The sequence below is a fragment of the Onychomys torridus genome, chromosome 1 (assembly GCF_903995425.1).
Source record: "Onychomys torridus chromosome 1, mOncTor1.1, whole genome shotgun sequence".
NCBI lineage: Eukaryota > Metazoa > Chordata > Mammalia > Rodentia > Cricetidae > Onychomys > Onychomys torridus.
This window is the reverse complement of record NC_050443.1, coordinates 180,430,507-180,497,227: the sequence shown is the minus strand read 5'-3', so window position 1 is coordinate 180,497,227 and position 66,721 is coordinate 180,430,507. Positions and strand designations below refer to the sequence as shown.

General features: G+C 41.0%; 2 protein-coding genes and 1 pseudogene across 3 annotated transcripts; 1 reads left to right on the top strand and 2 right to left on the bottom strand.

The window, feature by feature from the left end:
* Positions 1-21,960: 21,960 nt before the first annotated feature.
* LOC118595983 lies at positions 21,961-22,978 on the bottom strand (annotated as a pseudogene).
* Positions 22,979-24,085: 1,107 nt separating this feature from the next.
* On the bottom strand, positions 24,086-50,420 carry Dennd10 (DENN domain containing 10). Of its 2 annotated transcripts, XM_036174559.1 has the most exons (9): positions 50,334-50,420; positions 47,442-47,638; positions 45,113-45,192; positions 42,063-42,211; positions 40,983-41,094; positions 38,425-38,525; positions 31,123-31,230; positions 29,517-29,611; positions 24,086-25,213 (listed from the first exon to the last, which is right to left on the bottom strand). In XM_036174559.1, the coding sequence occupies exons 1-9, from the start codon at positions 50,386-50,388 to the stop codon at positions 25,037-25,039; spliced, it is 1,074 nt and encodes a 357-aa protein (XP_036030452.1). In that variant the 5' UTR covers positions 50,389-50,420; the 3' UTR covers positions 24,086-25,036. The 2 variants fall into 2 exon arrangements, with proteins under 2 accessions (XP_036030452.1, XP_036030458.1); XM_036174565.1 differs by lacking the exons at positions 45,113-45,192; positions 50,334-50,420 and having other exon boundaries at positions 47,442-47,505.
* Positions 31,327-31,811, top strand: LOC118573973 (guanine nucleotide-binding protein G(I)/G(S)/G(O) subunit gamma-10-like). Its single transcript, XM_036174577.1, has one exon. It carries the CDS (start codon positions 31,546-31,548, stop codon positions 31,750-31,752), a length of 207 nt encoding a protein of 68 aa, XP_036030470.1. The 5' UTR covers positions 31,327-31,545; the 3' UTR covers positions 31,753-31,811.
* Positions 50,421-66,721: the final 16,301 nt, after the last annotated feature.

Below are 66,721 nucleotides of genomic sequence, written 5' to 3'. Positions count from 1 at the left end.
CAGCATGCACTTTAGAATACTAATAGTCACCCCCTTCTGACAGTGATACGAAAATGCTCATTTGGTAAAGTGGAACAGGTGCAAGAATAGAGGTAGTGAAGATTTCCTTGGATCTGACTAACCTTTTAGTTACTTTTGTATTGCCATGACGAAAACATTTCAAGCAGCCCTGAAATGAGGATTTCTGCCAGTTTGATAAAAGCCAGCATTCCTCAGGATGTTGTGAAACCAGTTCCCATCTGCTAAAAGGAGACATCTCTGTTCCTCTGGCAGAGAAACATATAGCTACCTGTGGCTGCATATCAAAGCCCATGCCAGCATTCAGGCTCCCTCAGTCCCTACCCGAAAGTACTTGCTATGTATTTCAAAGACCATGTTAGCATCCTGGCCCTTCTTACCTCAGATTCCCCACTCTCTTTATACCCCCTGCTTGTGGTGATTTTTTTTTTTAAGATTTATTTATTTATTATGTATACAGAAGAGGGTGCCAGATCTCATTACAGATGGTTGTGAGCCACCATGTGGTTGCTAGGTATTGAACTCAGGACCTCTGGAAGAGCAGTCAGTGCTCTTAACCTCTGAGCCATCTCTCCAGCCCTTGTGGTGATACCTTGTTTGTACTTTAACAAATAAAGCTTGTCTGGAGATCAGAGTGTGGAGCTAACCACTAGTTAACCATAGCAGCCAGCCAGTGGTGGCACACACCTTTAATCCCAGCACTTGGGATCTCATACCTTTGATCCCAGTATTTGGGAAACACACAAGCCTTTAATCCTAGCACTTGGGAGAAGGAAACAGGAAGTGATATGGCTGGGCAGAGAGAGGAATATAAAGCAGGAGGAGAAAGGAGCTCAGCCCATTTCAGGCTGAGGAATTGGTGAGGTAAGAGGTGGATATGGCTTGCTCCTTTGTCTCTCTAATCCTTCAGTATTTACCTCTATATATGACTCTGGATTTTCATTATTAAGACCAATTAGAATTTGCGCTACATCTGCTTTACTCCCACCACCGCCTGGCCACACTATATACTCTTTCTATTACCTATCTCCTGCTATTCTCGCTCCTCTTGCAGATAACCCTGGTCATGTCTAGTCTTTCTCTCTTCTCTGAACTCTTCCAGATGCCTCTGGATATTTTCTCTCTTTTACCTACAATAAAAACTTGCCCTAATAATCGAGCAGCCATGTTGGCGGTTTCTTTACTGCGCCCTTCACATATAACTATGACCAAGGCAACTTACAAAAGAAAGTATTTGATTTGTGGTTTATGGTTTTAAAGCATTAATCAATGACCATCATGGAGGGGATCATGGCATTAGAGTAGTAACTGAAAACTTACATATGACCCACAGACATAAGGCAGAGAGAGAGAGGGAGAGAGAGAGAGAGAGAGAGAGAGCGCTAATTGGGAATAATGTGGGCTTTTGATATCCCAAAGCCCACCCCCAGGGAACACACTTCTAACAAGGGGATACTTCCTAATCTTTCTCAAATAAACAGTTCCACAAACTGGAGACCAAGCATTCAAATATATGAGCCTATGCGGCATTCTCATTCAAACTACCAAAGGGAGTAAGGGTCTTCTAGGCAGGAGACATGAATAATAACTGCAGAGGGCCAGAGGCAAGAGAGAGCTGAAGGAGGCCCAATACTAGAGCGTAAAGGTGAATGGCAGTAGGGGCCCAAAGCCCCTCAGACAAGCTAAGGACTAGATTCAAAATGTGGTGGGGAATATCTGTAAGACTTTGAAGAGTGGCAGAATGGACATTGCAGTTCATGCCTGCGTGCAGGAGGATCATGAATTCAAGCCCAGCCTGGGCTACTGTGGTGGTTTGAATAGGAATGACCCCCATAGACTCATGTGTTTGTATACTTGGTCTATAGGGAGTGGCACTAGTAGGAATTGTGGCCTTGTTGGAGTAGGTGTGGCTTTGTTGGAAGAAGTGTGTCACTAGGGGGTGGTAGCCTTTGAGGTCTCAGAAGCTCAAACCAGTTCACAAAGCAGAGAGTTCCTGTAGAGTTCTGTAGCTGGCTTGATCTGTCTTTTGTGACTGCTACCTTTTGTGTCCAGTACCTTCTGTTTGAAGTATCTAAATCTTATCTGAGAGTTTCCTAAATGTGCAAAGCCTATTCAAAACTTAGTTATTGGAGGACTCAGTAAACTGAGATGTCCTGTGGCTGGGAAGTGCTATGGCATTTGTCTCTTTGGGTAGCTTCAGATAAGAGGTTTTGTTATTCAAAAATTGAATTGCTAAAGGTGTGAATTGTATACAATTAAAAAAAAAAAGCCCTTTACAAAGCTACAGTCAGTCAGTTCACCAAAGGCTGACTACCTTGCAGCTGCAAAGGCTAAAATTCATCCTAGAATTTTAGAGTGACCCTGTTTCTTCCACAGACCATGTGAATCCAGCACCTGACACAACAAGTTCACTTCCTGCTGCCTATAGACACAAGCAATTTGTAATCCCCAGCAAGGCAAAATTTTCTTTACTTCTTCAAACATTCTTTCTAAAGTATATGCATTTGAGTCAGCTAGTAAAATACCATCCATATAATGATAAATTATAGATTTAGGAAATTTTTTACATATCACTCCCAATGGCTGTTATACAAAATATTGGCACAGGGTTGGGCTATTCAACATTCCCTGTGAGAGGACCCTCCATTGATATCTCTCAACTGGCTGAGTATTATAAGTAGGCACTGTGAAGGCAAATCTTTCTCTGTCTTTTACTTGTAAGGGTATTGAAAAGAAACAGTATTTTAAATCAATAACTATGAGAGGCCATCCTTTAGGTAACAGAGTAGGCAAAGGAATTCCAGATTATAGAGAGCCCATTGGCTGAAATAATTTGTTAATTGCTCTAAGGTCTGTTACCATTCTCCATTTACCAGATTTCTTTTTAATAACAAATACAGGAGAATTCCAAGGGCTGGTTGATTCTTCAATATGCTGAGCATTTAACTGTCCTTCTACCAGTTCTTCTAAAGCCTGGAGTTTCTCTGTTGTTAAAGCCATTGATGAACCTATACAGGCTTGTCTGTTAACAACTATTTTAAAGGTAGAGCTCTTGGTGTCTTTGGAAGATCATCAGTTGTTGTGCCCTGTTGTATAATATGGATGGCTGGGGACCACTCATTAGAATAATACCTTCTAGTATTTCTCTCAGAAACATGTGCTAGTTTATGATTTGTTTCTGAGGATGGAGGGATGTTAATCTGAGTATTCCATTGTTGCAACAGGTCTCAACCCCACAGATTAATAGCTATGTTAGCCACATATGGTTTTAATTTTCCTCTTTGTCCTTTTGGACCTATACATTCAAGCCATCTTGCACTCTGTTTCACTTGAGATAATGTTCCAATTCCTAACAATTGAACATTTACCTCCTGAAGAGGCCAAGATGGATGCCAAAATTCTGGTGCAATTATGGTCACGTCAGCACCTGTGTCTACCAGACCAGACAACAAAACACCATTTATTTTTGTTGCTAATTTTGGTCTTTGTTCATTAATAGAAGTTTGCCAAAAAAATTTCTTTATGTTTTCTCCTGAATTTCCTGTTTTCTCTGTCTCAGCTGTTTTATCACCCCAAGTAGCCTGGTTTATTCCACTAGGCATTTGGTTATTTAATTGCTCTGTGTAGGGGTTTCCTCTACGACTGCAGGAAAGGTCTGAACTGGATTTGCTATGGGGGCCTGCCTGAAGCCCCTCTGGGAGTTTCCCAAAGACTGGGCAAAGTATTGCCTTGCCTGTCCCTTGTTGATCTACATTGTTGGTCCAGTGTTTCCCCTTACCATACCTTCTGTATACTCCAGAAGGAAGGGGCATTCTGTTGCCATTGTACCTTGAAGAAACATTGTTTCTAGGAACACCCTGTTTACAGTCCCTTTTCAAATGTCCTTGCTTTCCACATGCAAAACATCTGACATTCCTCAAACCTCTTGAAATTGCTTCTCCTATCCACATATCATCATGGTCATGAGCCTCAATATTAAATGTGTCTCTAATCCAATCTTCCAAGGGTGTAGAGCTTGCCTTTAATGGCCTGATTATTCTCTTGCATGCTGCATTTGAGTTCTCAAAAGCCAAAATTTGATTATTATCTTTCAAGCTTCTAAATTCAGGACCATTCTCTTACTGCTGAAGTCAGTCCTTGTAAGAAATCTGTGAAGGATTCTTTTGGGCCCTATATAAGCTTTATAAATGACTCATTTTTCTTTCCTGGTTCCTCAACTCTGTCCCATGAATTCAAGGCTGCCATTTGACATAGAATTAGGGTTTGGATATCATATAAACATTGTGTTTGTATTGCAACATATTGGCCTTCTCCAACAAGCTGATCCCGGGAAATTTGTATACCTTTAGCCCTCCGTTGATTTTCTATGTTATTAGCTTCCTCTTTGAACCACATTTGCCACTGAAGCTGTGCCCTGGGTTCCAGAACAGCATTTACCAGCTCTCACCAGTCCTGTGGTATAATCTTATTATAAATTGACCAGGAGTTTAACATTTGCTTTACAAATGGGGAATGCACCAGGCAGTGGTGGCACACACCTGTAATCCCAACAATCGGGAGGCAGAGGCAGGTGGATCTCTGTGAGTTCGAGGCCAGCCTGGTCTACAGAGCTAGTCCAGGACAGGCTCCAAAGCTACAGAGAAACTCTGTCTCGAAAAACAAAAAAAACAAAAACAAAAAAATGGGGAATGCATGCCATAAGATACCTTAATGCCTCCTTAAGCCTTCATAAATCTAACATTTCAATGGGAGTCCAAATATTTTGTGCATTCACTTGACCAGTTAACTGCTGTACAGTTACTGGATAAGTTAAGGGTGATTGTGTGAAAACAGGCTTTCTTTCTGTAACCTTATAATCCAATCCTGAAACAATTTCACCGTTATTTTCTTCTGTCTGAACCTGAATTTCTCTATAATTCATTTTAACAGGTTTAACGGATTTTTCTAAAACTTTTATCCTGGCACTTAAATTGACTATCTTTTTAAATAGTAAAATAAAGGTAAGGAAAGTAATAATGTGCATAATCCCATCAACATTAGTCTCATATAGTTGTTCCATTTTCAGACTGCCTAAAATTTTATCAAATAAAGACCAATTTTGTTCCAATGTACACATAACACCCATTTTTTTAACAGAGCAGTAACTAAGAGCTGAGACTTAAAACCATCTTCTTACCCTTCCTGCTGCTGCCGTCCTTCCCCTCAGAAAAAGGCCTACTTCTTGAGTGTCTGTCTTTTTATTGACTTTCTGTTCTGCTTTCTTATTGGTTGTAAACCCCAACCACATGACCTCCTCGTCACTGCCTGTCTATACAGACCTCCAGATCTCTATGGTTGGTATTGAGATTAAAGGTGTATGTCTTCATGCTGGCTGTATCCTTGAACAAACAGATATCTGCCTGTCATGTGATCAGGATTAAAGGTGTGCACCACCACCGCCCAGCTTCTGCTATGGCTTGCTATTAGCTCTGACCCCCAGGCAACTTTATCTATTAACATACAAATACAATCACATTTCAGTACAAATAAAATATCACCATAGACCAGGCTGGCTTTGAACTCACAGAGATCCACCTGTCTCTGCCTCCCGAGTGCTGGGATTAAAGGCATGCGCCACCACTGTCTGGCTTACAAAAATATCTTAATCAGAGATACAAATGTATAGTGCAATGTGGCAATAATATCCTTAATTTGTATCAATATACAAAATATCCTAAACAGAAGTAGAACATACAAGCATAATTCCGGCGAGCTCCTCAACCAGCGAGGAAGAACGACCACCACTTGAGGATTCTTCTCAGATCACACTTTATTGGAGCGCCTCTTGATTAAGGGAGAGCGGGAGGTGAGGAGCCCCGAGAACAAAAGAGCAGCTGTTTATATGGGAAACTAAGGGAACGGGTTACTCTGTGATTGGATTCCACCAGAATTCAAGCACGGGGAGCCACGGGATAGGCTTGGGGACACAAGGTCATGATATCAACACTCTCGCAGGTGCAGTGTAAATCAGCCACAGAGCTCTGTAATTGCCTTATATGGAGTTATTTATGAACTGGCGATTCAAGGCCAGCGCCATCTCGGAATGGCGGTTGGCGGCTCCTAACACATAATTTTACATTTGTATCAATTTGCAAAAATATTTTAAACAGAGGTAGGAACAAATGTACAATATGACGAATATAATGTTGAATTTGTATCAATGTACAAATTATCTTAAACAGGAATAGAAAACTAATTTTACATTTGTATTAATAACAAGAATCCATACTAATGCAAATTATGTAAAACTGATAGTTGCTAATTTAGTTTACAAGGAGATACAATAATCTACCTTATTATCCTATCCCTTCTATCCCCCTTTTTCCTATTGCAAAAGAGATTTCTGAGTCTAAACTTTATTGTTCCACCCCCAACCCTATAACAACTTATAACCAAACCCTAACAGATGACAATTATCCATAACCCTGAGAAAACAAAAACCTGTTGGGAGAGGGGATGTCATTTTTCTTAGAATTGCTTCCTGCTCTCTAGGGAGTGACAGTATCTCTGTGGGGTCCTGTAAAAAACTAAAACAATGGTGAAATCTCATGAGGAACTAGCTGTAACATTTGTAGACAGTCTCAGAGTAATGGGTTAAGCTTATCTGAAGTCCTGGCTAGAGTGGTGTAAGATGGTGGACCATCTCAGCTAACTACCTTGGAATTATCCTGAGCAGTTTGCAGTCCAAGGCCAATCTTTGAGTGGTGTTTTCCAGCTCAATGTCATTATTATGGACCAGATAAAATTGTTGTTGTGGAGTGCCATCATCCTTCTGGAGACTTCAGAGATTGCTGTTAGAAAATTTATTGTTCACTGTGGAAAACTTAATCGTTATTAATATCAAGACAGAAAGTTTAAAATTTAAGATAGTAATATATTAAAGAAAGGTTCTAAAGAGTCAAAAATGAGTATGAGGGAAAAGAGATTTGTGACAATTGTCCCTAGATTTTGGTTTTCTTCTGTCTCATAGCAGGTGGCTTTTCTGATAGGAGACAGAGGCTCTGAATATTTCTTTTGACAATGTGCTTGGATTTAGAGAAGGAGAGAGCCACACTCCAACTCCAAAGCCAGCTTTAATTTTTACCTGGGTCAGGACTTCAACTTTCTCGAGAAGTAAAGAGATATTGATGTTTAGGTAGTGAGATTTTACCCTGTAGAAAATATTGGTGCCCTTGGGTCAGTTTTTTTCTTTGCTTGGTAATTTTTTTTTCTGATAGCTTTCCCTTCCTCTTTAAATGTCTAGATGTCCAAGGTCTTTTGACTTTTTGGAGATGGGTATTTCTATTTTCTTGTAAAAATAAAAACAGACCTTTGCCTTGACCCTTATTTGATGGGTTTTCCTTTCGCCTTGTAGAATTGTCACAACAGTGGATGAACTATCACTTCTCCTTATTAAGAGGCCTCTCCTGTTTGAATTGAATCTTTATTAATTTTTATGGTACCCATAGCTTTTCTTCTTCTGTGAAAACAAAAGTGAAACCCCTTCCCCAGCATAACACATATCCTGGTTTTCATTCTGAGCTCAACACATCTTTAAAATACACAGACTGATTTAACTCAGTAGTTTTTTCTATTGTCCAGTGTCTCTCCGAAGCTATTGTTCCATTCTCATTAGCATAAAGAAAATTCAAAGTTAATAAGGCATTATGCAATCTATCTCTGGTGGGGGGGTTTAGTTCCCCCTTTCAATTATTAAGCATTTCTTTTAAAGTATGATTAGATCTTCCTACAACCGCTTGTCCTGTAGGATTGTGTGGTTTACCTGTAATATGCTTTATATTATAATATGCAAAAAACTCTTTCATTTTACTAGAGATATATACTGGAGCATTGTCAGTCTTAATTTGTACAAGTATACCCATGATGGCCATGACTTTTTTTTTTTTTTTTGAGCTGAGGATTGAACCCAGGGCCTTGTGCTTGCTAGGCAAGCACTCTACCACTGAGCTAAATCCCCAACCCCACCATGATTTCTAATAGGTATGTAATTGCAGAATCAGCCTTTTCAGAACCCAGAGCAGTTGCCCATTGGAATCTTGAAAATATATCCGTAGTCAGAGTTTTCCTGCCTGGCCCACAGTCAGGACAAATCTCTCTCACCCGCCAGGCCCATAGATGCTCAGACCCAACCAAGTAAACACACAGAAACTTACATTGTTTACAAAATGTATGGCCGTGGCAGGCTTCTTGTTATCTACTTCTTCTATTTTAAATTAACCCATTTCTATTATTCTATTCTTTGCCACGTGGCTCATGGCTTACCAGTACCTTATCTCTTTCTTGTCATGGCAGCGGCTTACAGTGTCTCCTCCCCCAGCCTTCCACCTCCCAGAATTCTCTTTTCTCTTGTCCCGCCTATACTTCCTGCCTGGCCACTGGCCAAACAGCGTTTTATTTATACAGAGCAATATCCACAGTACTTCCCCTTTTCTTTTTTTTTAGAAAAGGTTTTAACTTTTACATAGTACAATTACATATAACAAAACAATTATCAAGCAAGAATTACAGTTACAATATTAAAGAAGATAGTCTATCTATCTTATATTTGTGAGTCTAAGGTTTTATATCTAACTTATCTTTTATCACAATTGAGGAAATTATAACTATCTAGTCTTCAACCACATCAAAGACCTCAGAAGGATATAATATTACCTGAGAACCGGGAGAAGGATGCAAGCAACTTTCGGGAGTCTTGTAGGGTAGACAGAGACAGCTGGCAGCCTGGACAGTCACCTAATGTTCCTTTGTAAAGTTGGGGCATTTGTCTTTAGCCCACAGGGCTAGAGTCTCTCGGTCACTTCTCTCAGTGTCCTGTAGAATGTCTGGCAGTTTCCTCTGCTAAGCAGGAACCTGAAGGACCATTTTGTCAAGCAAAGTTTAGTGGTCACCTTTCTATGGGTCCTGCATGTCCAGTTGATCAAGCAGTCCAGGCCAAGAACACAGTTTCTTGCCCAAATGGCTATTTTTTGCCAAGGTGAAGATAAATTCCATATGAAGTATCTTTAATACCCATCCTCCTCTCTGAAGTAAAACAGTGCTGCCAGGAGCAGACATGTCTCACTGTCCAGAAAGTCTAAATTTTAAAAATATTTTAAATGCCATATTCTGTAGATCTTTGAAATATTTGAAGATTACCTATCTATCTGAAATATCTCTTTGTATACCTAGAAGACTTAACTAACATGGCTACGAGTATGATTATCATAGATGACTAATTATTAATCTACTTTTAATTATCCATTACAATTTTAAATGAGCTGTACAATCATAATGCCTTAAACAAGTAGAAATGTACACATAGTATAACAAAATTAACTTTAAGTTTGTATCAATAGACTAAAATCTATACCAATGTAAAACATTTTAAACAAGTTGTTGCTCTTTAGCAACTTAGTATATGTATATATATGTATGTATGTATGTATATAATATCTTAGATAGAATATATTAAGTATTAGACTCAGGTTCTTTAGGATAGGACACCTTTTGGAATGATCCTTGTAACATGCAACCTACCCACGCTCTAGACTTCCCTGGATTTTAGTATGTGTTTTTTGCTTGATATTGTTTGCATTTATTGTAATTCCAACTTATCTAGGTCATAATCCCTCATTACTCCTGGACAATATTTGATAACCATTTCTTTGTATATAGTCTTGTATTAGGTTAGAACCTTCTTATTTAGACAAAAGGGGGAGATGTAGTGGGTAGCCATCCCAGCCTTGGCCTGGAAGTTCCAACCTCCACTGAGGCTTCGATAATGGTCACACCCATAAGGCGGGACTGAGGGAGGAAGCTGAAGACCCAGGATCAAGAGGAGAGACTTCTCTTGGTTCCAGGACCCTGGACACTGGAGGTAGACTGAACAAAGTTCTCCAGAGAACACAGCCGGACTGTGCCATACCTTTCCCAGACCCTGCAACCTATCCCTTCATTTGTAAGCTACCCCACAAAATAAACCTCCCTTTTAACTACATGGAGTGGCCTTAATAATTTCACCAATATGTATCTATTATATGGTGAACATAAATTAAATATCCAAATTCTGAAAAATTAAACACATCCATTTGCCAAATTTCATTTCTTTATATACCTTTAGGGTTACTTCCTGCAGGTAATGGAGTTTGGTTATAGAAGGAATAAATAGGACATTTTTTTTTTAATCTCCTTGGCTTATTGCCAAGTGATGGAAAAACCCTTGTTCAGTCCTTGCTATTGACATATTGGTTGTTTTTTTTTTATGAAATTCTGAGGCCTCCAGCACATTTCCTATCAATAGTTGATCAATTTCATCATTATTATGTGCTAGAAGACCTGGCAGACCCGTATGAGCTCTGATGTGTGTTTCGTATATATGGGATGATTCCTATTCCTTACTATTTCTTCTAATTGTGTAAATAACAAAGTTAATTCTGTTTTATCAGAAATAAATTCTGCAGTTTCAATATGTAAAACAACTTTTTCTGATTATTGAGCCAGTAACTATATTGAGAAGTTCTGTAAAGTCCATAGTACCATGAAAATTGCATACAATTCTGACTTTTGTATGGAATCATAATGGCTTTAAACCACTTTACTTAAATTTCCTGATTTAAAGCCAGGTGGTGGTGGCACACACCTTTAATCCCAGCACTCAGGAGGCAGAGGCAGGTGGATCTCTGTAAATTCAAGGCCAGCCTAGTCTACAGAGCAAATTCCAGGACAGGCTCCAAAGCTACATAGAGAAACCCTGTCTCAAAAAACAAACAAACAAACTTCCTGATTTATATCCTGCCTGTAGCATGAATCGTTAGATGGTCTTATTAATAAAATCAAACCTGAGGCCAGTTATTGGGGTGAATGCTGGAAGATCAGAGAAACACAACAAGCCACAGCTTCTTTACCTCACCAGTTCCTAAGCTGATCTTGTTTCCTCAGACTGGAAGCTTCTGTGCTACTCACAGCCTAAAAGCTTAACCAGCCAAATGCTTCTAGTTTCTGGTCTTCGCACCTTATATACCTTTCTACTTTCTACCATCACTCCCTGGGATTAAAGGCTCCCTTTCTGGGATTAAAGGCATGAGTCACCATGCTTGGCTGTATCCTTGAACAGACGGATTTCTGCCTCTGGAATGCTAGGATTAAAGACATGTGCCACTGCCTATCCTCTATGTTTAATATTGTGGCTGTTCTGTCTCTGACCTCAGATAAGTTTATTAGGTTACACAATATTCTGGGGAATACAATACCACCACACCTGCGTTTCCTGATTTATTTGCATCAATATAGAATGTGGAGACCCCAGGTGTGCTTGAGGATTTGGCAGCACTTCCAAGCAGCCTTGGAGTCTGGGGGCAAGGTGGATGAGGTGGGGTCAGGGGTGGGCTCAGACATGCCACTTGTACTAGCTGCAGGCCATTGGGCTCAGGTCACGTTGGGTGCTACTTGTTATGTGAACCCACCAGAGTCTGTTAAAGAAGCTCAAGAATTTAAGGTATATGGGGATAATACACTCACTGATACAGAACAAAGTAGATACGGCTGCTTATCCAAACAACTCTATCCTGTCTAGGAGCGATGGGAACCAACATCCTGCTCCATCCACCCAAGCTAGCGCAGGACCTCTATTCCTCTGCTGTTAAGTGATCACATACACAGGCAAGGCCATGCCCTAGGGCTTTCTACCCCAAAGTCATTGGCTGAAAGGTGTAGTTAGAGTTTTCCTGCCTGGCCCAGTCAGGACAAATCTCTCTTACCCACCAGTCCCACAGTCGCTCAGACCCAACCAAGAAAGCACACAGAAACTTACATTGTTTAGAAACTGTATGGCTGTGGCAGGCTTCTTGTTATCTACTTCTTCTATCTTAAATTAACCCATTTCTGTTAGTCTATACTTTGCCACATGGCTTGTGGCTTATCAGTGTCTTTACACGTTGCTTTTCATGGCGGCAGCTGGTGGTGTCTCTCTCCAGCCTTCTACTTCCCAGAATTCTCTTCTCTCTTGTCCCACCTATACTTCCTGCCTGGCCACTGGCCAATCACAACTTTATTTACACAGAGCGCTATCCATAGCAGAAAGGAATGAATTCTGGGACAACAAATGTTTCTTCACAGCAATAAAAACCCTAACTAAGACAAATGGTGGTGTGACATACCTGTAATCCCAGCATTTGGGAGGCAGAGGCAGGAGGATCTCTGTGAGTTCAAGGCCAGCCTGGTCTACAAAGTGAGTTCCAAAGCAGCTACACAAAGAAACCCTGTCTCGAAAAGCCAACCAACCAACCAAACAAACAAAAAACCCACCCTGACTAAGACAGCTATAGTATGAGATAAGACCTTGCCTCAACTACCTTCCATTTCCCTCAAAAAGAAAAAAGACTTAACAGTAACTTACCCTAAGGATCATTCTGGTTTTTTCACTCGACTGTAAAACTCCAAAGTGGGGAAGCACAGAGGGCCAGCTGGACTGGATATGTGATTCAGTGGAGGGTAGAGCCAATTGGACAATGCTATATGCTAAAGACTATCGTACCACAAGTGTATTTCTGGGCATAATGGGAATACTGAGGCAGGTTCGCTTTTTGAAGCTATGGAGAGAACTACTGAAGGCTATAGCAAAGTGAGCCAGATGAACTAAGCAATTGAAGAGCAGAGCCCCATAAACTGACAAAAAGAAGGCCTGAGTTCCTGGGTGGGAAAAGCAAGGGTTGATAACTTCCAGGTCGGTGGTCATGGATATTACTGGCTACCTCTAATGGCTTCAGCCTGTGTCTTAGTTAGGGTTTATATTGCTGTGAAGAGACACCATGACTACAGTAATTCTTATGAAGGAAGACATTTAATTGGGACAGTCTTACAGCACAGAGGTTTTCATAGCAGAAAGCATGGTAACATGCAGAGAAACATGGTGCTGGAGAAGGAACTGAGAGTTCTACATCTGGATCTGAAGGCAGCAGCAAGAGACTATGAGCCACTAAACATGGCTTGAGTTTCTTAGACCTCAAGGCCAGTGACATGTCTCCCCCCAAAAGCCACACCCACTCCAATAAGGCCACACCTCCTAATAGTGTCACTACCTCTGGGCCATTGGGGCCATTTTATTCAAACCACTATAGCCTGGCTCAGTCATTTCCTTCAATCTTCAGCAAGGTCTTAAGATTAGAACAAGTACTATCCCTTTTTCATGATGAAAAAATAGACCTGGAGATACTGACATGACATAGAAGTATTGTTTAGGGGCTCCAGCTCTGGACTCTGGAATCCTGCTGAAAACCACGTATACTCTATGCACAAATTCAAGTGCACACCTACTAGTCCATCTATCCTGACACTGGAAAGACGGAATGAGAGAGGGCAGGGAAGGCCTATTTGACTCTGTAAGTGGTATTCAGTTGATCTGGCATTCAACAAAAGAAGTGGATTTGACCTGTTGATGCAAAAAACCACAGTTCTCATCTTAAAGGGAATAAGACATGAGTTTATTCTGGAGTCATTTTGAGTGATCACAGATTGGGAACACAGATTTTTTTGTTTGTTTGTTTTTTTGAGACAGGGTTTCTTTTTGTAGTTTTGGTGCCTGTCCTGGGTCTAGCTCTGTAGATCAGGCTGACCTCAAACTCACAGAGATCCACCTGGCTTTGTCTCAGCCATCACTGCCTAGTGGGAACATAGATTTAGTTTATCCCAAATCCCATGTTCCAATGTGGAAGCAGTTTCACAAAGTTTTAATAGTTTTACAGAACAGAGGAAGTCATAAATCAAAGCAAGCTTAAATTAATTTGGTGGGTTCATCAGAAAGGCAGATACACAGAGATGAAGGAAGCCTTCTTATAGGCTCAAGATACTGTCTTTAGCTTTTGTTTTAGTAGAAGCTAGTTACCTGGTAAATCAATAGATTCTGAAAGGTTTTTATCTATTGTCTGACAGAGGTGGGCAAGGAATGGCATTTCTGGAACTCATCTTTTCAGTCTCTCCACAGTAATGAAATTAAAATTAGTCAGTCCTGCAGTCCTTTCAGTTTTCATTCCAGACCCAATGCTGGAAAAAAACCAAACCAAACCTAACTGGTCTGGCTGAGGGTTTGGCACACTCTACCCAGAGCCAGCTTCTCCACACTTGCTTCAATGATCTACACTTTTGGAACTCTCAATACCTTTTTAATAAATGGTATAATATTTTTGTTTTTCATTGAGCTACGAAAATCATGTAGCTGGCTCTGACTTGACCCAACTCAGTTGTACAGTTGACTTGTTTTTTGTTTGTCTTTTTCAAGACAGGGTGTTCCTGTGTAGCCTTGGCTGTCCTGGAACTCACTTTGTAGACCGGGCTGGCCTAGAACTCAGAGATCTGCCCTCCTCAGCACTCTTGCGGTGCTTATACTGTCTCCTCACAGTGTCTCTGTAGCAACTGGATACGTGAAGCGCCTCTGTACCCGGAAGCTGTGGATTCTTCTAAGGTGAGAAACAGAACAAAGAGGAGCCGCCCTACAGCAGAGAAGGGCAGGACACACCGGTAGGCTCCTCCCCTTGGAGGCATACCAGTACCACCCTCCAGTAAGTTCGGAGAAGAGGAGGAGGCGCTTGCTGGAGTCTCCAAGGGTGGATCTCTGTGAGTTTGAGGACAGCATGGTCTACAGAGCGAGATCCATGACAGGCACCAAAACTATACCCTGTCTCGAAAAAACAAACAAGAAAAAGAAAAGAAAAGAAACCATCTGTGCCCAGCAAGTCAAGGGCACAGGAGTCATTGTTAGGTAATGTTTTTAGTGGTCACATTAAACAGTTAAAAAAGAAATAACTGACATAATCTTAATGACATATTTAGTTCAACCAATGCTAAATAACGTTTCAACGTGTAATTTAAAAAAAGATTAAAGTCGACCTTTTTTCTTTTTTTAAACAAAGTTCAGCATGTAATCTGTGCCTGCAGCCTGGCCAGGTTTTACATATTCCTGTGGGGCCCCAAGGCTCTAGATAACTCTGTTAAAGCCTTGACCTTAACCTAAGTTTAAGCCTTCCCTTGTTTGTGGATCCTCAACATAAGGCTGGAGCTACTTTGAAAATGGACAGCTTGTTGGGGCAAAACACAACTCCACGTGTAAGGTGAGCTGCAGTCCTGGCTGAGTGAGCCCTTGTTGGGGTGTCTGCTTCATATTGTTAAGCCTCATAACAGCAGAGAAAGCCAGGCAAGAGTTACATCTTTCTATATCATTTAATTCTTTTTTTAAAAAATTTATTTATTACACATACAGTGTTCTGCCAGTGTGTATGCCTGCAGGCCAGAAGATGGCTCCAGATCTCATTACATATGGTTGTGAGCCACCATGTGGTTGCTGGGAATTGAACTCAGGACCTCTGGAAGAGCAGCCAGTGCTCTTAACCACTGAGCCATCTCTCTAGTCTCAGCTTTAAATTTTAAGGGAAACTCTATCCCAAGTGGTTAGAGATGATAAATTTGGTAAAAGTCAGACTACATACAGTATAGTAAGTAAGTATGCCCCTGCCAAATGAACTGTGATTACCTTGTTAAGTCTTATTTCTTTCAACTTACTCTCTGGTGTGTCTCTTTCCCACAATCTTCAGTCCTTTTTTCAAAGATTTCTTCATTGGATAGATTTACTAGATCCTGTAAATCTGTTTATTTCAATTGTAAGTTGAAATTAACAAGGTAGTTATTTATGAGTATATGTATCCAAGTATGTATACATAAGTATAACAATATGGACTGAAGGATTACACCCTGAACTCATAATAGTGGTATCTCTGATAGAATGGTGAGGGGATGAGATAATGTTGTTTTTATCAAAATTTCAATCGTTTGATTTTACCAATAAAGACTCAGGAGCCAGATGCTGGGGTGAAAGCCTGCTGGCTCATAGAGGCAGAGAAAGCATCCAGCTGACCTTCCTCTTTTGCCCACATCCTGGAAGCTTTCTTTCTCCTACACCATCTCCAACCATTCTCCTTAAACTCAATGTCCCTCCTTTCTACTTCCTGAAGGTCTATATCAATCTTTCTGACTCCCTCTTACTCTATAATTTTTCTTAATAATCATATGTTCACTTCCTGTCAGGTAGTTGCTTGTTCTGCCTTTTGACCCCCCCTTTTTGAAATTTAATCATGTTTACAATATTCAAACAGAAAGCTCTTGGATGAAAGGTGCTAGGGCTGAGCCACATTACAACTAGAAACAAGTTTTTCCAGTAAATAGCACAATCTTGGGGTTCACAGTGTGATGAAATAGCTTGAAACAGAATAATGGTTTGTTTTAAAAAAAATAAAATAAAATGAGAAACAAATATAACTAGATGTTTCACAGTTGCTAATTCTGGGTAAGGGGTTCTATTATGTAATTATTTTGTTTGTATTTGTTATTTGTATTATGTATTTTTTTCAAATTAAGAAAAGGAGGAGGGGAGCAAGACTGAATGAAGTAGCCATGGAGGTGGATGGGATTGCCAGGGCTCTTAGTATGCCACCAGGGAGTCAGTTGACAACCAGAAGCCAGGGATATGGCAGTTCCAGTGGGAAGTTGCTGGAGCTGTCTAAGAAGTCAGAAGGTCTGATTGTGATTGACACACAGAACTATCATTATATCAAAACCCAGGGACACATTGTCTTGAAATCAAATGTGCAGCTGAACTGCGGTGTGTGCTGATGGCTGTGGTTTCCAGAGATGAGAGTAAACACAGAGTGTGTTGAGTTTATTGCCTGATTTCTGAAGATGCATCCAAACACTACCTGAATGACCAAAGGGTATGTTGTAGTGGGTAGCCATTCCAGCCTTGGCCTGGAAGTCACAACTCCCATTGAGGCTTCGGTAATGGTCATGCCCACAAGGAGGGGCTGAGGGAGGATGCTGAAGACCCAGGATTGAGAGGAAAGGCTTCTCTTGGTTCCAGGACCCTAGACACTGGAAGAAGACAGAGCAGAGTTCTCCAGAGAACACCGCCAGACTGTGCCATACCTTTCCCAGACCCTGCAATCTATCCCTTCATTTGTAAGCTACCCCACAAAATAAACCTCCCTTTTAACTATGTGGAGTGGCCTTAATAATTTCACCAATAGTATGTCTTATGAGCTCATGTGTGCACAGATGTGTATGGTTCAAGACTGGCTAGAATTACCTTCACATGGTTTTACCTTGCATAGAATGAAATGAGGTAACCTTTCATTGTATATGCTGCCTAGGGGATTCACTTTACAAAAATGTGTAATTATAATTCTATTCATAACCCAGCTACAGCTTGCTTACTGGAGTTCATTTCCAAATGAGGGCAGGGTCTGAAGATAGGTGGATTCAAGAGCAGTGACAGGAAAAATCAGATACAGGACACTTATTAGTTTCATTTTAGGAGCAATGGACAGAGAGGAAGCATATCTCTGTATGGCTTGTCCTACTCTGGAGGAGCCATCCTGGGTAGGACAGATCCCAGCAGAGGATGTAAGGAGTTGGTGGGGAGGAGGAGGTGAGCCAGGCATCATGGTTGGGAGAATCTTTCAGCCTGACTGACTAGCAGCCAGAGTGCTTCTTTATTTATACAGAATTTAGTAAGCAGGGATATATTCATGAAGTTCCAAAACATAGATCATACCATTTTTGTTTTGGGTCATGTGAATCACTTCCTTTTGCTCATCTTTTGGTCATCATTAATAAACAAGGACAGAACAGTTACCATTTCCAATCATTTTCCCTCAAGTTTTTACATCATTAATAAACAGAGTTATCAATTCTTAATCATTAACCAAAAACCAATTTTTAAGAATCTAGAGGCATATGACAGCCTGTTCTCAGGCTAGTAGCCTTTGCAGCTACAAGGACACTAGACCAAAATGTGGTCGGAATGCCCAGGAAAATCCTCAGGCCAAAGCTGTGGCAGTTATTCAAATTCTGGCATAATACAATGTTTATATTTTATATCTTTATAGAATTTGTCTATATGTCTAATCCTGGCATTCTGTTGTTCCTTGGTCATATGGCACCACAGTGGCTCTGCATGTGCTAACTTTTCTAAGAAAGGGAGGTCCTGACATCCTTTCTTTTATCATCTTTCCACTCCCTACTTTGCTCATCAATATGTCTCTGTGTAGGGCAGAAGTATATGCCATGTAATTGTCTGTGTGTACAGTGAGAAGAGGCTTATAATCTGAACTGTGGCCAGCTCCTCTAACCCACCCAATCTTGTTGACCTTTTTGAGTTTACTTTGTTTTGAATATCTTGTTCCTACATAAGTACAGGGACAGATGTTTCAAGAATGTCTCATAGCCTCATAACAAGACCTCTGTCTTCTTTATGTATGTCATAACCTCCAAGGCATAAAGAGGACCTTCAAGTAGATAAGGATATCTCCCTAAAAGCAGGAGGGGTAGTATGATGTGTCCTGGGGAAGCTTAGAACCAGCATTCCTGGGAGCAGGCATATATGATTTATAAGAAATTTTCTATCAATCCAATATCCCCAAATTGCACAAATATTAAAAGTGCCCCAAGTATGCAACAGGTGGACATGAAAACCAAAGGTGGCACAGTGGCCATCATGTGGCTCAGCTTTGCTGGATCTTTGTCAAGCAGCTGTGCTGGCTTTATGACTTTTGTTGTTCCCATCAGATATGTCTGTGCCACTTACTAGTGGGAATTATTCATACATGGCCAATTCCTGAAGCCCCATGACAAACTCAAGGGCAGGCCTTTGATGTCAGAGTCCATATTTCATTGTAGGCAGTATTCCAGGGTACCTGTTGGCTCTAGGTGGGTGGTGGAGATGCTCCAGTGGTGGTCTTGTGCTGTTGGGGTACCCTGCCTTGGTTGGCCATTCTAAAGCTGAGAGGGGTTCAGCATCTCCTTAGATATCCCTGTAATACCTTTCTGGAACTTCAAGGATCCTTATAAGGGAGCCTGTCCCTTCAGAGCTCCACTGCTTGCCATCAGCTGAGTACACCCAACCTTGAAAGATTGGAAATGAGCATTGGCTGTTAGGGGTTCACTGCTAACATTTGCTAGGTATGATAACTCTCCTTTTTGTGTATGTGATAACAGGCAGTCTGTAATTTCTTACTGGATTATTTGTAGGTGAAATGATACACCTGAGAATTGCCTTAAAATGCTCAAGGAGCCAGGTTTATCCTTGTATTAACAGCATTATAGAGGCTGAGACAGGAGAAGACTAAGTTCAAGGCCAGTCTGGCCTACACATCAAGAGCCTGTCCCCAAAACCAAAGAAAGGGGATCACCTCCATCCCTCACCACTGCTACACTTATGGGTGTGGTAAGTGCTCGAGGAAGTAAGATCAGCAGACTCTTTATAGTTATTGCTGAGTGACGAGTTCACAAGAGCTGATTATGTTCCCTCTGTATTTGAAAATTTCCATTTAAAAAGTTCTAAGAGCTGGGTGGTGGTGGCAGATCTCTGTGAATTTAAGGCCAGCCTGGTCTGCAGAGTGAGTTCCAGAGCAGCCAGGTGTACACAAAGAAACGCTGTTTCAAAAAAACTAAGTTAGTAAATGAATAAACAAACAATAAATGGTTCCAAGAAATGGTACTTCTTGCTATCAACTAGTTATCATGGGAATGATGTGAAACTAGGTGCTTTCGGAACTTTTTAAAACATGGCCTTTGAAGCAGAAGTCAAGCATGAATATAAAGAATTTGGCCAGGTGGTGGTGGCACACGCCTTTAATCCCAGCACTGGGAAGGCAGAGGAAGGTAGATCTCTGTGAGTTAGAGGCCAGCCTGGTCTACCAAGTGAGTTCCAGCAGGGCGCAAAGCTACACAGAGAAACCCTGTCTCAAAAAACTCAAAAAAAAAAAAAAAAAGAATTTGACCATATCTTTCAGATCCAGTATAGTCAGCTTGAAAAAGAGATTCAGTCTTCTACAGAAGAAAAAGACTCTTCTACAACAGAGGGGTATAAGGGCAAGTTTGGTTCCTGTTTGGAAATCTTTGGCTCCTCAAGGTGAGTTGGAGAGCACTGCCATGGTTCTCAGGGCTCCCAGCAATTCCTGTGCAGCAAGCTAGCTTCCAACCCCACTGTACCTGGGGTTTTGAGGCTAACTGAAAGAAGAGCAACATCCAGGGGACTGCTGAAGGAACAGTGGATGAAGTGAGAATCAGCCTGGGAAAGGACAGTGTGAACCTGTGAATAAACTTGCCTGAAGTTGAGTACTTGAAAAATAGAGTCGCTGGGTGGTGGTGGTACACATCTTTAATCCCAGCACTCGGGAGGGAAGGCAGAGCCAGGTGGATCTCTGTGAGTTAGAGGCCAGCCTGGTCTACAGAGATCCAGAAAAGGTGCAAAGCTACACAGAAAAACCCTATCAGTCGAAAAAAAGAAAAAAAATAGAGTCAAAAGGTACACCTGGTCTGGTTTACAAACACTACATTGATAGCCTCAGGAAGACACAAAGCTCTGGTGAACTCATTAAGGCTTCTAGTCCCTAAAGTAATCCCGTTTCCCTTCTTATTTCATTTGATCCCATACTGCAAATATTCTATCTGCTTCCCTGGTTCCTGATTGACAGGACCCTGATACTTCTGTTTCTTTAATAACCAAGACCCCTTGCCAGCAACAGCTTCCTTTCCAATATCAGTCTAGGTCTATACAAGGTCAGCCTTCTCAGGGATAACTATTTCCCTTCTTGTGGGCCTTGCTCTATAGCCACTGGAAGATGGCACATCTCCCTCTTTGCAGGCTACTCCCAGGAACATTGATACTGCCAGTCACTTGCCTTATCAAAATCAATCCATCTTTCCTAACCAGACTTCTTCCATATTTCCCTCTTCCTCCTTACCTCCCTCCCCCCCTCTTCTAATTCTTCCTCCTTTCTTCCTCTCCTCTTCTTCAAGATGGTTTCTCTGTGTAGCCCTGGCTGTCCTGGAACTCAATGTAGACTGGGCTAACCTCAAACTCAGACCTTACCCAGACTTTCTAAGGGCTGTTGGCCACAGTCTACATTCTGCTGAGATGGAGCTCACCCAAACCCCATCCAAGGCTGGACTGCCATTCTGCCAGCCCCTCAGAACCCCAAAAGTTGCCCCAATGTGCTTGGCTATTAGATGCTCCATAGAACTCACCCATGCTTTAGGTCAGCTCCCTACCAGCCTTGGAGAATGGTGTCATTTACCCAGCTGTTGTCTGACAGATGCCTTGGTACCTGTACCCCTCACCCCATAAGGGCATAATTTCATGTGTTACGAACCCAAGGCTTTAGGTGCAGCCTCAGTTCAGGGCAATAGCACTCCCTGTTGGCTTTGCCTTGTGGCTTTTTTGGCTTGCTCTGGCTGCTCTCTGAACCTTCCTGTCCCAAACACCCTTGGAAAGCCTCTTACTCATCTCTTGTCATTCTCTCCTTTTGACCTACGGGTGCCCCACACGTCCTTTACAGAGCTGTGGTGGCTTTGAGAGCTCACAGTACTGAGCAAGGTACCTCTTCCACAGGTTTCCATAGCTCCCTGTTTTCTCTTATCAGATCTGGCCACACTACTACAAGAACTGTTGACTGGTCCTATTTCCTAGCAGACTGTCATTAGAGAACATTACACACATTTGGTTACTGCAGTGATGTTTCCACACTAAACTCACCAAAGGTGTCGATGCTTTTTCAGTTTCCCTGTCTGCAGGACAATTCCAAAATTGGGTTTTAAAAAAGTATCACAGCAGCCCCAAAAGACAAAATCATCAAGTGACCTACGGCATGGCTCAGTGTCACCGAACTAAAGGTAGAGAACCATATGCTAGAGAAGTGGCTCAGCATTTAAGTGTGCTTGATGCTCTTTCAGAGGATGTGTGTCTGTTCCCAGCACACACGTGGCTGCTGACTCCAGTTCTAGGAAGATCCAACACCCTCTTCCAACACCCCCACATATGGCATACACACAAACATATACACAAATAAATAGACATTTTTTATTTTTATTTTTACTAAAAGAAATTATTTATGTGTGTGCATGTGGGGAGTAGAAGAAAACTTACAACATCTGTTCTTTTCAACCCATGGATTCTGGGAATCACTTTGGTCCCACCTGCTGAGCCAGTCCACATACACGATTATTTACCATCAGTGAGTAGGATGGAGGGTCTCAATTGATTTCATTAGGGGCAGGCAGGCACTGGAGTCATTTCTTCATCAGAGTCACTTGCTTCACTCGCTGGTTCCAATTACCCATCTTTAAACTCTCCAGTTTCCAGTTAGTTCTAATTCCCCTAAATCTTTTTCTATATTTAAATCTGTTTCTACATTCAAAATGGTTTTCTGTTTGCACTTCTTAGGGATGGCATCGTTAGCACAAAGTTTTCTCATTTTGACGTTTGGCAATTTCTTCAGATCAAAATCCCATTCCCAAAAAGTCTGCAGATTATTAGTGTCTAAAATGTTTGGGATCTCAAAGCCACAGCCTTCGTACTGCTGCCGCTCCCGCACCATGGTCTGCTTGATGACAGTCTCCCAGGAGTGGTGTTGCCGTCCCTGTCTGTCCTTGATGCTGTTATGTAACTCAATCTGCTCCAGCTCACTGCTGAATTGAGTCAAGTATCTTTCAATTAATTCACAGGCATCCTTCTTTGAATATCTCGGGGGTTTTTTGTATCTAGATGACTGTGAAACCACTGAAGTTTGTCACCAATAAGGTTGAGACACAAGGCCCTCTTAGTCTTCAATCTTTCCTTCTTGTCTTGTTTCTGAGACTCTCTTGTAATCTGAGCTGCTTTCCTGCTGTGCGGATGGATGACTTTTTTTTTACCTGACCTACAATTTTTTCTTTCAGTCCTTTAGGCATAGTGATGTCCTGGTCACTGAGGCCTCATGGTGTCCAGATATAACAATCTCACAGACTGCTGCCACAGCAGCTCCCAAGTTCACTCCTGTCCAAACACACGTGGGTCTGAAACATCTTTTTTTGTGTGTGGGAAAAGCTCAGGATAAGTACAAGAGTAGGAGGGTAAAAAAAAAAAAAAAGAGGTAGTTAAGTGTAGTGACCACATCTATAATTCCAGCACCCAGGAGGCAGAGGCAGGCAGATCTCTGAGTTTGAGGCCAGCCTGGCCTATGTAGCAAGTTCAAGACCAGCCAGAACTACATAGTGAGACCCTGTCTCAAAAAATAAATAAAAGGTAGGAAACAGAGAGATTTCTCAGCAGTTAATAACTTATTCTTGCAGAGGACACAGGTTTGGCTCATAACCATCTATAATTCCAGTCCTAGGAAAGCCAATGCCTCTGACCACCATGAGCACTAGGTATTCAAATGGTTCATGAACATACAATGTAGGCAAAAGTCATACACATAAATTAAAACATAAAATACTACAAGATGGGCAAAATCTCCAGATGGAAGACTTCCTCACTACTACTTAAAACTTCATGAAAATGTTTCTATTGCATCATAATTTTGTAATTCGAACAGTATTGCAAGAAAAGGGAGAAAATGACAAGGACACCAGCAGTTCTTTTCATAAAGTGCAAATTTAATCTTTAATTTTAACTCCAGTAAACAACTTATTTCAGATCCTCTCTGTTCCCACCCAAGGACAAAAGGGAAAGGCTATATTTTATTTTTACTTAAATGTCTAACAATAAGGTTTTAAAAAGACCCAACTTTTTTGGTTTTTGAGACAGGGTTTCTCCGTATAACAGCCCTAGCTGTCCAGGAACTCACTTTGTAAACCAGGCTGGCCTCGAACTCACAAAGATCTGCCTGCCTGCCTCCTAAGTGCTGGGATTAAAGGTGTGCACCACCATGCCCAGCAGAAAGACCTAGTAGACATGTTTCCTGATAAGGTTTGAAGGTTCTGCAACTGTACTGGAGGAAAGTAGCCTTTCATAATCAACATGAATAGACAAAGGAATGCTTAATTTAGATATTTGTGCTTATTTGGCAATTTTAAGGTCTCAAATTAAGAAGGTCCAATAGGCTGGGTGCTGGTGGAGCATGCTTTTAATCCCAGCACTCATGAGGCAGAGGAAGAGGGATCTTTGAGTTTGAGGCCAGCCTGGTCTACAGAGTGAGTTCCAGGACAACCAAGGCTACACAAAGAAACCTTGTCTTGGAAACAAAACAAAACAAAAAATCCAAACCCCAAAACAAACAAACAAACAAAAAAAGAAGGTCCAATAACAGTGTCCTTTACGATGTGGCCAGATTACTTTTACTGCAGTCACCTGAAGACAGTGTCTAGTCTGGCCTCTGCAATTTGATTCTGATGTTCCTTTACCAATATATGAAAGATTATTGGGCTGGGGGTTTAGCTTGATGGGAAAGCATTTGCTTGGCATATGCAAGGCCCCGGGTTCTAGCTCCAGCACTGCAAGCAAGAACAAAGGGTTGTTTCTTACATTTAAAAGGGCTCCGGTTACAGGGACTGGCTTCTTTCCCAAAGGCACTGCCAGCAGCAGTTAGTCCAAGAGTACCAATGCCAATGTTTTGCTGAATGCTTACATCTAAGGGTTATTGGAACTGTCTACTCAAGTACAAAATCTATGAAAAACCTTTATAATACAGGTGAAAATTTCAAAGGCCCCAAAACATTTTCTATTACAAGAAAGTGCAACTGCAATATCTCTTGCATGATATTCTAGATAATTCTGCAGAAAACAGCAGTTTGGCTCAGAAAGGAAAACCTCCCATGAGGAATTCAAGTTTTTTCCTAGAAGAATAAAAGCAAACTGTGAGGCAGCTTTCTGAAAATAAACCGTTAAGTTTATGGCTACAGTGAGACAAACAGGTACACAATGAAGGCTTGCATGTGCTAATCTGTGCGACTCTTACTCTGGGACAGCATATGGCTCCTACCATTAGGACAGCAGTTAAAACACTATCCAGCACTGGATCAAATTGGCAGGGAGAAAAAAAAAAAATGATGATTGTTTTTATGTGTTTCTCAGGTCAGATCTCAATACTTGGAAATAAACCATTAAAAATAGAACATTTCCTCTGTAATTCCAATACTATATAATGCCATTGGGTACTCGGAATGAAAGGGAAGTTCTGTAGGGGCTTGCTGTGGACAGTCATATCTTCAACATTTGTTCAGCTGCTGCTAGATGGTAGAGGAAGTTCTCTGTTGCAGGTGGGAATCGCTTTTTCTTCAGTGCCTCAACACTGAGGACAATCTTTCCCCCATCATCTGACACTTCTGAAAATGGTGCTAGATTGGTGAAGATTTCTTTTGTTTTTAGGGCAATGTCCTTTAATAGAACAGAAAAATACACAGTATGTTAGTATCTAAAAATGTGAAGTTATTTCCTAGAATTCTATTTCTGTTATCAGACTGACTTCATAAATCACCCCTGCCCCCTAGACAGGGTTTCTCTGGCTATTCTGGAACTCACTCTATAGACTAGACTGGCTTTTAACTCAAGATATTTACCTGCCTCTACCTCCCAAGAGCTGGGATTAAAGTCATCTACCACTATGCTCAGCTCTCATAAATTTTTAAAACAAAATAACTTAGGAAATCAATGTCATAGATGTGTTTATAATCATTTTATGTCATTTTTAAGCAAATAATGCATTGATACTAAGAATAGTCACAGCCGGACGGTGGTGGTGCATGCCTTTAATCCCAGCAATAGGGAGGCAGAGACAGGTGTATCTCTGTAGGTTCAGAGGCCAGCCTAGTCTATAAAGCGAGTTCCAGGACAGGCTCCAAAGCTACAGAGAAACCCTGTCTTGAAAAACAAAACAAAACAAAAAACAAACAAAAAAGGTCACTGTGGAGGCCTGGTGTGGTAGAGCTTGAATTTGATCCTAGTAGGATGCAGAGGCAGGTGGATCTCTGTGAGTTCAAGACCAATCTGGTCTACACAGTGAGCCAAGCACAGTAGTGCATACTTTTAATCCTAGCACTCAGGAGGCAGAGACATGTGGTTGATATACTGTGCACCCCAATAAAGGTTATCTGAGGATCAGAGGAAAAAGCCAGCCACTATATTAAATATAGGTCAGGCAGTGGTAGCACAGGCCTTTAATCCTTATATTCAGGAGGTAGAGATTCATCCGGATCTCTGTGAGTTCAAGGCCACACTGGGAACAGAGCCAGATGTAGTGGCACATGCCTTTAATCCCAGATCCCAGTACTAGTTAACCATAGAGGTCTGGAGGTCTGTACAGACAGACAGGAAGTGATGTAGCTGGGAAGAGAAAGGAAGTAAGATGTCAGGGCACAGAAAAGTATACAGGCATGAGTATACAGGAAGCAGCTCTCTCTGGAGGCTGAGGAATTGGTATGGTGAGGTTGGCTGTGGCTTGTTCTACTCCTCTGATCTCTTAGTAAGCTTTATTGGGGTGCACAAATAAAATATCACCACAGAGACAGGCAGATCCCTGAGTTTGAGGACAGCCAGGACTACTTAGAGAAACCCTGTTTAAAAAAAAAAAAAAAAGACACCACAGGATCTCCAGGTAGAAGCTAACTGCCAAGCCTAACAACTTGAGTTTAATCAGTAAGACTCACATGGTGGAAGGAGAGAATCAACTTTCTGAAAGTTGTCCTGATTTCCATGCATGCAGTGATCTCTCTCTCTCTCTCTCTCTCTCTCTCTCTCTCTCTCACACACACACACACACACACACACACACACACACACAAATAAACATATTAATAATAAAGAATAGTCACCACAAGCATAGGCAAGATGGTCCAGTGAGTAAAAGGGACTGCTGTGAAAACCTGACCCCCTTAGTTCAATCCCTAGGTCCTACAGTGGAAGCACCAGCTCTAGGTTGTATGTAAATGCATATACACACAATAATTCAAAAGAAAAAGTATAGTTACCATGTTGTATTGTATCCAGAAGGTTTTTACCATGCCAAACAGGCACTGTATACCCAGGAACAGTCAACTCCTTTCTTCCCTGTAGAACCCTGGTGACCTGTATTCTACTTCTCAAAGAATTCACCTACTTTGGTACATTATCTAAGTAGAATCGTGTATCTGCCATTTTATGATTGGCTTGTTTCGTACAACATGTCACCATGCCCTGAAGGTTTACTCTTGGTTATTAGATTCTCCTTTCCTAAGGCTGAATAATATCCTATTGTATGTGCCCACTACACATTTTGTTTTACCCACTCTTTCTGCTGATGGATAACCAGGTCATTTCCATCTTTTACTGAGTACACATAATGCTACTAGTGACAAAAGTCTGTTTAAGTCTCTGCCTTCAATTCCATTGGATATTCGCCTAGAAGCAGAATTGCTGATTAAGAGTCATTCTACGGGTATCATTCTTTGAATGAGTCTCTTCCCCCATTTGCCCAGCAGAGTAACCTGGCACCTGCCACATGGGCTTTATGCCTGTTCAGTAACTGGCACTCCTGAGGGGCAGGTGACTCACTGGAACTCACATTAAAGTCATGGCTTTTACCTGTTTTGCTGACATAATAAATGCATTCAAGTATTTTGAACATTTATCACTTAACTTCCCAAAATCTCATATATTATGTGGAATTATCTATGTATCACTTCTAATCCATGAGAAATAATCCAAATAACCCATAACTGTAATCTCTGTATTTGACCAACATCATTAGGGATGGCTGTTTCTCAGGCTATTGCCATTGCTCTTTGTTGCCCACTCTTAACTAGATGTTATGACCCTATTGCTGATGACATCATATACTTACTGGTTCTAAGTATATAGTGTCAGCTGAAACTGATCAAGAAATTTCCTCCCTACTTGCTAGTTTTCATAGTGCCAGAATGTGCTAAATATATAGGTTGCTGAGGAAGAAAAGACAACAATAGTCTTATTAGACCCTGTATACTATAAAAGTGACCTGTAAGGTAAGATGTGCCCACCACTGGTGCAATAATGACAGGACTATTATAAGAGTAACAATCATCTGCTTTCTGACTGGATTTGAGCCTGCTCTACAGGAGGAAATTCTTGAGTGCTACTGTAAACCTGGTCAAAAGTCCATGACTTGGAGGTTGAAGGAAGAGGTGAGTTCATATTAGGGGGGTACATACTATTGCTGTTTTCTAAATGGTCATATCACCAAACTGCCTTCTGCCTTCTAAATGTTTATGGTTATATCCATAGACTTGTGCTGCTCTCAACCTTAGTCAGAGAGGCTTTTTTTTTTTTTTTGCAGTGAGTAGTGGTTAATGCAGAAACCCAAACTGGTCAAAGTTCTGGGAAACTTATTCACTTAGACTGAATGCTCAAACCTATGTAGGACATCTATATCTAAACAGCTGTGATTACCTACACGAAACCTGTACAAGATCAAGTTAAAATCCAACATGGATAGGGAGAGGAAAGTGAAGTCCCACCCCAGCTTGGTTGATGGCTGTTGGAGGAGGGGATAGTCAATTTTCTTTGGTGTTATAGTCACTGGTAGGTTACTCATGCTTCAGTGGATAGCCCCACACCCATGTGCATATGGGCAGCACTAATTGAACTCAGTGTGTGTGTTGGGGGGTAGGCATGGGGCTCAAGAGATGACTTGTTGCTCTTACAGATGATCCAGGTTCAGTTCCCAGCACCCACATAGTGGCTCACAACCATCTGTAATTGCAGGGAATCCAAAATCTTCTTCTGACCTGTGTGTAATATAGTGCTCAGACATACATGCAGGCAAAACACCAATACACACACACACACACACACACACACACACACACACACACACACATACACACAAACACACATTACTACATATGATGAAAGAAAGAAAGAAAGAAAGAGAGAGGGGGGGGGAAGGGAGGGAAGGAAGGAGGGAGGGAGGGAGGGAGGGAGGGAGGGAGGGAGGGAGAGAGGGAGAGAAAAGGAAGGAAGGAAGGAAGGAAGGAAGGAAGGAAGGAAGGAAGGAAGGAGGTTGGGAGGGAATCTATTGGAGAGATCCAGAAGTAGGGAGTAGATATCTATCAAAGTAACAAGTATACTGTATGCATGTGTGAAATTCTCAAAGAATAAATTTAAAATAATACTAAAAAGAATGAGTGTTTCTGCTCTAATGTTGATGGGAGGCAACAGCCAATTCAGTCTTAGGAGGGGACCCACCCACTTTTCCCATGCATGCTGCACAGGCCACCAGCACTGCCAAGAGAGAACAGTGCTGTCAGCCAACCCTGCCAAAGCCTGCTGCCCCTTGTATCTGCTAACAGGTCAACAGCTCCTCAAAGACCTATTATGAAAAGCATGAATGAACTCTTCAGAGTTCAAAAGTGGAGACTTGATTTCAAAGTTACTGTTTCACCATTTGTTCCTCCACGAAAATTCTTGTAGCAGGATGAAATGCACTGGTGGCCCTCACAGGCATTCCAGTCCACTCACTGGTTACAATTCTCACCACTGGGGTTGGCTTCAGCCCCTGTAATGACCTGCCCCAATCCCCCCATGCTCTTCTACCATTATCTTGGCCACTGCAAAACCTATTATTGCCAGTTAGCCTGTCCCCTGACACTTCACTCTGCTACCATGCTCTGAGAGAGTGTACAGTGAGGCTGCTGCAGGATGCTTCATAAGACAGATCAAGGGTTACCTGTATAACCTGGCTGTCTGACTTCTCTGGGTCTTCTGCAGACTGCACAATTAGCTGACCAATTTCTTTATGCAATTTGCCCATCGTCATGGCCTCTGATGAAAGCAGAAAGAATGTTGTTATGAAGACTCAGAATTTTACACAATAAAAAATAATCAAGCCATCCAACTGAAAATCTCAAAGACCACACTAAAGGACTTTTCAAAAGGCAGCAGATAACCCTCCAGGTTTCCATTTTATTCCCAACACACTGGAAGTATTATTATCACCAATGCCAAACGAGATTTCCCCTTCATATCTGCCTGATAAACTGAATGAAAAACACTGATTACAAGTGAGCAAAAGCCTGACCAAGTCTTTACAGTTAAGAATCTAAGTGGTGCTGGGTGTTGGTGGCACACGCCTTTAATCCCAGCACTCAGGAGGCAGAGCCAGGTGGCTCTCTGTGAGTTGCATGCCATCTTGGTCTACATGGTGAGTTCTAGTACAGCCTGGACTATGAAGAGATACTGTCTCAAAAAATTAGGGGGGAGGGGGGAAGAACAGGGGGCAAAGGAGGAGTATTTAAGTGCATTTTTCAGGCAGGAAGGTTGTGAAAGAAGAGCTTCCTGCCAGGCCCTTCGGTGCCAGAAGAGCACATACCATGTTCATATCCTTGGAAATATGCAAAGAAAACCTCTTTGGTCACATGAATTACAGATGCTGTGAGATAGAAAGTTCTGTGTGTCACTGCAAAGGACACACACTATATGGTACCAGTTGGAATGAGCATGTTCTGTAAATAGGAACAGAAAGTAGGCAGTTTCTGTGGATTATGCTCATTGTTAATAATAAAGCTGATTGGCTGATAGGTATTGAGCATGAGGGCCAAACTAGGAAAATTCTAGGAAGAGAAAGGATGGAGTCAGGAGTAGCCAGCCAGAGGCAGAGGAAGCAAGATGAGACTGCCGTACTGAGAAAAAATACAAAGTCACATGGCTAAACATAGATAAGAATTATGGGTTAATTTAAGTGTAAGAGCTAGTCAGTAATAATCCTGAGCTACCGGCCGAGCATTTAAAAGTAATATTAAGCCTCTGAGTCAATTATTGGGAAGTGGCTGCTGGCTATATGGGAGTTGCTGATAGGACAGAAACTTCTGCCTACAAACAATGCCATCCTTTCTGGCTCTGGCCATGGCCATATTTTTTATAATTTTAGCCTTGTAAGAGGTAATATTTCCTAAGGTCTGTTTATACTTTCATTTTTCCACATGAACCCATGTTTGAAATTTTAAAACAAATGAAAAGAGAACAATTCCGGTTTTACTCATTTGAAGTTGCTAGACTCTAACACAGAATCCTAACAGCCAGCATTCAGCTGCTCCCTCATTTGGGAACAGTTGAGAGACCACACAAAAACTATGAGCAGCAATCCCACTTGTCTAACACATGTAGACCTGCAGGAATAAATTGTACACTGTGGACACTGAGAAACCCTCCAGCTCCAGCAGATGCCAAGCAAGCTCTCAAATACTGTCTTTAAGAAGTCAGCCCAAAACATAAAGCTGCTTGCTTGGCTTGTACCTCACGTTAATACTGGAACAGAGATAGAAAGAAAAAGTCACCTTTTGCGAGTGGAGCGATGGTGATCTCACTATCTGCCAGATTCACAAACACATCGTAGAGGTCTGGTCTATTGCTCACCTCCAATTCTACAAAGCCAGCAATGTAACCTGCATTGCAAATTGATCAAATTACTGGAGCAGAAAGAAATCATGTGGTGAAGGTCTCAGAAGGAGACTCAATCTGATAGCTCACTGGCTACTTTTCTTCAGCGTTTTCTATTATTCAGGAATATTAGCTGTATCAGTGGCACTTATTAGTGCTATATAATCAAAATACACATACCTCAAAATGTTCTAAAATTTAAATTCAATGTGAAAAAACAAGGCTGAAGTAAAGCATTTACTTTTTGGTCAATGCTATTTAGGTCAAGAATGTCAGAAAGGAGGTAACTCTCTCTTAAAGAAGTCCACCCCCAAGCCGCCATGTCTTCCAGGGCCAGCGTGAGTACCATGCAGCACCTGGTGGAGCAGGTCAAGCTGGATGCTGGCATGGAGAGAATCAAGGTGCCTCAGGCAGTCACAGAGTTTCAGCAGTACTGCATGCAGAATGCTTGCAAGGACGCCCTGCTGCTTGGGGTTCCAGCTGGAAGCAACCCCTTCCGAGAGCCCAGATCCTGCGCTTTACTGTGAAGACTGGAAAGAAGGTCATTGGGGAAGCACACTGTGATGGATGACTGCCGCTGCCATGACCCAAGAAAACAGTTTCAACAGCCAAATCACCTTCTCTGTTGCTTGCTCCTAGAGCCAAATTCTACAGAAATCAATTTTTTTTTTTAACCTCAATACCAAATTTACTAAGGTGTACCTCTTCCCTCATAGAATCTGTGTTACTTTGCCTGGGATATAAGATGTTTTACTTAATGGGTGTTTGCATTTTAGGAGGGAAACATTTTATTTTCAAAAACAGTATTTGTAATTTTCCTAACATTTTTATACTCTAATAAAATCTGTCCAGAGCTAAGGGTGGTGGCACATGCCTTTAATCTCAGCACTTGGGAAGCAGAGACAGGCAGATCTCTGTGAGTTCAAGGCCAACCTGGGCTACAGAGTGAGTTCCAGGAAAGGCTCCAAAGCTACACAGAGAAACCCTGTTTCAAAAAACCAAAAAAAAAAAAAAAAAAAAAAAAATTGTTCATAAGAATTTATAATTACTAAATGAAAATATAAAATTGGGGGACTAATTGATACCCTGATTTTTTAAAGGACAGCGTTTTTATTTTTTTATGAGATATGGTCTTACTTTGACAGTAGACTTGGGAGATGCTCCTTAGCCAACTGAAAGGGTTGATGTAGCATTAGATTGCCCATCCTGGGTGAGGTTGGTTAGCTCTTTCTTTAGTTCCTTTGGTTTAAAATTGGTAATTGTGTTTGTAGCTCTTAAAAATGTGCTTATGCCTTTAAAAAATGTTTAAAATATGACCTACATTCAGAACATTGCAATTGGTTAAAAACAAAATGTGAAAATATTACAACGTAAAAGAATTAATGTCACAAGTATTTTATTGGGGTGATGTGCCTTTGATTTAATTGGGGACACTTTTAGAAGGAAAGTTTGTGTTTATAATAACCTTTGAAGAACTTGGAAATACAATTTTTGCCTAATGCATCATTTTCCATGGGGAAAAAAAAAGTTCATCCCCAGCTGGGTGGTGGTGGTGGCGCACACCTTTAATCCCAGCCCTTGGGAGACAGAGGCAGGCAGATCTCTTTGAGATCAAGGACAGCCTGGTCTACAGAGAAGCTACACAGAAACTCTGTCTCAAATACCACCATCCCCCAAAAGCCACACTCATGTGTGTCTTTCTGAGTGCCTCTCCTCTCTCTCTCTCTCTGTCTCTCTTTTGGTTTTTCGAAACAAGCTTTCTCTGTGTAGCTTTGCGCCTTTCCTGGAACTCACTATGTAGCCTAAGCTGGCCTCAAACTCAGAGATTCCCCCTGCCTCTGGCTCCCGAGTGCTGGGATTTCTCTTTTTCTCCTAATCCTCATGTATAAAACATATTAAAAACTATCTTTTAACAAAAAATCCAACTCTGGTTTTTAAAAAAATAAAAAATAAAAAAAAAAGGATGTCCAAAAGTAACAATGGACTCAACCATTGTCTTCATTTTAGATCTTTGTCCCCAGGAAAGCCACAACCACGTGTCTAGGTTGTCAAGGATGGCACAGGGCCACCTTTGAGTTCTATCAGATCTGATACAGTATCTACTAAAGGAATCAGTAGACGTTTAGAATTGGTGCTGTTTAGAGTGACGGCTACCACATGTTGATTATTTCAGAGAGCAAGTTAATTATAAAAAGATGAGGGTTTTATTGTTTTACAGTGCTGGGGGCCTCATACATGCTAGGCAAGTACTTGAACCTGAGTCATACCCTTAGCATTGTTTTGTTTGGGGGAATAATTTTCCATTGCTAAAGTTTTACATTCTCAAGTAAAGAAAGCAAAAATAGCCAGGCGGTGGTGGCACACGCCTTTAATCCCAGCACTTGGGAGGCAGAGCCAGGCAGATCTCTGTGAGTTTGAGGCCAGAGGCCAGCCTGGGCTACCAAGTGAGTTTCAGGAAAGGCACAAAGCTACACAGAGAAACCCTGTCTCGAAAACCAACCAACCAACCAAACAAACAAACAAACAAACAAACAAAAAGAAAGAAAAGAAAGCAAAAACATTAGCAACAAAAGCAAAACCTGCTAATGAAAGCCAGACCCCAAAAAACCACATGACAAAATGTGATACATAAAAGGGTGGCACTAATTACTACAAAATGAAATTATTCAATAAATGTCCTGGATCCAAGTGATTATACCTATAAAAAATGAAAACAGGAGCTGGAGTATAGTTAAATGGTACAGTATATTCAGTTTTAAGCACCAGAAAGTGAATGGATGAATAATAAAAAGAAAGGTTTGAAGCCAGGTGGTGATGGCACATGCCTTTAATCCCAAGCAGAGGTAGGCAGATTTCTGTGAGTTCAAGGCCAGCCTGGTCTACACAGTGAGTTTTAGAACAGCCAAGGCCACTGAGAGAAACCCTGTCTCAAAAACAAAAAACAAACAAAACAAAAACAAAAACAAAAACAAAAAAAGGAAAGAAAAGAAGGTTGAAAGGATGGCCTAGCAGTTAAGAGCTAGTCATCTTCTTGCCGAAGATCCAAGTTCAGTTCTCAGCATCCATTGTCATTGGCTCATAACCATTTGTAAACTCTAGCTCCAGGGGGATAGAACAGCTTTGTTTTCTGAGGGCACCTGCATGCATGTGTATGCTCTCTCCCCAAAAAAATATAAATGAATGAATGAATGAATAAGCCAGTCAGCAGTGGTGCATGGCTTTAATCTTAGCACTCGGGAGGCAGAGGTAGGTGGATCTCTGAGTTGGAGGCCAGCCTGGTCTACAGAGTGAGTTCCAGGATAGCCAGGGCTGTTACACAGAGAAACTCTATCTCAAAATAAATGAATGAATGAGTGAATGAATGAATGAATAAATAAATAAATAAAGTTTTAAGATTAGGAGCTAGAGAGATGGCTCAGTAGTTTAAGAGCACTAGCTGATCTTACAGAGAGATGAGATTTCCAGAACCCACATGATGTTTCACAACCATCTGTAACTACAGTTCCAGGCCTCCATAGGCACTAGGCACACAAGTAGTCCACAGATATACACAGAAGGAAAACATTCATAAACATAAAAATAAAGATTTTAAATAATAAATATTTTTAAAAGGAAATTAGGTTCTAAAATCAGACACTACCATACACAAAATAATCCCAGGTATATTAAAGGACTAAATGGAAAAGAAAAACAAACATTTGTAAGAAAGCATGGGAGACTCTCTGGTCTAAGCCTAGGAAAAAGTTTTTCTGAAACAAAATATAAAATACTAAAACCACAGAAGTCTAATAAATTCCAACAAATTAAAATTAAGAATTTATAGAACCAGTAATATGGCTGAGTGTGTAAAGGTGCTTGTTGCCAAGACTGATGACCTAAGCTGGATCCCCAGATATACATGGTAGAAGAGAATCAACTGACACCAGCCTATCTTCTGACCCCCAACAATATGCTATGGCAAGGTAAGCATGCAACTGAACAACACATAAACACATAAACACACACACACACACACACACAGATACACACACACAAATACAAAAAACAAAAATAATTCTATTCATCAAAAGATACCTCAAAGATAATAAAACACACACCTGCTTGGAAATTTTGAAGTATGTGTAACAATAATGAATTCATATCCTGAACAAGTATAAAAATTCTACAAACAAAAAGAAAAACTTAATTGATGTGTTTACCCTCCCTAGGAATTAGGAAAAATTAAAACTACAACAAAATACCACTGTAAACTTTCCAAGCTGTAGCCAGGCAGTGGTGGTGCATGCCATTAATCCCAGAACTTGGGAGGTAGAGACAGGCAGAGATCTCTGTGAATTCAAGGTCAACCTGATTTACAGAGTGAGTTCCAGGACAGCCTGGGCTACACAGAGAAACCCTATCTCAAAACAAACAAACAAAAAAACTTTCCATGCTGACAAACATTTCAATCTGTAATAGCAAGAATGGTTGAAGATGGGAAGTAACAGAATCTCTCCTGTGCTGCTACAGACAAGGTAAATTGGGACAGTCTCTGAGGGGCACACTTGGCATCATTAGTCAGTGACTTGAGTTAAACCAGCAATTCCAGTACACAATGTTTAATGATTAGTCTTAAATACATTCACCAAGAGATGCATAAGAATGCTTATATAGCATTTTAAAAATGGTTAACTATGGGCTAACAAGATGGCTCAGTCGGTAAAGGTAACTGCCACCAAGCCTGATGATCTTAGTGCAATCCCTGGGAGCTCCATGGTAGAAGGAGAGTACCAATACCCACAAATTGTCCCCTGACCCCATGTATACACACAAAATAAATAAAAATGTAAGCTTTAAGAAGTAAATAAACAGTCATCCAGTGGACTCCAATGTAAATGGAGAATGAATGGAACTACAGACATCCACAAAAATATTAAATGCGAAACAGAAATAAAACAGACCATAAAAAATTACATCTACTGCATCCATGCATAGAGCTGCTTGGAGACACATGTTTAAACATGTAAGGTCCGAGAAAGGATGAATCCATAAAGAAATGTAAGGGAAAGAAAAGCTCTGGGGAGGAAAACGGGTGGAAGAAGAGTATTCCAGCAATCCACCAAGAGGCTACTTCTTCACCTGCCAAGTAACTTATAGCTAAGAAAACATTGTTTTCTCTCTTATCTCAGTTGCTCAGTGTGGGAGTCCACAAAGGTTTCCTAGTGAGATCTGAGCTTACTTTACACAGCAGGGCTGCATAAGGGGATGGACTGACCATATGCATGGATACCAGGTATTTGGAAGGGTTTGCACTTGGCTGTGCTAGGGGGAGGTCTTTTGTTCCACCCCTTGGCATTTCTATAAATAGCCTTTTAGAAGAGACAGAAGGGGTTGGGCCCTCCCGAGGCTATCCTGTGTTTCTATCTGTCTCTCTCCCCTCTATATTTTTATCTAAATATTTCTCACTTCTCTCTACTCAAGTGCCCTGGGGGAAAAAGTGGGAGCAGATACCCCACAGCTCAGGATTGAAACTCAGGGCCTTGAACATGTTAGGCAAATATTATCTACCACTGAGCCATATCTCCAACTCTATGTATCATTATAAAAATATATTACATTGACTGGCTGATATATGTATTCTCTACAAAGTACATGTGGAGGTCAGAGGACAACTTACAAAAGTTGGTTCTTTCCTTCTACCCTTCTAAGGGAAAGGTAAGTCCCAGGAATCAAACTCAAGTCATCAGGTTTGGTGGCAAGTGTCTTTACTGCTGAGATATCACTCTGACCTCAACTCTGTGTATTTTGCATAACAGAAATATTTCATAATTTAAAAAACAACATCATGAGCCAGGTGGTGGTGGTACATGCCTTTAATCCCAGCACTTGGGAGGCAGAGGCAGGAAGATCTCTGTGAGTTTGAGACTAGCCTAGTCTATAGAGTGAGTTCCAGGACAGCCAGGGATACACAGAGAAACCCTGTGTCAAAAACCCAAAGATAGATAGATAGACAGACAGACAGATAGATAGACAGAGAAATAGACAATAGAGAGATAGAGATAGATAAACATCCCTTTATTGTGTGTGTGTGTGTGTGTGTGTGAGAGAGAGAGAGAGAGAGAGAGTGAGTGTGTGTGCATGTGGAGGTCAGAGGACAACTTCTGGGAGTCAGTTCTCTCCTTCTGCCATGTGGGTTCCAGGGATCAAACTCAATCCATCAAGCTTGGAGGCTAGTGCCTTTACTAGCTGATCCATCTCACTGGCCCTAAAAAAATCTTTAATGGCATAAAAATACAGAGGGGTGTAATAGCTTAAATTAAAAAAAAAAAGTCCATAGAAAGTTAGTATTCCTATAGATATAAGTAATAAACTATGATTAAATTATCCTCATCTTATTATCATATATGTATAAAAATATTTCAAGCTGGACGGTGGTGGCTCACACCTGTAATCCCAGCACTCAGGAGGCAGAGGCAGGTAGATCTCTGTGAGTTTGAGACCAGCCTAGTCTACAGAGCTAGTCCAGGACAGTCTCCAAAGTTACAGAGAAACCCTGTCTCGGGGAAAAAAAAAAAAAATCAATGACTATGACTTTCTTTGTGAAAAAGACATGGCAGGCTTAAAATAAAATCTAAACATTCAAGCCAGCAGGGGTGGTGCACGCGTTTAATCCCAGCATTTGGGAGGCAGAGGCAGGAGGATCTCTGTGAGTTTGAAGCCATCCTGTCTACAAAGTGAGTTCCAGGACAGCCAAGGCTATTAACAGAGAGAGAAACCCTGTCTCAAAAAAAGAACAAAAACAACAAAACCAAAAAACAAAACAAAACAAAAACAAATATAAAACAAAACAAAAAACCCCCAAAACAAAAAACCTAAACACTCAAAATCAAATTACTGATTAACTTGGGGCTGGGAATATAGCTAAGTGGTAGTGTCTTTGCTTAGCATGCCTGAAATCCTACATTCAATTTCCAACATCAGGAAAACACACACACACATACAAACAAAACAAAACAAAACAAACCCAAAAGTAAAAATGATAATTTTGTGCATTTTACTACAAATTTTAAAAAACATTCTTTAAATGGAAAAAAAAATCACTGTACTTGCAAAAAAGTTTCATTATTCACTTTACCAATATGCGCATGCCCCACCAATACAAATAAATACATCAAATAAACATAGCAGTGTCTTTCCTCCCCTGGGATGTTTTCATGTACCTATGCACATTTGCAGGCCTTCTAGTTCTTCAGCATGGAGGTGCATATAAGAATGCAAGATGGTCCAATCCTGTCGATGCCACACCAGGGCAGGCAGAGTCCTAAGGAATAAAGACAAAAACTCAGCCATACTGTTGCTGGCCTTCACTTTGGACACTTGCCTGCTCCTTCTCCTCCCAAGAGGAAAACACCCAGGGTAAAGTCCTATGGATAGCTATTCAAGAACAGAGAAGAAATTAAGCCTTAAATGTACTAATACGTCTGGACTTGACAATAAAATAATGTGTCAATGCTGTGTGTGTATGTGTGTGTGTGTGTGTGTGTGTGTTGGTATAACGTATTGTACTGTGGCTGGCTTGGAACTCACTATGTAGCCCAGGCTAGCCTGAAACTCATGACAATCCTCCTGCCAGAGCCTCCAAAGTGCTGAGATTATAGGTATATGTCACCAAACCTGGAGAAGGCAACACATTAAACTACTTTTTGGGTCAGATTAGCTACAAAAAGCTCAAGGTGAAGTTTGCAAACTGCTAGAGCTAGAGATGTTTGGGGTGATACCCAAACTAGTTCTAGCAAGACAAGTTTTCTGGAAGTCTCCTACTTATATTTACAATTCTAGTCAAACTTGCAAAATGTGTTGTTTGTTTTCAGACAACACACAGGTTTAAAAAGAAATACTTGAAGCAGGAAGCTGGAGCGATGGCTCAGCAGTTAAGAGTACTGGCTGCTCTTCCAGAGAACCCAGGTTTAATTTTCAGCACCCACATAGGAGCTCACAACCATATATAATATAACTCCAGTCCCGTGGATCCAATGCCCCCTCTGGCCTCTGCAGGAATCACGCACAGACATGATGCACAGACATACAGGTAGACAAACCACCCATACACAGAAAATAAACAAAAATCTTAAAAACAAGTGCTGCAGGGAGGTGTGAGGAATTCATGTGCAGCTTCAGGAAACCACATTTCAGAAGCTATGGATACTCCAGTTTAAGAAGAATGTAGACAGGAAGGTGATGAGGTAAAGGTCAAATACAGAGGGAACAGGGTGAAAACTCTGGCCCTCTCACCTTAGACATGACAAACACAACTCCAGGTTTGATGACATGTATAAATCATTTTAAAGCAGGCGTAAAGGATGAGGCACTTTGAAAGCACATTATATAAATTATGGAAACAAGCTCATCAACTTTATATTATGATCCTAAAATGATGGAGACTCAGAACAACCAGTATCTTCCATGTGGCCACACACTAACAACCTGTCATTTCATGATTTTAACCCAGAACTTTGGGTCTACAAAGCCTTTTCACCTTTTCATAATCTTACCACTTAGCCTCTGCCTCATTTTTCTCATTCATAAAACATAAGAATGCTACTTCCTTGCATTTTTATTATGAGTAAGACTAACAATTTAAGGTGTCCCATTTATTTGCATTAAATAAACCTAAAACAAATGAATTTAAGAATGAATTAGATTTAGTAAACAAAAAGTTCCACCACCACCCCCACACCCCACTTACCACTAACAACGACAATCAGGTAAAAATGAATCAAAGGAACAATTTACTTAAAACAGAGGTCAGCAAACTAGGCCTCATGGACTAGCTGTCTAACTTTGAAAATAAAGTTTTATTGACATAGCCATGCTCACTCACATACATACATATTGTCTAGGGTTACTTTCCTGCTAGCCATGCAGCTGAGAAACTGGCAAAGACACATGGTTCACAAGCCTAAAATATTATATATATGTATGTGTGTGTGTGTGTGTGTGTGTGTGTGTGTGTGTGTGTACATACATATATATTTAATTTTCATTTATTTAATTTTATGTGTATGGGTGTTCTACCTGAATTCATGTCTGTGCAATACATGTGTGTTTGGTGCCCAAGGAGTTACAGATTGTTGAGAGCCACTATGTGGGTACTGGGACTCAAATCCAGATCTGCTAGAAGAGAAGCCAGTGCTCTTACCTACTGAGTCCATATCTCCAGCCCCAAGCCTAAACTACTTACTTTCTTTCAAACAAAAGTTTGCTAACTCATCATATCTACCAAAGAAATAGTTGTAATCAGTACTCCTTTAGGAATGTGTGCACATATACCACACTCCAAGCACCCACCCACACATAAGTATATATACCAAACAAATGCTAAGTAGAACCTTTCCTCCCCTGGGATGTTCTCATCTATCTGTGCACATCTGCAGGTCTTTATTTTGTTGTTGTTTTTTAAGACAGGGTTTCTTTGTGTAGGCTATCCTAGAACTAGCACTGTAGACCACGCTGGCCTTAAACACAAGAGATCCACCTGCCTCTACCTCCCAAGTGCAACTTCTGCCTTCCAAGTGCCTTATTTCTAAAGTTAAATAAAAATCTTCCTAAGTTCTGTAACCCTGAACTACTAGCTCAAACTGAATCACAAAAATGGTATTTTACTCAGACTAATCCATGCTCTTTTTATCTAATATGCAAACAGAACACAGTACACAATAACATCTAGTATCTCAAACTATCAGGAAAGCTTACACTTTTTAGTAATTAAAGATGGTACCTGGTAAACTCCTGGACAGCTTCTATTTTGGGGTGATAGACAACAATTCGTTTTTTTAACATCAATGCTGTGTGTAAGATAACAGTTTCCATTCCAAATTGAGATACAATGTCTTAAAATAAAAAGATAATATTGCATTAAATACATAATGGCATAAAGTTTCCATTAAAAAGAATTCTTGTCATATAAATACAAAACTGCTTTTAATATACTGGCTACATTTAGGCAAATGCTATTAAGTGCAGATATACTTCATTTGGTGGATAGGTATGTTAAATCATCTGCTTGCCAGGATGTTTATCATAGCTGCCAGCAATACCCTTTGGGGACTCTGGATACACTGATAATGCCAGACTTCTGAGGAAGTGTAACAAATAATACGAAGGAGAATCAACATTTTTCAATGTCATAAAAAAAGTCTTGAAGAACACCCAACCTCAACCAAATGCTCAGGAACCACTAAAGACAGCAGGTGGAGGCTAGCCGGCACTGTTAAAGGATGTGAAGATAGGCAGCTCCACCTCCAGAGGATCCCAAGATCTCTTGGCAGCTCTTGGCTGCCTGTCATTGTAAATTCCTCAGCTAAGCGCTGGATTAAAGACTATACCCATGGCTGTAGTTCTCTAATAGGAAGAGTTAATGGTTAAGATGTGAGGAAAGAAAAACTATGAAGTCAGTGGAGACTGTGAGCCATGGAATTTAGCTAAAAGAATATTTCTATATAAGACACAATATGGAAAAGGTTGTCACAAATATTTGCTTTGACAGAATTCTAAGTCAGAAGGCAACATAAGAAATGATGTACTCTACTGTGTAGGAAATGCAAGTTAAAATGACCTTGGTTTGGGGTTTTTGTTGCTGGTCAGGGTTTTCATTTCCTTTTTCTTTTTTTAAATTTTTTTTATTTCATGTGCATTGGTATTTTACCATGAGTGTCAGGTCCCCTGGAACTGGAATTACAGACAGTTGTAATCTGCCACGTGGGTGCTGGGAATTGAACCCAGGTCCTTTGGAAGAGCAGTCAATGCCCTTAACCACTGAGCCATCTCTCCAACCCCCAGTCTTTTCTTTCTTTCTTACCTTTGATAGAGCCTGCAAGGTATGCCTTTCGACTATCAAAGTCTCTGCTAAAGAAAGAGCCGTTTTCTTCACTCTGGCAGATCCCCTTGGTGAGAACTGCAATGTAACTCTCCATCATTTTAACTGGGCTGCCATATTTCAGATATATTCTGTGAGATGGAACAAAAGGTGACAATGCTTCTTACGAAGTACGGCAATGTGGAGAAAGGCACCAAGGTTAAACACTGGTACTTTCTCGATTATAAAGTAACCTGGTAGCATTTCCAAATGTGCAAGCCTGCCCACAGTATTTCTTCTCTAATTTACTTTGAAATACAACACTTGACAGATGTGGACCATTCCTCTGAGGAAGGCTCTCTCCTGCCATCTGGAGATGTAGTCCCTAAACGGGAGAAATTAACAGTGTACTCCTAAAGCTGTGTTACTCCCAGAAATACTGTATTCTTATTTCTTTTTATGTCTTACACTCACAACTGGTGTTCTCAGTCACACAACTCAGTTTTATTGCCCCAACTTCCTTTGACAAGAGCTCAAAGCATCATTCACAGAGAAAACACTGCTGTAGAACCCATGCTTATTTTAAGTGATACTAGAGGTAACTACATTTAGTTAGTTAAGAAATCCATGCTCTTTAAAGTTTCCAGTGATAAACACAGACATCAGTCATCAAGTTAAAACTTCAAGAAACACTGATGGGGAAGCCAGCTGCATTTATACTTTATTTTTGAGCTGAGGATCGAACCCAGGGCCTTGCGCTTGCTAGGCAAGTGCTCTACCACTGAGCTAAATCCCCGCCAGCTGCATTTATAGAGGCCACATTTTAAGTCTCTTTCCCTTGAAATCCTTTCCTCTGAGCAACTAAGATTACTTCTTCCTCTTATTTAATTATTACTTATTATAGACAGCAATTTATTTATTTATTTAGAGACAGTGTCTCTCTGTGTCCTGGTTGTCCTGGAACTTGCCATGTAGATTAGTCTGGCCTCAGATTCAGAGAGATCCACCTGCCTCTGCCTTCAGAGTATTACTGACATAAGCCACCGAGCCAGGCTTAGAGCTATACTCTGCTTGAGAAACTTCACTGGGGCTAGTGGTCAAGGGTGGGCCTAGCCTGCTAGAAGCCCTGAGTTTGATCCACAGCACTAAAGAATAAAAAGATGTTAATGGGCTTACTTGGGCCTTTCAGCAGCTAATGTAATAGAAAACTGAGAAAATTAAACTGAAAACTGAACTTTACAACTGACTACTTGAAAATTATATTTATTATAGACTAACTGGGGGGGGGGGAGCTAGTTTAACGTATTACTACATGCTTACTATTTCAAGCTACAAATTGAGAAAAAGGTGGGAAACAATACCGTGAGCTCTCAGGTATGGCCACCAACCCCCTAATTCAAACACAAGATTATACAAAGAGAGGATATTGCAGGGATTGTATGAACTGGGGCTGGGGAAGAGTCAGGAGGAATCTTGAATTTTATTGTAGACTCCTGTATTACTGATACTTTTTTATTATGTGCTTCTTAATAAAAAAAAATTCATCAACATAATAAACAGACACCAATTATAGTAATGGAGAAGTCAAACATAAGATTGATGAGATGAAAACCTTAGGCTATGAGAGACAGAAAAGAATACCCCCCTGAAAAGACTGTGGGAGAGCCACACAGTGTAGCCCAGAGGACATGTTTAGACAGTAATCCTCAGGCCTGCCACACCTGGCATGCACAGCAGGTTCTAGGTGTGGCACGAAACCCCATTAGCTGCAGGAACTAGAGGATCAAGGGAGGGGTGGCAAAGGATGCCACCCCAGGGACTAAATCCTTCCTGAGTGGCCTCTGCTGTATGTCACAGGAAGCATACCTGGCTGATTCTCTCCCCAGAAATGAAGATAAGTCCTCCACAATTACCTCATCATCATGAAAAAGTATCTGTCCATGAATGTGTACAAAGACATCAGGCACATGAGCATGGGGACATGTGGAGGAATTATGCATGAGCACACATGTAAAGCTGAGCACAGGGAAACAGGAAGGAACAGAGGACAGGAAGTGGCTGGCAATTGCTGAGTCCTCATTCCTTCTGCCCCCTGACAGGAGGAGAACGTAGAACGCCAAAACACTATCACTACAGAAACCAAGCAACTTCTAGTCTTCCTGAATTGGAAGTCACATCTGAAACAATGCTGCCTTCTGAACTCCAAAGTACTTCCTGTTCACTTCAGCTGGGTAAATAGCCCTGACTAGATAAATCAGATGCACTAGGAGCCTCATGCTTTTTAGAAAAAAAACACAGTGTTTTCAGTTTATGGCATCTGCACCTCGACTCTTCTATCAATAATAACCTCCCCTATGTCAGTGCCACAAAAGCAGCAGCTGTTTCTGTTCCATAGTGAGCTTATGCCTGGAAATTTATCTTTCCACAACAAGTCTTATAGAATGGCTAGTTATATAAACAGTAAAACCTCATTTGGTTAAAATACAATCTAACTGAAACTCTTAGGTAATGGAGTTTCATTTTTCAATTTTTTTCTTTGATGTGCATGTCCATGTGTGGGAGGTACATATGTAAAAAAGACAAAAAAACTACTTATTAGGCTTACAGGGAGAAACACAAAAATTCCCTTCAGTTCTTCACAAAACTATTGGGTGAGTTAACACATGTGACATTTAGAATTGCATGTTACGTAGTGATACTAGTAAAACAGGAAAACTAAAACCTTGGAAAAGCCATCATTAAAAAGCCAGTGCCCCTAATATATAAGAAAGAATGGGACAGACCAAAAGTGGCAAGTAATCTGAAATGCCTAGGAACTACAAAAGCCAGACAAACTACTTTTTCTCCTCCCCTGGCCTAGTTTCCCAAATCAGAAGATAAATCCACACAGCAAAGACAAAATCCCTCTTTAAATCAGCCTCTGCAAAGCCACAATGGATTAAGTCAGGGAGACTGAAGACTGAATTTGTTTCCTTCATGTGGACATCTGCTGAGTCACTACTGAATGAGATCTTCATTTTGGTGAATTAGCATTTAACAGTTTTCATACAGACCTACACAATATCCTAGTGAAGGCGGCATATTTCTCTGGGTTAAAATCTTTGGCGGTCAGAACAATAGAAAAATGAGTCACCTGTCCAAAAAAAAAACAAACAAAAGCACACTTTTTAAAGATACTTGAATAGAATTCAATAGATACTTACTGTAACATATTACAGTATTATTCTAGTCTAACAAACCTCTTGAACACAACATAGTCGCATTAAAAAGAAGAGACAAAAATGTCAAAATCTTCACTTGTTTATCCTTGTTTTATTTTGAGACAGTCTCACTATGTAGCTCTGCCTCAGCCTCCCAAGTGCTAGATTATATGTGAATGCCACTGTGTTCTGCTGAAAGATACATATTTTGGACTATTCTAAATCTTATTATTTTTGAAATTGGAACCACAGATGTGATATGAATGCTGCTGTAACATGGCAGTCTATAATCCAAAACATGGGGCACATCCCCTTATGGATGCATCAAGATTTTTCAAAAAGAACTGATAGATGGCTTATCAATTAAAAGCATTTGCTACTCTTACAGAGGACTCAAGTTTGAATCCCTGAACCCACAGAGCAGCTCACCACTGCCTGTAACTCCACCTCCAGGGGGTATGATGCTCTCTTCTGGCCTCTGAAACATCTGTACTCAAATGGGCATATATGCACACAAATAAAAGTAAAAATAAAATTTGAAAAAGAAACAACAAACTTATCAAAGTGAATATAAGTAAGTTAGTCATGGAGGCACAGATCTGTAGTGGAAGCCCTTGGGAAGTGAAGACAAAAGGATCAGGATGAGGCCAGCCTGAGTTACACACTGAATATGAGGCCGGCCTGAACTATAAGAGACCTTATTTCAAGACAAACCAAAGAGAAAAAAATTTATTGACAAAAATGCAAAGATCTTATAATACATTGAAATTTCCAAACTTACATATTCTAAGAACCCTATAACTCTAAGTGATTTCCCTAGTTTTTAGTACTATTCTTTATATTCTGGACATACTTCATACAGTCCCATTATGGCTCAAAAGATAACTCTGAAAAGTGAAAAGAGGCACCTCATGTATGTGCCAGAGACTCAGCAACTTGTTTCCTTATCTTTCTCTTGGAAACTCTGCTTGCTTGAAGTTAGAGACCATGTAACTAAGCATACACCTTTAGTCCCAGCACTCAGGAGGCACAGGCAGGGGAATCTCTGAGTTCAAGGCCAGCCTGATCTACAGAGTGAGTTCCAGGCCAGCCAGGGCTACACAGAGAAACCCTTTCTGGGGGGGGGGGGGGGGGGGGGGGTATCAAAACAACAACAAAAAAGAAACCACATAACTTATTCCCTAGGTCACACTGATACTTGCTACTCATAGCAAACAACATACCAATAAAAGTCTAATTATGACACAGATTTTCTTAATAATCATTTTAAATTCATAATGTATCTTTATCATCCACGAGTAAATTAAAAAAAAAATCTTAACCCTGCCAAGAATAATTACAGTCTTTAATTAAAAAAGTTTTTAAGGGACTGAAGTGGTTCAGTGGTTAAGAACACTGGCTGCTCTTCCAGAGGACTGAGTTCTATTCCCAGTACCTATATGGTCATACATGACAGTTTCTAACTCCAGTCTCAAGAAATCTAACACTTTCTTCTGGTCTCTGTAGGCACTAGACACACATGTGGTACATTCATACAGACATACATTCAGGACAACACACACACACACACACACACACACACACACACACACACACACACACACATATACAAATTAAAAAATTTTTTTTTAAACTTTTACTAACCTGGAATGAATTATGTAGTTCAGGCTGGTCTTGAACTTGGTAATCCTCCTTCCTGAGCCTTCTAAGAGTTAGGATTATAGGCATGTGCCATCATTCCCAGCTTCTAAAATTGTTTTGTGTTTTTGAAACTCCCTATGGACATCAGGCTGGCCTCAAACTCTCAGAGACCCACCTGCCTTCAAAGTGCTGGGATTAAAGGTGTGAGACACCATACCTAGCCCTAAAACAGATTTTTATTATGGAAAATGCGTCTCACTTTTATTCAGTATGGCTTTGAAACTGCCTAAATATCTCTAGTCCACCAGACTGTAACTCTGATAAAGACAGACTACATGTCCTCAAATTGTTGAGTGTTCAACTAACCATAGTGGATATCGATATTGTACAATGATGGAGTGTAAAAGGGAATAGTCCCGATGAAAATAATATTTAATGCTTTCAAGTGTGTACTGTGAAAGACAGAGTCTATAGCTTATATTCTTAAATCACTTTAGATATACTGGGTTGTTTTTTTTTTTTAACCTTGAAGCAGTCATACCTTTTTCAAAATTGAAGAATCTGAAACTTCAACTGTAGTGATATAAAACCATGTTCTTCTGTACTGACCAAAGACAAAGGGGTGGAGAAGTTTGTTTTCATCTGTTAGGCAGCATTTTCGGAGCAGCAGATTCCTTAATGAGGCTGTCGTGGAAGGATAACACCACACCCACAGAACTTCTCCATTAGTGTCCTTTTCTATGGTGGAAAGATGGTCACTGTGAGAATGTCAAACAGCAGCAAGGAAGTGAATTGATTGGTTACTCAGAAACATTTTGTGGAATCAGTTTAACAACCCACTTTACAAAGCAACTTAGAGCACTTGAGACCAAAATTAGTATGAACTCATGATTGGTTGTTTGTGTTTGTGATCACCCAAGCTAGTTACAAACTATGTAGTTAAAGGTGACCCTGAACTCTTGTTTCTCCTAACTCTACCAAGAGTTGAGATTACAGGCATGCAACATCATGCCAGGCAGATTCATGATTTTAGTTCTAGGTAACCTAAGTAAAACAGGTTAAAGTGCCAGGCGGTGGTAGCACATGTCTTTAATCCCAGGACTCAGGACGCAGAGGCAGGTGGATCTCTGTGAGTTCGAGGCCAGCCTGGTCTACAAAGCAAGTTCCAGGAGAGGCGCAAAGCTACACAGAGAAACCCTGTCTCAAAAAAAAAAACAAACAAACAAAAAAAAAAAGAGAGAGAGAGCGAGAGATCAAGCACAAGTTGTCCTCAGACCTCCACATGGACAAGCCTGCCACATGTTCACATACACAAATAGATAAAACTGTAATGAAAAACTAGCCTTAGATATTTGTTAAGATTCTCTGTCTTCTCCCACAAAAATACTTATTGATTTATATTTGTATGCATCAGGAAGAATCTTTAATAAAAATACATAGAAAGGGTTCTTAAAAGGGAAAAAGGAGAGGTCTAGGCATATGGGCAGAGCATTCCCCTTTCGCAACAATGAAGGAGATAATGAATCTTCCTTCAATTCACGTTACACATACAGTCTAGATTTAAATTTTGCACTTTTTTACTGGGGATTAAACCAGATGAATTTTACATGCTAAGCAAGAGCTCTACAGCTCTGCCAAATTTTCTGAAAAACAATAATAAAAGCTATCCATTCATAATGTAATTTTGTCAACAAAATAAACATTTCAATTACAAAAAAGGAAATAAAGAACTTGAGGGGCTGGCTGGCTCAGTCCCCAAAGTAGTTGATAACTATAGATTTGTCACTATGCCTCTGATACCCTCTTTACTTAGAAACAAATATCTTTCTTTCCTGAGACAGGGTTTCCTGGAACTCACTACATAGATCAGACTGGCCTCAAACTCAGAGATTCACCGGAAGCTGCCTCTGCAGTGCCACTGCCCAGTTTACCTTTTAAATCATGCCAGAATAAAAACTATTGGGCAAATACGTTTTTGTCTTTTTTTTTAAATAAGTCTTTAAAAAGAAGATTTATTTATTCATCCATTCATTCATTTATTTATTTGTTTGTTTATTATGTATACAGTGTTCTGTCTGCATGTATACCTGCAGGCCAGAAGAGGGCACCAGATCTCATTACAGATGGTTGTGAGCCACCATGTGGTTACTGGGAATTGAACTCAGGACCTCTGGAAGCACAGCCAGTGCTCTTAACCTCTGAGCCATCTCTCCAGTGCCGCACCGCCACCACCACCACCACCACCACCCTTTTTTTTTTTTTTGAGACAGAGTTTTTCTGTGTAGTTCTGGCTGTCCTGAAACTTGCTCTGTAGACCAGGCTGGCCTCGAACTCACAGAGATCTCCCTGTTTCTGCCACCCATGTACTAGGATTAAAGGTCTGCCACCACCACCTGGCAGTTTGTAAGTCATTCTGATCTTCACAGTTTAACTCAACCTTAATTCTGAACTGCTGACAAGATGCCTGAGGTACTTACGTTTGGTTTTCAAGCAATTTTTTAAAAAATCACATTGGAAATGATTACAAGGTGGCTAGAGATGGCTCAGCAGTTAGCACTGGCTGTTCAAGAATTAGCACTGGTTGTTCTTTAAGAGGACTAGGTTCAATTCCTAGCACCCATATAGCAGCTCACAAGTGCCACCAATTCCATAGGATCTGATGATCTCTTCAGGCCTCCCGTTGGGCACCAGGCATGCACACGGTGTCAAACACAGAGAAAAACTCATGCAAAATAAATAAAATTTTACACAGAAAGAAAAAATGAATACAGGATAAAGACACTCCTTTGAACTTCTGAAAAATAATCAGTGCAGTTATTTGCTAAGCCTAAGCAACACGCTTGTACTCTTCAATGAGGTATAGTGTCTAGGTGTATTAGAACCTCAGGAGCGAGACTATTCAAAGGAATTCATAAAGGTTCATTCATTCGTGCAGTCCAGTGTGTCACCTTCTGTCTGCTTGGGCGCACAAAACTCACACACAAAGACACCCATGAACTTCCTCACCATGAATTCCTATAAACTAGCCAGGGTCACAAATGTGACCATGCAGCAGGGACATCTGGATCAACTGGTACTTCACCGTGGAAGTGGAGGCTCGAGGTCACCCTGCGCGGGTTCCAACAATGGCTCCACCACTTCCTGGGGTGTCTTGCCAATGGCAACCCGGGGCTCCTGGGGCGTCACCCATACTCCCGGAGAGCTGCAAACACCCGCGACCGAGCCCCAGCTCTCCAGCCGTGTAGTCGCAAGGCCGGGCCATCAACCAGAGCCTCAAGCCCCGCCTGCCCGCAGGCCCCAAGTCAGTCCGGTCGGTGAGGAGGCCGAATTTCACGGCCCAGGTCCGCCTCTTCCTGGCAGGACAGCCTCATAGATCCGAGAACCCAGACGGAGCTGGGGCGCGGCCTGGCTGGAAGAGAGCCTGCGTCCTTACCGATCAGGCCGACTCCAAGCATCAGCTGTGTATCCGTCGCCACAACTGCAGCCATCTTCCGCCGCTCCGGGGTCCGCGCCGCAGGCCCCACCCCCTCCACTTGGCCACGCCCATCACAAGTCCCGTCCCTTCCGGCCGCGCGGAGCCGTCCCTGCAGGTACCGCCCTGGCTTCTCTTTCCTGGCCGAGACTTCCTTCTCTTAGGCCCTTGTTCCATCACAGAGACAGATCCATCATTTCACCCTTCTGCTTGTGTCGTACCTTAAAAATGGAGTTTCCGTTCACCGGTTCATTACAAAAATGAAAACAAAAATAATTGGAGAACTAATATGTGTTGGGAACACTGTTGACCGGTAGAAAGCAAGCATTCCAGTAAGGGTGAGTTACATTAAATGGATAAAATAAATAATACTAGGACAGCTCAAAGTGATAAACGCTGTGAAGAAAACAAAATACTGCAGTTTGTCAGGGAATGAGGTGTTTCACAATGGGTGTCAAGACTTCCTGAATTATACCCCTCTTAGGTATAATACACACATACCAACTATAAAAAGAAAAAAAAAGTCATTTTCATAGTGTTGCCTTGATGTTTGATGAGGGGTTAACAAAGGTTAACAAAGTGTTGCTGCGACCTACACAACTCACCCTCTGAAAGTAGACCTTTGCCTTATGCACAGTTTCTAGAAAAGAAAAAATCATTTTTTCATAATCTTGGTTTTTCCCTCAGCATTAAGTCTTATTCTAGGAACACACACACACACACACACACACACCAAATTTAAAGATCTAATTGATGAGTTGAGAAAAGGCTGGCCTTATTGGCAGAAAGGGGCTAGAAAAAGCAGCAACAAAAAACAAAAAGCACAGATTGGCAGTCATCAGTGAGTGAGGGAATTGGGAGTAATCACATAATAGGTATGGGAGTTTCATTTACAGGTGATGAAAATGTTTTGGAACTGGACAGAGGTTGCCCAATATTGTGAATATATTAAAAGCCACTGAATAACCCACTCTAAAATGGTGAATTTATGTTATGTAACTTTGATAAAAATTCATTTAAATATTTTAAAATCTCTTGAACATTTTTAAAATTTATTTCTTACTTTTATGTGTATGGGTGTTTTGCCTGCATGTATGTCTGTGCACCACGTGTACAATGCCAGAAGAGGGCATCAGATTCCCCTGGGTCTGGACAGACAGACAGTTGGGAGCTGCCATGTGGGTGCTGGGAATTGAACCTGGTCCTCTGGAAGAAGCCAAGTGTTCCTAACTTCTTAACCATAACCATCTCTCTAACTCCTCATTTAAATAATTTATTGGTGTGTGTGTGTGTGTGTGTGTGTGTGTGTGTGTGTGTACATGTGTACAAGGGTATGGGTGCACACTTGCCCATGTGTGCACATATGAAGGCCAGTGGTATGTTGGGTACTCTTATTTTTGAGACAGAGTCTCTTATTGATCCTGGAACTTGACATTGCAGCTAGACATTGCAGCTAAGTCAGGATCTGCAAGCCCCTCACCCCTGCCCCCAAACACACACTCAGGGCTGGTGTAACAGATGTGTGTCATTTTGCTGGGCTTTTCATGAGAGTGCTAAGGTTCTGAACTTAGGTTTGCCTATTGGCACAGGAAACACTGTACCCATCTCCCTAGCCCTCCACTTTATTTTTTAAGACAGAGTCTCTCTGATTGGTTAGACTTTCTGGCCAGCAATCCCTCAGGATCCTCCTGTCTTTGCCTCCCCAGAATTGGGATTACAGTGACACTACTTTTATGTGGGTGTTGGGGATCCCAACTTAGGTCTTCATGCTTGCCTGACAAACCTTAACCATTTCCTCAACCTATACTAATGTGGGGTACTCACCAGAGAAGACTGCTCAGACATGGGATTAAGCCAATAGAAAGTCATTATTAGCTGGCCAATGGCTACACTGGGTGTTCGGGATCCCTGGGTAGCCCTGAGCCTTTCTCAGGGTGAGCTTTTAAGAAAAAAAAAATGTTCTGGGTTGACACATATTTCAGTTAACAAGAACAACTAGCCAGAAACAGAACTACAGAGGCCAAAAACTAGAGACTTTTTAGTCTCATAGGACATATATAGACTTTCCCAGAACTTTGATGGATTGGGTCTATGTTTTCATTTTGGCAGGTGGTACTATCTAAGTGCTGAGTTTTATGGCCTGAATGGTACTTCTATCATAGAGTTGGTTTTGCTAAGGTCTGAAGGCATGCTGATGTCTCAAGACTTATTAAAGGGTAAAGTCCCCAATTACCTTAGTAAACTAAGGTTCTTCTGAATGGCCAGCTGTGAATCTTCCTGTTTTTGTTTGTTTGTTTTGTTTTGAAAAACAGGCCTGGTTTCTCTCTTAGTATTCTATTGCTGTGAAGGGACATCATGACCATTGACATGTTTTTGTTTGTTTGTTTGTTTTTTGTTTTTGTTTTTGTTTTTTGAGACAAAGTTTCTCTGTGTAGCTTTGAAGCCTGTCCTGGAACTCACTTTGTAGACCAGGCTGGCCTCAAACTCACAGAGATCCACTTGCCTCTGCCTCCTGAGTACTGAGATTAAAGGTATGCACCACCACCACCACCTGCCTGTCCATGACAACTGTTAATAAGGAAAACATTTAATTGGGATTGGCTTACAGTTTCAGAAGTTTAGTCCACTGTCATCTTGGTGAGAAGCATGGCAGCATGCAGGCAGACATGGTACTGGATAGGTAGCTGAGAGCTCTACATCTGAATTGTCAGGCAACAGAAATAGAGAGTGACACTGGGCATAGCTTGAGCACTTGAGCATTTGAAACCTCAAAGCCCACCCCCCCCAGTGACACACTTCCTCCAACAAGGCCAAACCTCCAATAATCCCACTTCCTATTTTTCTTTTTTCTTTTGTTTTTGTTTTTGTTTTTTTGAGCCAGGGTTTCTCTGTATAGTTTTGGTGCCTGTCCTGGATCTCACTCTGTAGACTGGGCTGGTCTGGAACTCACAGAGATCTGCCTGGCTCTGTCTCCAGAGAGCTGGGATTAAAGGCGTTCACCACTGCCACCTGGCCAACTTCCTATTTTGTATTGGGGCCATTTTTATACAAACCACCATAGTTTCTGAGTTCAATTTGATTACTTGGGTCTGGCCTGTTGGGCCTAGTGAAGAAACTTGGTCTAAAACAATAATATCCTATAAATTTTATTTCCTATATTGTATGGTTAATCTTTTCACTTGATTGAATTAAGAACTGCCTAGGTGGGCTAGAGAGTTGACTCAGCAGTTAAGAGCACTGGCTGCTCTTCCAAAGGTCCTGAGTTCAAATTCCTAGCAACCACATGGTGGCTCACAACCATCCTTAATGAGATCTAGTGCCCTCTTCTGGCCTTTAAGCATACATGTAGGCAGAACACTGTATACATAATAACTAAATAACTAAATAACTAACTAAATAAATAAATAAAAAAGAAATGCCTAGGAGATTAGTGACATACTGTCTGGTTATGTCTATGTTCCCATAGGTGATTAGATCATAAGACTGATAACTTAATGAATGACTTAATTCATTGATGGATTCATGATATGATGGCTTTATTGGAAAACAGTCACAGAATTAGGGGCTAGCTAGAGGAAATAGGTCATATGTGTCTTAGTTTGGGTTTCTATTGCTATGAAGAGACATTATGACCACATCAATTCTTATAAAGTTCCCATAGTCTATCACAATCTCAACAATGATTAAAAGCCCAAAGTTCAAAGCCTCTTCTGAGATTCATACAATCTCTTAACTGTAACTCCCTATTTAATCAAAATGAAAAAAGCAGCTCACATACTTCCAACATATAATGGCACAGGATATACATTACCATTTCAAAACCTAGGGAAGGAAGCATATTGAGGAAATATTGGAGCAAAGCAAGACTGAAAGCTGTCTGGGCAAATGCCAAACTCTGCATCTTCACATCTGATGTCAAAGTGCTCTTCAGATCTCCAACTCCATTCAGCTTTGTTGACTGCAACACACTTCTTTCTCTTTGGCTGGTTCCACTCCCTGTTAGCAGCTCTCCTTGGCAGGTATCCTGTGACTCTGTCATCTCTAATATCTTGGGCTCTCCAAAGCCATTCAGGCTTCAACTTCACAGCTTCATGCAATGGCCTCTATACTAGGCCTCCATTCAGGGATATCCCTGACACATGCCTGTTCTAAGCTTTCTTTAGGTTAGGTGTGGTGGCAAATTCCATAACCCATTTCTTCTATCCTTAGCTTTAAAGCCAGAACCACATGCCCAAAGCTGCCAAGTTCTGTTGCTTATTGTGGCCCCTTATTCAATTACATCTTCTCCAGCTTTCTGTCCTTCACTGCCTAAGTGTAGCTATCCTGAAACTGGATCTGTAGACCAACCTGGCCTCAAACTCAGAGAATCACCAGCCTTTGCCTTCCCAGTGCTGGGATTAAAAGTGTGCCCCACCACACCTGGCTCTAAGCTTTTCTAAGTTACTTTACACAAGTTGGAAACTTACCTGGGTTAGATCTTGCTCTGAGGTCACCTCTCCCTTTATTCCATTTCTTAATCTGTTTATCTCCTTGAACACAGAATTTAGCTCCATTCCATTTTCTGGTGTTCTTTTTCTCCTCAAATATTTTTCCTTGCTCAGCTTGCTCCTTTTCACTATAAATCTCCATCAGAGTTAACACTAATAGCCACACAACAGAGTCTATACTGGGCTGTTTTGAGATTTCCTTAAACAATGTAATTAATCCAAAAGTTCTTCACTTTAGCCTCAGGCAGAGTCTTCAGATAAAGTAAAAAAGCAGCCACTTTCTTCTCCAAAATATCACAAGAATGATTTCTAGGTAACATACTAAATTCTTCTCCTCTGTAACCTCCTGAGCAAGCCCCTACAGCTCATCAAACCATACTCAGCACTGCTGTCTTCCATGCTCCTACTAGTGTGGCCCATTAAGCATCACTTGAAGCATTCAACTGCTTTCCTTTTTTTTTTCCCCCCCAGAGCTGAGGACTGAACCCAGGGCCTTGCACTTACTAGGCCACTGAGCCAAATCCCCACCCCCTCACCTGCTTTCCTAATCCAAAATCCCAAAGTCCATATTACTTCAAACAAAAACACCATCAGCCCAATCACAGTAATATCCCACTCCCAGTACCAATTTATATCTTAGTTTGGGTTTCTATTGCTGTGAAGAGACACCACGACCATGGCAACTCTTTTTTTTTTTTTTTTTTTGGTTTTTCGAGACAGGGTTTCTCTGTGTAGCTTTGTGCCTTTCCTGGATCTCACTTGGTAGACCAGGCTGGCCTCGAACTCACAGAGATCCACCTGGCTCTGCCTCCAGAGTGCTGGGATTACAGGCATGTGCCACCACTGCCCAGCTTCATGGCAACTCTTAAAAAGGAAACATTTAATTAAGGAGGGGGCTTACAGTTTCAGAGGTTCAGCCCATTATCATCATGGCAGAGAGTATGGTGGCATGAAGGCAAACATAGTGTTGGAGGAGTAGCTGAGAGTCTAACATCTTGTAGACAAAAGGAAGTTGACTGAGACACTGGGTGGTATCCTGAGCATAGAAAACCTTTGATACACTTCCTCCCACAACTTGCCATACCCACCCCAACAAAGCCACACCTCCTAATAGTGCCACTCCCTATGAGATTATGGGGGCCAATACATGCAAACTACCACATAGAGCATGTGTGTCATTGGGGGCTATATCTTCCCCTCATCTTTTTTGTCTTTTTGCTTCCTGTTTTCCATGTGGTTTTGAATTGAATGTGATGTGCTCCCTCATAGCCTCACTTTTTGAAACACTTTGGTTCCTGGTTAGGATTGATATCTGGGAGGGTTGCAAAACGACATTTAGAGAGTGGAGTCTAAGGGATGGGGATTTAGCTCAGTGGTAGAGTGCTTGCCTAGCAAGCACAAGGCCTCTTAGAGAGAGAGAGATAGAGATAGAGATAGAGATAGAGATAGAGAGAGAGAGAGAGAGAGAGAGAGAGAGAGGAGTCTTACAAAGGAAGTAGGTCCCTGGGTTATGGACCTCGTAGCCCAGTCTTACTTCCTGTTCACTCTCTGCTTCCTGACTCCTGATGCAATATGACAAGCCTGCATGTTTGTGGCTCTTCTATTTCTCCCATTCTTCTGATCTTGTGGAGGGTAGAACTCTGAACCATGTATCTTCAAATTCTCTGTGCTTTCTGATGTAGTATCCAACTATTAATGCATCCAGTCCTCACAGACAGCAAACAAATATTTAGGAGATTAAGGACAGGACAGAGATTCAGAATCTGTTTGAAAGTCAAGGTGATAATGGTTCTCAGATTTAATTGGCCTTTGTAAGATTTTACATTCAAAAGGAAAATAGACCCTCTTATGGATTAACTTTAGCAGCTTTGACAATACACCAATATGCATCTCAAAATATTTTTGGTAAACTAGAAAAATTATATAAAATTTTATGTTTCAGCTACCACTAGGAGGTGAAAGATGTGTCCCTTCAAAATTCCTATGTTGAAGTGCTAATATCTAGCACTAAAGAATTTTTTTTTTTTTTTTTTGGTTTTTTGAGACAGGGTTTCTCTGTGTTGTTTTGGTGCCTGTCCTGGCACTTGCTCTGTAGACCAGGCTGGCCTTGAACTCACAGAGATCCACCTGCCTCTGCCTCCTGAGTGCTGGTCTTTTTTTCAAAAAGGAAGGTTTTAACTTTTATATAGTAAAATTACAGGTAACAAAACAATTATCAAGCATGAGTTACAGTTACAATATTAAAGAAGATATCCTATCTGTATTATATTTGTGAGTCTAAGGTTTTATATCTAACTTATCCTTTATCATAACTGAGGAAATTATAACTATCTAGTCTTCAACTACATCAAAGACCCCAGAAGGATATACCATTACCTGAGAAATGGAAGAAGGATGCAAGCAACTTTCAGGAGTCTTGCAGGGTAGCAGAGACAGCTGGCAGCCTGGACAGTCACCTAATGTTCCTTTGTAAAGTTGGGGCATCTGTCTTCAGCCCACAGGTCTAGAGTCTCTCAGTCACTTTTTTTCAGTGTCCTGTAGAATGTCTGGCAGTTTCCTCTGTGAAGCAGGAACCTGAAGGACCATTTCACCAAGCAAAGTTCAGTAGTCACCTTCCTATGGGTCCTGCATGTCCAGTTTATCAAGCAGTCCAGGTAAGAAAAGTTTCTTGCCCAAATGGCTATTTTTGCCAAGGTAAAGATAAACTTCATATGAAGTGTCTTCGATGCCCATCCTCCTCTCTGAAGTAAATTGGTGCTGCCAGGAGCAGACATGTCTCAGTGTCCAGAAAGTCTAAATTTTTAAAAATATTTTAAATGCCATATTCTGTAGGTCTTTTAAATGTTTGAAGATTACCTGTCTGTCTGAAATATATCTATGTATACCTAGAAAACTTAACATGACTATAAGTTTAACTATCATAGAAGACTAATTGATCTGTATTTCTTAATTATCCATCACAATCTAAATAGTTACATAAATATAATACCTCAAACAGGAGTAGAAATATATATATATATATATACATTATAACAAACTTAAGTTTAAACTTGTATCAATAAACTAAAATGTATACCAATGTAAAACATTTTAAACAAGTTGTTCTTTAAAAGTAGATTCAACAATCTACCCTTTTATCCTGTCATTATCTAAACTATCCTTTTTTTTTTCTTTAGAAAGAGATTGCATTTATAAAAACATTGTTTTTTTTTTTTTCTGTCCCACAACAGAGGGCTCTTCTGATATGGGGCATAAGAATCTCTTAACCTTGGGTTATTTGGTTTTTTTTTTTTTTTTTTTTTTTTTTTTTAGCAATATGTTTGAGTTTAGAGAAGGAGTGAGCCAATTCTATCTCCAAAGCCAGCTTTGTATATTTGGGAATTTGGGCATAGCTTCTCTTACTACTTCCTGCTGAAGGGGGGCGCTGTATCTTATGGGGACACAAAGAAAATTTTAGGATTATGGAGTAGTCTGTAAGGGTGTATTGTCTGAGCCAGTTGCCTTGAAACCATTTTGGATGTTGGATCATCTGGGCCATGGTGTCATTGGAGACCTTTCAGGGGGTCTTAGACAAGGGAAATGTAAGGTATTGGTAAGCCATGAGCCACATGGCAAAGTATAGATTAATAGAAATGGTTTAATTTAAGATAGAAAAAGTAGATAACAAGAAGCCTGCTGCGGCCATACAGTTTGTAAGCAATATAAGTCTCTGTGTGTTTACTTGGTTGGGTCTGAGCGGCTGCAGGACTGGCGGATGAGAGAGATTTGTCCTGACTGTGAGCCAGGCAGGACCAGAAAAACTACAGCTACACCTGATCCCAGCTTCAATGTATGTGTGTCTGTCTTTTCTTATTCCCTCACCACCCCTAGCTAGAATTCTGTGCCTCAGGTCTCAGTGATTGAGGCACAGATCCCTTGTAACCTCCACTTGGATGCACTGAAGTCCCTGAAGAAGCCTGGTACTTTCCCCTTTAATGTTCAGGTACAGCTGGGCAGGGGGAGTGCACATCTTTGAATCCCAGCACTCCAGAGGCAGAGGCAGGCAGATCACTCAGTGAGTTCCAGAACAGCCGGGGCTACACAGTGAAACCCTGTCTCTAAGTAAATAAATAAATGGATAGATAGATAAAAGTAAATAACTAAATAAATAAAGTGCAAACACAAGAATGTTTATGAAGTGTCCCTGCTAGTAGTGAAAATATGTGAAGACACTTTCAAAAGGCTTTTTTAAAAATGATGGAGGGGCTGAAGAAATGTCACAGGAGTTAAGAGCATTTGTTGCTCTTGCAAAAGACCCAGGTTCAATTCCCAGCACCCTCATGGCCCCTCACAACTATTTGTAATTCCCATTCCAGTGCATCTGACATCCATTTTGAATTAATGTGTATACCAGGCATGCACATGGTACACAAGGCCTAATACCTAAAAAAAAATTAAATCTAAAAATAAAAGAACATCTTGTACTATACAATGCTATGAAGTTGTGATGAAAAATGAGGTAGTTTTTTTATTTGTTTGCTTTTAAGATAGAGTTTCTCTGTGTGGCCTTAGTTGTCCTGCTGGCACCAGCTCGGCCTTGGTCATCTGATATAGGTTTTAATTAAGTTGCTAATATTCTATTTACCAACAAAGACCCAGGAGTCAGATGTTGGAGTGAAAATCTGCTAGATCAGAGAGGCAGAGAAGCAACCAGCTGACCTTCCTTTTTGGCCAAGCAAGAGAAGTGTCTCTCCATTCTTCCCAAACCAAAAAAGACCTCAAATCTTTAAGTCCCTTCCTATTGGTGAAAATATTAAGGCCACTCCACATAGTTAAAAGGGAGGTTTATTTTGTGGAATAACTTACAAATGAAGGGATAGGTAGGTTGTAGGGTCTAGAAAAGGTATGGCGCAGTCCAGCGGTGTTCTCTGGAGAGCTCTGCTTGGTCTACCTCCAGCATCCAGGGTCCAGGCACCAAGAAATCCCTCTCCTTTGGATCCCAGGTCTTCAGCGTCCTCTCTCAGCCCCGCCTTGTAGGTGTGACCATTGTCGAAGCCTAAATGGGGGTTGGAACTTTCAGGCCAAGGCTGGAATGGCTACCCACTACATCTCCCCTTTTTGTCTAAATAAGAAGGTTCTAACCTAATACAAGACTATATACAAAGAAATGATTATCAAATATTGTCCAGGAGTAATGAGAGATAATGACCTAGATAAGATGGAACTACAATCATTGCAAACAATATCAAGCAAAAAACACATACCAAAATCCAGGGAAATCTAGAGCATGGGTAGGTGGCATGTTACAAAGATCATTCCAAAAGGTGTCCTATCCTAAAGAACCTGAGTCTAATACTTAATATATTCTATCTAAGATAATATATATACTAAGTTATAACTATAACTGCTAGTCTTCAACCGCATCAAAGACCTGAGAAGGAATCTTCAAATATTTCAAAGACCTACAGAATATGGTATTTAAAATATTTAAAAAATTTAAACTTTCTGGACAGTGAGATATGTCTGCTCCTGGCAGCACCAATTTACTTCAGAGAGGAGGATGGGCATCGAAGACACTTCATATGAAGTTTATCTTTACCTTGGCAAAAATAGCCATTTGGGCAAGAAACTTTTCTTACCTGGACTGCTTGATAAACTGGACATGCAGGACCCATAGGAAGGTGACTACTGAACTTTGCTTGGTGAAATGGTCCTTCAGGTTCCTGCTTCACAGAGGAAACTGCCAGACATTCTACAGGACACTGAAAAAAAGTGACTGAGAGACTCTAGACCTGTGGGCTGAAGACAGATGCCCCAACTTTACAAAGGAACATTAGGTGACTGTCCAGGCTGCCAGCTGTCTCTGCTACCCTGCAAGACTCCTGAAAGTTGCTTGCATCCTTCTTCCATTTCTCAGGTAATGGTATATCCTTCTGGGGTCTTTGATGTAGTTGAAGACTAGATAGTTATAATTTCCTCAGTTATGATAAAGGATAAGTTAGATATAAAACCTTAGACTCACAAATATAATACAGATAGGATATCTTCTTTAATATTGTAACTGTAACTCATGCTTGATAATTGTTTTGTTACCTGTAATTTTACTATATAAAAGTTAAAACCTTCCTTTTTGAAAAAAAAGAAAAGGGGAAGTGTTGTGAGATATTCAAGTATGTCACATGTGTTGCTCTGATTGGATAAAATAAAACACTGATTGGCCAGTAGCCAGGCAGGAAGTATAGGTGGGACAAGCAGAGAAGAGAATTCTGGGAAGTGGAAGGCGGAGGTGGGGAGAGCTGCGAGCTGCCGCCATGACAAGCGAGATGTAAGGTACAGGTAAGCCACGAGCCACGTGGCAACTTATAGATTAATAGAAATGGGTTAATTTAATGTAGAAGTAGATAACAAGAAGCCTGCCAAGGCCATACAGTTTTTAAATAATATAAGCATCTGTGTATTTATTTTATAAGTGGGCTGTTGGACTGACAGGGCTTGGTGGAACCTGGAGAAAACTGTCCAGCTACACCTCCCTACTCCTTCCTGTGCATCTCTCTATCCATATTCTTGGTTCCTCCATCCTCTCTATGGCTGATTTCTGTCAACTAGTTTCTATAAGCTGACCTTACCTCACCAACTCTGCAGCTTCCAAAGAGCACGACTTCCTGTCTACCCAGACTTATATGCCTTGCTTTTCTGCTCTCTCATTGGCTCTTAGCCCAGCTACCTCACTTCCTCTTCCTACACAACTCTGTCACTGTCTGTCTGTACAGACCTCCAGGTCTCTATGGTTGGTACTGGGATTAAAGGCATGTGTCACCACGCTAGGCTCTGTTCCCTAGTGTGGCCTTGAACACACAGAGATCCTGCCTGCTGAGAGATTAACAGTGTGTGCTGCTGACTTCTTTGTTTCTTAAAATGGCTGGTCTTTTCCCCCTGATCCCCAGGCAAGCTTTATTTATTAATGCACAAATAAAATATCACCACATTTCCCCTTTTCTGTCTAAAAATTTTTTTAAAGTTATAACTAATATAAGAAAAACATGGGGCCTAGAGAGATGGCTCAGAGGTTAAGAGCACTGGCTGCTCTTGTCCTGAGTTCAATTCTTAGCAACCACATGGTGGCTCACAACCATCTGTAATGATATCTGGTGCCCTCTTCTGGCCTGGAAGGACACATGCAGACAGAACACTATATACATAATAAACCTCAAAAAAAACAACAATATACAATAAGTACAATAACTATTTATAATATATACAAGTAATAAATAAATCAACAATGTCTACTCCATTTGTATTTGACAAATTCAGAGAAAATATTCCATTATCTATCCTATTTTGGTGAGTCCAAAATGTTCCTAATTCACTTTCTATCCTAACTTATATTACCAACAGAAAACTATCTTATAGTGTCTTTCAAACTTATATACATTTACACATCTTAGTGAGTTTCTTTACTGAATTTCTTAACAAGGAAAACTATCTAATCTTCAACTCCCTTAGAGACCTGAGAAAGAAATAACATTACCTAGTAAAACAGGAAGTGCAAACAAGCAACTTCTAAAAAATGAGCTATGACAGAAACAGCCAGCTGCCTGGACAGTCACCCAAAGTTCCTTTGCATGTTGAGGCATCATCTTCAGCCTACAGGCTTACCATGTCTGACAGACTCATTTGTGAAGTAGGATGTACACAAGGACTATAGCTTGACCTCACATTCAGTATGAGTATTCCATGTACCAGATAAATTTGAATTCCACGAGTGTCCTGTCATGATTCAGGATTTTAAATTCTGGAAATTGCTGGTGTTTTTGGAATTCAGCTGCCCATTCTTCTCGGCTTGTGTGTGGGTGGCTTCATTTTCTTTATTAAATGCCAGTCTACCATTGAGAGGTTTGACTGTCAGCCTAGTTACTCCTTTAAGAATAACTTTCAATTACTGTTCCACTGCACACCAGAAGCCATTGGTCCACTGCCTGTTCAGCTGCCTTCAAAGAAAGGGGGACTGTACCTTTTCCAGATTGCAAAGCCACTTTAGCAATGGTGCCATATTGTCGTGGCCTCCAGAGGACACCTGTTGCCAAAGCTGCAACTACACTGTCTTGGCAAGGATTGATAGTCCTTTGTTTTGTGCCCTGTTTGTCCATTTTGGATAGCATACTGTCAGCAGTTGACTCGAGGGCACTTTGTTGCCCAGTGGCTAACTTTTGCCACATTGAAAATTAACTCTATATGTGTGGGGTTCCCCTGACTCCACCAAAGAATTAGGCCCACCACCCCCAGCAAACCTTGATTAAGGAGGGGCAGTTTGCCACTGGCCCATCATGGAGACAATCAGATGCAGTGGAGAGCTGTGTCAAGCAGGAACTCATTTATTAAGTATCAGCACACCTGTGGTGGTATTGTGTTCCCCAAAATATTGTGCACCCTAATAAACTTATCTGGGGTCAAAGAACAGAACAGTCACTAGATACAGAGGCTAGAAAATGGTGGCACTCACCCCTTTAATCCTAGCATTCCAGAGGCAGAAATCCCTCTGGATCACTGTGAGTTCAAGGCCTCATTAGAAACAGCCAGGCATGGTGACACATGCCTTTAATCCCAGGAAGTGATGGCAGAAAGCAGAAATATATATAAGGTGTGAAGACCAGAAACTAGAAGAATTTGGCTGGTTAAGCTTCAGGCTTTCGAGAAGCAGTTCGGCTGAGACCCATTCAGATGAGGACACAGAGGCTTCCAGTCTGAGGAAACAGGATCAGCTGAGGAATTGGAAAGGTGAGGAAGCTGTGGCTTGTTCTGCTTCTCTGATCTTCCAGCATTCACCCCAATACCTGGCTCCAGGTTTGTTTTTATTAATAAGAACTCTTTAAGATTCATGCTACACACACCCTTTATAAAGCACAAGCCACAAGCCAGCTTTCCTTCTACCAATCACAACAAAGGTCACATATCCATGAGCCTCTCCAGGCATAGCTCATCATGATGATCACAAGGAGGCCATGCACCTACATCATCTCTCCTGATCCCAAGAGCCAATCATAATTTTTGGTAAACAAGTTAGGTCTCCACCCAGCTCACTTCCTCTCAGCACCATCTTTGGCTTTTGCGGCCCTACATGTGCTTGGCATACCCACACATATGCATTTTCTTCAGTGCCCATTATCTTCTCTGAAGTAGATTGGTGTTGGCAGAAGTAGACATGTCTGTCTCAATGTTCAGAAAGTCAAAGTTCTTAAAACATTTTAAATGCCATATTTTGTAGGTCTTTGAAGTGTTTGAAGATTACCTACTTAATTGAAATATATCTATGTATACCTAGAAAATTTAACATGACTATAATACATTTGACTATCATAGAAGACTAATGACTAATCTGTATTTTTTTTTTTTTTTGGAAGCTGAGGATCGAACCCAGGGCCTTACGCTCTACCACTGAGCTAAATCCCCACCCTCCCCTTTTTATTTTATAAATTCTTTTTTTTTTTTAAGATTTGTTTTATTATGTATACAGTGCTCTGCCTGCATGTATACCTGCAGGTCAGAAGAGGGCACCAGATCTCATAGATGGCTGTGAGCCACCATGTGGTTGCTGGGAATTGAACTCAGAACCTCTGGAAGAACAACCAGTGTTCTTAACTGCTGAGCCATCTCTCCAGCCCTGTATTTCTTATTTCTTACAATTTAAATGAGCTGCACAAACATAATACCTTAAACAAGAATAGAAATATGCATAAGGAATAACAAAATTAAATTTGTATCAATAAACTAAAATCTATACCAATGTAAAAAATTTTAAACAAGTTGCTCTTTAAAAGAAGGTTCAACAATGCACTCTTTTATCCTATCATATCTATATCCTATATTTCCATATCAAGTTTCTGCCCTCACCCCCTGATCCAAGGTTAATTTTATTAACATACTCTCAGAGTTTCACAGTATGATCAAATATCCTGCAACACATTGACATTTTTTTCCTCCAGTCGTGTTTGGTTCTATCCTAGGTCTCTGGGTCATCCAGCCTGTGGGTCCTGGTGCTCCTGGCAGTTTCAGGGGTGGGCTTACTCTCCTGGCATGGGTTTTAGGCTAGACCAGCCATTGGCCACCCCTTCCATTTCTAGGCTGCCTTTACCTTGGCACATCTCATAGCTGGACAGGCTATATGTAGGTCAAAGGTATATGTCTGGGTTGGTTTCCCACCCCCTCCACTTGAAGTCTTGCTTAGTCACAGGAGATGGCCAGTTCAGGATACATGTCCATTATTGCTAGGAGTCTTAGCTGGGATCATACTTGTTGATTCCTGGGAGATCCCTTGCACCAGGTTTTTATCTGATCCTGAAGTGCTTCCCACTTTCAGTATTCTCCCCCACCTCTACTATTTACTTTTTTCTTCAAAGTTTTAAAATTTTTTTTTTTTTCCGAGACAGGGTTTCCTTGTGTAGCTTTGGAGCCTGTCCTGAAACTCACTCTGTAGCCCAGGCTGGACTCAAACTCACGGAGGTTCGCCTGCCTTTACCTCCCAAGTGCTGGATTTATAGGAAGGTAGATACAATGGTTGAATATCCCTCATAGACTCATATATTTGAATGTTTAATCACAGGGAGTGGATTATTTGAAATATTTAGAAGGATTAGGGGTGTGGCCTTGTTGGAAGAAGTATGTCGCTGGGGGTGGGCTTTGAGGTTTCAAAAGCCCATGTTAGGCCCATGCTCTCTTTCTCTCTGCTTTCAGATCAGGATGTAGCTCTCAGCTACTTCCCCAGCACCATGCTTGCCTGTTGCTGTGATTTCTACCATGATGATAATGGGACTAAGTTTCTAAAACTGTAAACAAGCCTCCAGTGAAATGCTTTCCTTGATAAGAGTTGCCTTGGTTATGGTGATCTTCACAGCAATAGAACAGTGACTAAGAGGTAGGTGACTGGTAATTATGTCTCCCTCTCTTATTTCATTGATTTGTGTTGTCAGACCTGCCTGACAAGTTTCCAGCATTAAGTGGAAAGCACTAGAGGATGGAGATGGTGGAAAGAAAGGCTATCCAACCAACCTTGCGCTGTAAGACTGACCTCTGTTCTGTCACAGATGAAGTTGGGGTGTAGAAATAGACTTTCTAGCTTCAAAGCCCAGATCTGCCCATCTTAGCTATACAGCCTAATTTACATTACTTGTTTTCCTCTTGTTTCCTTGAAAATCAGAGGAAGCTAACCACACTTACCTTTGTTTCTCTCCCAATAAAGTTCGAATCAGAAAAACTTTAGAAAAGTATAGTTAGTCTTGTATCAGGGGTTTCCAAGACCACCCCTAAATCCATTGATTTGCTTTAAGGACTTATCTGTTGCCACTGAACTTGCTCTGTTGCTAGGGATAATCTTTAACTTTTGATCCCAAGTACTGGGATTATAGGTATGAGCTGTTATACTCAGCTAACTATTTACTCATTTGTTATGGTGCTAGGGGTTTGAACCCAGGGCCTGATGCATTCTAGGCAAGCACTCTTACCACTGTGTTTTCTCTTCAGCCCCTTGTCAACTCTTGTTTTGCACACCACACTCACTCTCTTGTCCCAGAAAATAGGATCAGGAGCTATTGACATTAGTACAGATTTAGAAAATGCCCTAAATCACTATGTGGTGGCACATGCCTTTAATTCCAGGACTTGGCAGACAAAGACAGGTGGATCTCTGAGTTCAAGGCCTACTCTTCAGTATGAAATCCAGGACAGCCAGGGCTACACAGAGAAACCCCTGTCTCAAAAAACAAACAAACAAAAAACAAAAAACCAACCTACCAACCAACCAACCAACCAACCAACAACAACAATAAAAACCCAACCAACCAAACAAACAAAAAAACTAAAAATAAAAACAAAACAAAAATTTCCAGCCTA

Bases quoted from the DNA above. Each gene is read 5' to 3' on its own strand.
- Dennd10 (XM_036174559.1), bottom strand. From the start codon at position 50,388: ATGGCTGCAGTTGTGGCGACGGATACACAGCTGATGCTTGGAGTCGGC. The intron at 47,639-50,333 runs GTAAGGACGCAG...TTTCCACCATAG, and splicing joins GCTTGGAGTCGGCCTGATCG to AAAAGGACACTAATGGAGAA. The intron at 38,526-40,982 runs GTACCATCTTTA...TTTATTCCTTAG, and splicing joins GCTGTCCAGGAGTTTACCAG to GACTCTGCCTGCCCTGGTGT.
- LOC118573973 (XM_036174577.1), top strand. From the start codon at position 31,546: ATGTCTTCCAGGGCCAGCGTGAGTACCATGCAGCACCTGGTGGAGCAG.